At 32.6% G+C, this 72,089-nt stretch overlaps 1 protein-coding gene and 1 long non-coding RNA gene across 2 annotated transcripts; both read right to left on the bottom strand.

The window, feature by feature from the left end:
- Window positions 1-28,335: 28,335 nt before the first annotated feature.
- On the bottom strand, window positions 28,336-38,870 carry LOC120135484 (cAMP-regulated phosphoprotein 21-like). The gene is made up of 4 exons (XM_039151757.1): window positions 38,500-38,870; window positions 29,342-29,957; window positions 28,798-29,083; window positions 28,336-28,555 (listed from the first exon to the last, which is right to left on the bottom strand). Exons 1-4 carry the CDS (start codon window positions 38,615-38,617, stop codon window positions 28,505-28,507), a joined length of 1,071 nt encoding a protein of 356 aa, XP_039007688.1. The 5' UTR covers window positions 38,618-38,870; the 3' UTR covers window positions 28,336-28,504.
- A 3,790-nt stretch (window positions 38,871-42,660) lies between these two features.
- LOC120135640 lies at window positions 42,661-57,860 on the bottom strand. The gene is made up of 4 exons (XR_005517277.1): window positions 57,850-57,860; window positions 55,503-55,507; window positions 55,251-55,259; window positions 42,661-42,820 (listed from the first exon to the last, which is right to left on the bottom strand). It is a non-coding gene; the product is annotated as an uncharacterized LOC120135640 (long non-coding RNA).
- Between the last annotated feature and the right edge of the window lie 14,229 nt (window positions 57,861-72,089).

The following is a 72,089-nucleotide window of genomic DNA, read 5'->3' as shown; positions in this document are numbered from 1 at the left end:
AAAGTGTTTCTCATTATTTTTCAAATAACATGTTAATGGGTATCATGCCCAATCTCAAGATAATGCTCATTCTTGTGGATTACGTCCATCTTCTTCAGATGTTGTGTGATTTTTGTATTTGAGGTTTTGAATTATACCTTCTTCTTGTAAGGTTTTTCATCATGAATCTTCTTTTTTCATACGAAGATCTGTAAAATTTCATTTGAATGCAATCAAATGTATCAATGTAATGCATTGTCTATGTGCAAAGATGTTCTTATGATGCATGAATATGATGCATCTTCTTTGACTTTAAAATGGTGAACTCGGTCTTTCTTCACTTGATCATTTATTACCAGGGTTACCTTCGGATATCAGTGTAGCAACTTATGCTATATTTCTGAAGAACCATTTGATCAACTGGTATCTTTGTGTCTTCTTTGCTTAATTTAAGTCTCAAAAGAAATATTTCATTTATGGAACTCTTGTCGTAGTCAGAATTATGACCTTGATGCCCCATTTTGTCTTTGATAACATGGGTTTTATTAGTCTGGACTTGTGTAGAAATCCAATAAGGCTTTCATCTTTGAAAAGAGAATCTATCATCTTTGAAGAGAGAATCTACCATATTTGAAGAGAGAATCTATCATATTGAAGAATTAGATGTAGATATGCTAACTCAGCAGAGAGTAATTAGGAGAGTAGAATATGTTTTGATTTAACTCTGAAACATACCACAAGAAGGATTTATCCTAATTCTTTTCATGTCTCCAAATCTAATCGGATCTCGAACAAAGCCATTCAGACCAAATCATGTTGAGATGTTTAACAACAACATATCGTTCAACCTTAATTAGCTCCACTAGTTTCTTGTTGTTGAAGTTTTAGTTCCCTTTCTCATGGAAAGAAATCTTCATCATTTGTTACTTCTAACTTTAGAGTTGAAGAAGACGAACTTCATCTTGGGTTCATAAATGGAAACGCCATATGATCGCAACATTGGTTCAGCACAATAATCACTAGTTTGTAAAACATTTGACAACACATTTATCCTTTCCTTTGGTTTCTACATAGATGTTTGTAAAACATTTGACAATACATTTATCATTTTCTGTAGCTTCTACTCAGATTTATCAATCAGTGAATGCTCTTTGCATAGTGTTTAGAGCTTTTGTATGATGTTACAAAGACATCAAGAGCAAATGTTAGTGGGAATAAAAGGGGGATACTGGTGTGTTTCATGACCAAAACAATTGGTCAAATTCACAAAATCTGCTAGTGCCGGATTGAATAAGAGATACTAACTAATCTTTATATCATCTCGGGCAAGTGCGAGTGTGATACCGATCATGAGTGTAGGAGTAAAACATCCACTATAGGAGCCATGTACAAAAGTATGTTCATATAATTCTTGTTGCTGTAGATGAAACGCACATGATAAAGTGTAACATCCCAAACTACAGGTTAGCGACCAAATCGTAAATTTTTAGAATTTGGTGATTAAAGTAAAATAGTTGAATAGTTCAATGATTTATTTGGGGATATTTCTTGAAAGTTTATAGTAATTATCCAAAGAATTAAAGGGCAAAATGGTCATTTGTCATGAAAGATATTTTTATCCCATTAATAAGAGATAAAAACGTGTGAAGATGAAAACATTTCATCTTCTTCCTCCTTTCTTCTTCTCCAACCGTGGAAGATTAGACAAAGGTGAGTTTCTATTTTTGTTGATTATGTGTTGAATTAAAGGTTGGGTTTTGATCACTAGATGATAATTAAGCTTAAGAAAAGCTTAATTTGTTCTAAAATAATAAGATGAAAGGTATATGAGAGATTAAAGATTTTGAGTTCTTGAATGAAATCTTGGAATAGAATTGATAAGTTGAATTTTAAGTTGAATTTAACTTGTCATCTATGAGGATAAGAAGTTAGAAGTGTTAGAATTCAGTTTGGATAACATGAAAAATTTGGTATGATTATTGATTTCTATATGGAGAATAGAATTTTGAGGTTTAAGATGAAATAAATGGATATAAATTAGTTTAAGTATGTATATTTGAGTTAAGAATAGAAAAGTGAATGAAACATGAAGAATTTAAGTTATTATAGTGAATTTTTAGGCATGAACATTGATTTTCTGGGTTTAAACGAAATTTCCAGATTGTGCAGGGGGTACAGATTCCCCCCTGGGGGGTATCGATTCCCCCCTAAAGAAAAAAAATGGAATTTCTGGAATTTTGGTTCATTAAACTAGCTCAAGTTATTAACATCAAGTTCGAAGTTTAGGCTTCTGATAAGTGTTTTGAAATGTTATAATTATGTAGATATTGAGCCTAAACAAGTTCCGGAATAATCAAAGGATTAGGATCGAATCAAAGCAAGGCTAAGGTGAGTGCAATTTAATTGTACTTAAGTTATCAATCAAACATTGGCTTGCGATGAGCCAGTGATAGAGTTATTATGGTAAGGAGTAATTATAAAAATGTATGTGATCTTTGTGTGTATATGAGTGCATTTTAGTTTATAGGATTATAAGGAATTGGACTTGTGATAAGTCTATTTTCATAGTTATAATGTATAGAGTATTGATTATAAGAATGTGAATGACATGAAATGTATGTATACTTGATTATATGATTGATATGTGCTATGCGATTTATGGGATATGCCATATGTGAAATAAAATATGAACTATAGGAAAGGATTATATGATATATATAAGAATATGTGAACAAATAAAAATGCATGTTTACATGAACACATGAGATATAATATAAGTTATGATACGATTTATATGATTACATGCACATGTGATATGTTATATGATTGGACCTATGTGACTACGTGAGAAAGATATATCTCTATGAGAAGGCATAAGAATAATGTATAAGCTATGTGACATATGAATATGAATCATATGGAAATGTTCTACGTGTAAGTGAACTATGCGATGATATGATATGTGATAAATATGAAAAATAATGCCCATGTTATGTGTCATGAGATCTAGATGTATAGTTGGCATGCCAAGAGTAGAGGATCTACGCGGTCCTTCGGGACAAATTCTATGTGGTCCTTCGGGATGTATATGTATTCTTTGGAGAATGTATGAGGTCTTTTGAGACAGTTACTTGATCCTTGGTATATGTATATGATTCTAAGGAATTTATATGTGATCCTTATGGACAATCTTATATGGCACTACGGTGCAATTCTATGTGGCACTTCGGTGCATTTCTACTCGGTCCTTCGGGACAATTTCTACCTGGCACTTCGGTGCAATTTATACGAGCTGTGGTGACAGCATTTTTGCACAACCTCAGTGTACTCAAATACCTTCAGTTCTCACTAGTGTACCATGGGCTAATAAAGAGACACTAACAAATGCAATATATAAGATGCATATGCTTGTGGTGATATGAAAGGTATTGCATGGATTATAGGATGTTATGTGTGTTTCTTTGTGAAATATATGTGTTCTATGATATGTATAGAAATGTTCAACACATGCTTATATGATCACAAGGAATTAGTAACAATAATCTGAGTATTGAAAGGCATGTTAATGATATATGTTTTTATATGATATGATAGTATTTACATATGTATACCTTTTGTTTATATGAAATGATATATGGTTATAGTTTATGTTTAATATGCCTCACTAAGTCAACGACTTAGCGTGTGATTGTTTTACGCGTAGGTTCTGAGAAGAGGAAAATTGATAAAAGTTATGCAAGACAGGTCAGTTTCTCTTTTCCAAAGATCAGATCAGAAAATAAATGTATAGTATGTATTTTGTAACAATGATAGTGGTTGGCATGTAAATAAAGGTTTAAATCCAATATGTTTTAATCGGTTTTGTAAAATCATATGATTGAATTTTATAATGTTTTAAATGTATATATATATATATATATGTAAATGGTAAATGTATAGAGATGAACGTTTTAAATTTTATGAATTTATACGTATTTTATGAAAGTTACTGTAGCAGTACCGTAGCAGGATATCAGTTCCCTGTAGCAGGGGAATCGATTCCTCTCTTTGAATATGGAAAATTTTAATATTCGGGTACTGTAGCAGGTACTGTTTATTATTGTTCATATGTACTATTCATACACATTTTACTGTTCATAAATACATTTTTAATTGGAAATTTTATACAAAACATAATTTAATAGAATATTGTGGTATTTTCCTAAAATGAGTTCAAATGTTTTAATATTTTTTAAGAAAAAGGTTTTGAAAAGTCAATGTGACATCTCAGACTCGTATTCGGGTTGGATACGGGTTGGGGTGTTACATTTAATGGTATCAGAGCTACGGTTTAGCCGATTCTAGGATAAAACCAAAGTCAAAAGTGTTTTAAAAAGTATACATGCCAACACAAAGTGAAAATTTTCTGATCTGATAGTGTAAGGAGTATATTTTTTTGCTAATAGAATTAAAATGCTATGTTATATTATATGTATGATAATGAGAGCTTCTAAAGTGAAGCACAAGGCAATAGACTGAAGGTAATAGCATTCACCTGTCCTGGCCAGGCAGAAAAAAGAGCAAAAAACCTTAGGGCGTGCCTGTACAAGATTAGAGAAGGTTTTATGATGTGTTTTCAATTTTATGTTATAATTCATAGAATGAATGTATCGAATAGAGTTAAGAGCACCCGAGTTCAAGGGTGAATTGTTGAAAGGTTCTGTTGTTATAGACCTTTGGATAAATGATATAAAGATGATGTTAGAAGGTGTTCATTTCTCCAACGTGGAGAAGTTAAATTGAATAATTTCGTTATTATGTGGATAAGATAGAATATGGTGAACGAATATCACCATAAGAATGTTGAAAAAAAATCAAGTGACATGGTTATTATTTGTAGAGGAATTCAAGAATAAGTACATGGATGACAAGTTCATAAGACAAATGAAGCTTGAATATATGAGCTTGAAGAAAGGAATTATACATGATGGGTATGAAAGTAAGGTTGATAAGTTAAGTAGAATTATTATGAGTTGATTTGATTAAGAGGGATACATGTGATTGATGTTTAAGGCTTGTGCCTTAAATTAAAGAGTTTTACTGGTTTAAATTGTTCTCATTTCAAGAAATGGTTGATCGGGTTAAAGCTCTAGAGAAGCTAAGAATAAAAGGATTAGGAAAAAATCTCAGATGATTAAGAGAATTAGTGCTTCATAGAATTAAGCACCATCAAAGAAAGGTAGAGATTCTGGTTTTCAATTTTAAACCAGACATGAATTAGTTGTATTCTCCGTCAGAGAATCAAATCAGATGAGAGTTTGACAGACTCTAGCAGTAGGGTTTGATCTTAAAAGATTAAACAATGATTTAATTGATAATAAGTCAGGGTTAATGATAACCTTTGTGAATTAGGTTAAAAGCTCTATTAGAAGTTATGTAAATCGAAGCAGAAAAAGTATTTTAAATGGATTAGATGAGTCTTTAAATCTGGTGATTGTTGAATCAAGTGGAGAAAAACATAAGTATAAGAAAAAAAAATAAGGTTTTGTGCAAGTAAAGTTGACTATCAAAGTCATGAAAATGTGATAAGGAGTGATAGTTAAGGATAAATATATGTGATATAAAGAGTATGGGAGTATGAAGATATGATATGGATTAGTTATGTATAAGACAAAGGTAAAGGAAATGGTTGAATTCGAACAAAATGAATTGTATTATGGACGAATGAGAATGAAGGTTTGATAAGTGATGGAAATAGCAATGAATTATTTGATTGGAAAGAATATATATATATATATATATATATATATATATATATATATATATATATATTATGGATAGTTGATGAAGTTTTATTTCGATTGAAAGAAATAAGTTGAATAATAAAGTAGTGTGTGATAGAGAATGTATTAAAGATAAATGATTTGTATGTTTGACGGAAATAAGATTGATAGAAAAGTTAAAAAGGCTAAAGAAGGAAAAGTATAAATGATATGAAAGGAAGAAAAGCATAAGAGAAAAGGTAATGAAAGAATTAAAGTAATGAAGTAAAGTTTATGATAGCACGAAAGATTTATTGAAGAAGTGATATATAAAAAGGAATAGTAGACATGTAAATAGTATTGTGTATAAGCAAGAGTAGGGATATGACGAGGGATTTGCATTATAAATGGAAAAAGTTAGAAATGGCTAACAAAATTATGTGATGGAAATGTATTGGAAGTATAAGAGATTGTTAAGTTATGATAACCAAATATGAAGTGGATTCGAATACAATGAATACTTTAATTATGTAATGTGATGTAGTGAAGGAGATAAGGATTGAATGTTCAAGAGAATATAAAGAGTAATACAAAAGTTTGAGAATGAGTATGTCGGTGAACAATTTATAAGATAAAGGAAGTTATAACGTTTGATTTTGAAATGGAGGAATAATATTATGTGTGAATAAGAATCCGATTTTGAAAAGTTGAATAAGATATCGTTGAGGGAAATTTTGATGGAAAATAATTTATATGATCAAGTTGATAAGGGTTGTACCCTAGATTAAAAGGTTGAGGATTGTGTTCAGAAAATTAATGTACAACGAATAATATTAGAGGATCCACTATCCTAAAGTGGAAAAGTTAGATGGAATAATGTAGTCGCTATACGGTAGAACTAAAATATGGTAAACAAATATTATAATGGGAATAATGGAAGATTCATGATGTGAATATTGTTTGGGAAAGTCAAGAAATAAGTACGTCGGTGATTATTTTATAAGATGAAAGACGTTGAAATGTTGAGAGTGAACAAAGAAATTTCATGGTGCACGGGAATAAAGGTGGATTTGAAAAGTTAAGTAAACTATGGTTGAGATAATTCTGATTAAAAACAATATATATACTAAATAAATATATGATTAATTAATTAGGGCTTGTGCCCTAGAATGAACAGTGTATTAACTAGCTGTAAGAGTAAAGGTGATAGAGTTTAATGGAACGAAAGATAAAGTGAATTAATCAAGTATGATATGGATCTGAATATGGTTATATTTGGATCATAAATATGATGAAGGCAAAGAGAAGATTATTTACAAGTTTTAAAGGGAGCTTTGAAGAAAAAAAATACAGGTATAAGAAATGGTGAAGAATAAGATTCTATATAAGTAAAGCTGATTATCAAAGTTATAAAAATGTGGTAAATATCAGTGATTAGAGATGAACATAAGTGATAGGAAAAGAGTATGTAAACATGAATAAAAATATATGATCTGAGTATAAGGAGATTTTGACTTTGAAGGAATAAAGAAATAATGGAATAAAGAAAGGAGAGGATGAAGTATAAAGGATCAAATGTGATAAAGGTTATATGAAAGTTTAGATGATAAGTTCGGTATAGAAACACGAGAAGCGTGTAAGGTAATGTGAAGGATTGTTTGATTCCGTAAGGTATATGTTTAATTATGTTTGAGGAAGATTTAAAGTTAATACTTTTTGTTATAAAAAGGTGATTATTACTTGAACAAATACATGAGATTATATGAAAAGATTTTGTGTATTGTAATACAGATAAGAATTTAGGAATGAGTAAAGATTTGGTTTAAGGTGTAAAGTAATTAAAGAATGATGAAGAAAATCAATCGATTCATAATATTGAGTAGTAAGGATTGGATGTTACTGTTTACGTGATGAGTGATATTTTATGGAATTTTCAAAAGATCAAAGGAAAATACAGAATCAAAGGAGAGAAAAGATAGAAATGGATGAGGTTATTGGTTACTTTTTATATGATGAGTGATAGTAGATGAAAAAAAAATTTGTTGAAGAACAAACATGAAGGAAAGATTAAATAAAGAAAACAACATGAGAGAATTAAAAGATATGTTCTTATCAAAGTGTGCAATAAAAATTCGAGGACGAATTTTCTTAAATGGAGGGGAGATTTGTAACATCCCAAACTACGTGTTAGCGACCAAATCGTAAATTTTCAGAATTTGCTGATTAAAGTAAAATAGTTGAATAGTTCAATGATTTATTTGGGGATATTTCCTGAAAGTTTATAGTAATTATCCAAAGAATTAAAGGGTAAAATGGTCATTTGTCATGAAAGATATTTTTATCCCTTTAATAAGAGATAAAAACGTGTGAAGATGAAAACATTTCATTTTTTTCCTCCTTTCTTCTTCTCCAACCGTGGAAGATTAGGCAAAGGTGAGTTCTATTTTTGTTGATTTTGTTGAATTAAATTGGGTTTTGATCACTAGATGATAATAAGCTTAAGAAAAGCTTAATTTGTTCTAAAACAATAAGATGAAAGGTATATGAGAGATTAAAGATTTTGAGTTCTTGAATGAAATCTTGGAATAGAATTGATAAGTTGAATTTTAAGTTGAATTTGACTTGTCATCTATGAGAATAAGAAGTTAGAAGTATTAGAATTCAGTTTGGATAACATGAAAATTTTGGTATGATTATGATTCTATGGAGATAGAATTTGAGGTTTAAGATGAAATAAATGGATATAAATTAGTTTAAGTATGTATATTTGAGTTAAGAATAGAAAAGTGAATGAAACATGAAGAATTTAAGTTATTATAGTGAATTTTTGGGCATGAACAATGATTTTCTGGGTTTAAACAAAATTTCCAGATTGTGCAGGGGGTACAGATTCCCCCCTTGGGGGGGGTATCGATTCCCCCCTAAAGAAAAAAAAATGGAATTTATGGAATTTTGGTTCATTAAACTAGCTCAAGTATTAACATCAAGTTTGAAGTTTAGGCTTCTGATAAGTGTTTTGAAATGTTATAATTATGTAGATATTGAGCCTAAACAAGTTCCGGAATAATCAAAGGATTAGGATCGAATCAAAGCGAGGCTAAGGTGAGTGCAATTTAATTGTACTTAAATTATCAATCAAACATTGGCTTGCGATGAGCCAGTGATAGAGTTATTATGGTAAGGAGTAATTTATAAAATGTATGTGATATTTGTGTGTATATGAGTGCATTTTAGTTTATAGGATTATAAGGAATTGGACTTGTGATAAGTCTATTTTCAATAGGTATAATGTATAGAGTATTGATTATAAGAATGTGAATGACATGAAATGTATGTATACTTGATTATATGAATTGATATGTGCTATGCGATTTATGGGATATGCCATATGTGAAAATAAAATATGAACTATAGGAAAGGATTATATGATGTATATATAAGAACATATGTGAACAAAATATAACATGCATGTTTACATGAACACATGAGATATAATATAAGTTATCTGATACGATTTATATGATTACATGCACATGTGATATATGTTATATGATATGGACCTATGTGACTACGTGAGAAATAATATATGTCTATGAGAAGGCATAAGAATAATGTATAAGCTATGTGACATATGAATATGAATCATATGGAAATGTTCTACGTGTAAGTGAACTATGCGATGATATGATATGTGATAAATATGAAAAATAATGCCCATGTTATGTGTCATGAGATCTAGATGTATAGTTGGCATGCCAAGAGTAGAAGGTCTACGCGGTCCTTCGGGACAAATTCTATGTGGTCCTTCGGGATGTATATGTATTATTTGGAGAATGTATGAGGTCTTTTGAGACAGTTACTTGATCCTTGGTATATGTATATGATTCTTAAGGAATTTATATGTGATCCTTATGGACAATCTTATATAGCACTACGGTGCAATTCTATGTGGCACTTCGATGCATTTCTACGCGTTCCTTCGGGACAATTTCTACGTGGCACTTCGGTGCAATTTATACGAGCTGTGGTGACAGCATTTGTGCACAACCTCAGTGTACTCACATACCTTCAGTTCTCACCAGTGTACCATGGGCTAATAAAGAGACACTAACAAATACAATATCTAAGATGCATATGCTTGTGGTGATATGAAAGGTATTGTATGGATTATAGGATGTTATGTGTGTTTCTTTGTGAAATATATTTGTTCTATGATATGTATAGAAATGTTCAACACATGCTTATATAATCACAAGGAATTAGTAACAATAATATGAGTATTGAAAGGCATGTTAATGATATATGTTTTTATATGATATGATAGTATTTGATTATGTATACCTTTTGTTTATATGAAATGATATATGGTTATAGTTTATGTTTAATATGCCTCACTAAGTCAACGACTTAGCGTGTGATTGTTTCACGCGTAGGTTCTGAGAAGAGGAAGATTGGTAAAAGTTATGCAAGACAGGTCAATTTCTCCTTTCCAAAGATCAGATCAGAAAATAAATGTATAGTATGTATTTTGTAACAATGATAGTGGTTGGCATGTAAATAAAGGTTTAAATCTCTGATATGTTTTAATCGGTTTTGTAAAATCATATGATTGAATTTTATAATGTTTTAAATGTATATATATGTGTAAATGGTAAATGTATAGAGATGAACATTTTAAATTTTATGAATTTATACGTATTTTACGAAAGTTACTGTAGCAGTACCGTAGCAGGATATCGGTTCCCTGTAGCAGGGGAATCGGTTCCCCTCTTTGAATCTGGAAAATTTTAACATTCGGGTACTGTCGCAGGTACTATTTATTATTGTTCATATGGTACTGTTCATACGTATTTTACTCTTCATAAATACATTTTTAATTGGAAATTTTATATTAAACACAATTTAATAGAATATTATGGTATTTTCCTAAAATGAGTTCAAATGTTTTAATATTTTATAAGAAAAAGGTTTTGAAAAGTCAATGTGACATCTCAGACTCGTATTCGGGTCGGATACGGGTTGGGGTGTTACATAAAGCCAAATAGAGGAAAACTCAGTTTACCCCGACTGACAATGATAACCCTAGTAACAGTGGGAATAAGGGTAATATACGTAAGTTGTGCCTCTTTCTTCAATGTCATCAAGTAAGCAAAAGCCGATGTGAAAAACATATTCGTAACTCCAACAACATGATTGAAATTAACCGTTGGGACCCTCAAAGAAATATCCAATCATCACTGACACATAAAAGACCAAATTCAAAGCTGAGATCTTGAGGAACTAAACCCTGGATCGAATGGTATACATGAGGACCATCTTTATCCATATAATCGTGATGTAGCTTAACAAAGAACATGTTGTCATGTGAAACATGGTTTAAGAAGATTGGGTATTTGAAACCATACTTGTTGAGTAGATATTTGTTCAACACCATGACCCTAATGAAACTGCATGATAAACGAAGCAATTATGTATAGCCAACTCTCTACTATCATTGTTTCACCATTTTTATTCTTCATACCTTTCTGTCTCATTGGAAATATTTACTCAAGTCAATGATCTTTAACATATGATGATGTGGGCCTTCAGCATGCCCCAATATTTTTTGATATGAACGTTCAAAATGTTATTCCAATTTCTGATTGAAATAGGCTTTCAGCATGCCCCAGCATTTGCTAATACAGACGTTCAAAATGCGCCAATATTCCAATTTTTGATTGAAATGGGCATTCAGCATGCCCTAGAATTTGTTGACGTGAACATTCCGATATTCCTGATTATGATTGAAATGGGCTTTCAGTATACCCCAGCATTTGCTTCTTGTTGATTTGAGTTTTCAAAATGCCCAAATATTCATACTGACGTGGTCTCTCAGAATGCCCCACATGAATCATTTCTGTCTGAAATGGGCTTTCGAGATGCCCCAATATTTTGTTTCTGATTCACTCTCAATGTCTGTTTGACTGGAATATCATGATCCCCACGAGTTCCAATTTTGACAATGCACTGTTATGGGTACTTGTTGCTTTATCCGTGCCTAAAATCTATTTATCTTGAATACTCTCATTCTGATGTCACTAAATAGCAGTTGTTAAGTAACTTGAGGAATTCTCTTCATGTTGTCACAAACTTAAGAAGTAATCAATCATTTTGACAGAAATGTCTGAATTGTGCCTCTTCTGAATAAGGTGCCCATTTTTTGGATCTGGAGGGATCTAGTCGGACATAGTGGTATAAATCACTTGTAATTCATTCCAGGCTGACACAGTGAACCTTGTTTTTAGTGAATGTTATTTCTGGAATATACTTTTCTCTGATTATGAAGCGATCTTTCAGGATGATTTCACAGATATTGATAGTTCTTTTGATACTGAGGAAATCCTGAATTCTGATTCTGATGAGGAGAATAAACTGTTATACTTAACGAAAATGGGGTACTCAGAGGCTGAGGCTTCAATAGCCATGGAGAGATGTGGTCCGGATTCATCAATTATAGAGTTGATAGATTTTATATGTGCTGCTCAAATGGCTAAGGCTGCAGACGCACTTCTTATGGTAGAAGATAGGAAACTATTATGCAATGACCCCAATTACAAGAAAATGCAAAACTCGGGCTATGATTTTTGTTTTTTTTGTAAAAGGAAGGAGCAGAGGAAGCTTGAAAAGAAGCTTTTAATGAAGACGATTATGCAGATCATCTTTCAAATCTAATGATTGGTTTTGGGGTTTCTACCGAACCAGATCAGATAACTCAAAGAACACTTCCAGAAGATGCTATTGGGCCTCATTATTTCTACTACGAGAACGAGGTACTTGTTCTAGTTGGTGTTTGACCCGAAATGTCACGGTACTTATACGATGTAGAGCCAGAATTTGTAGATTCGAAGTATTTTTGTGCTGCTACACTAAAAATGGGCTATATTCATAATCTTCCGATTGAGAACAGATTTTCTCTAATTTAACTTCTTCCATGCACCATACATGATGCTTTTCTATTGACAACAACAAATGGTGGCCTTCTAGGGATCCAAGAACAAAGTTGAACTGTTTACAAATATGTATAGGAAGTGCCAAATTGACATAAAGGATCTGTAAGGCTTTTGAAGCTTATGACGATGAGCCATCTTCGAGTGTCCAGAAGTATGTTCTTGATGAATGTCGAAAAGGGAATCTGGTATGGGTTGGAAAGAATAAAGTTGTTCCACTTAAACCTGATGAGGTGGAAATGCTTCTAGGTTTCCCTTAAAAACCATACACGAGGAAGAGGATCTGCTAGAGACATGTTCCCCGGTGGTATCAATGTTCTGTCTCTTTTCTCTGGAATAAGTGATGCATAGGTTGTCTTTTACTATCTTGGCATATCCTTGAAATGTGCAAGAACTGAATGGTGATCGGTTGGAACAATTAATGAATAGATTTGGCGAATTCGACCTTGTTGTTGGTAGTATCCAGTATAACAACCTTACTGGAAGAAATAAACATCATCGGGATGAACTCAAGGATTTTTGTTGGTGCTCTTTCTTGCAATGACTGTTACAGTGACTGTCTCTTCTACTGCTCCAAAATACTCACTACTATATCCCATTCACTCTTCCTGAACCATGGAAAGGTTTGGTTGATAGTAAAACTGGTTATCTCTACTTTTGGAATCCGGTAACCATTGTTACTCCATATAAAAAGTCTACAAATGTAGAATCTGTACCAATGTCTTATTCTGTGTCTATAAGTTCTCAGTTTCAGGTTCAACAATCATCTGAATGACATAATGGATATAATCCTGACAAGGAAAATGATCGACATGGAAGAAGTAGCAATGATGTATCAAGACTTGATCTAGTATCATGGTATAACCAGAGTGCAGGTGGTGACTTGTTCATTCCCATAATACACCTTAATGGGACTTATAGATCTGTGATTGGAGGATCTGCTAGGGACAAGGATTGATGGTGAAAAATACTTTTCTTGATGAATTGCTTAATAATGTCACAGGAGAGCGTCACAAGTTCAATTCTCTGGACTTTCAGACCCCTTGCCTTCAAGAATGTGAAATGCTTCATTTTTTTGGCATCACTTTCTTTTTCTACAATAGAAGTGGAATAGGCAACAATTTACTTTAAAGACCTTCCTCATTTGAGACTGTCCTGTTTGAAAATGTTTTTTTCTCCTTTCTTTATTGAAGAATGACATAATTTTGTAAAGTATTGCCCTTTACAGGTTCACAATAGAATTAAATCATAAGACATGAAATTAATGAATATCAAATAAATCAACTACTCTTTTAAATCATTCAAAAATCATAGTCCTATGGAAAGTGTCAAAATTATTGACTGATTTAAGGTGGAGATTGATTATGGCAAAGTAAGGTCTCTCAGGTTAATCCAGTATATATGTCTCTTTGGGTTTCCATTAACTTGAAGAAGTGATTGTTATGCTTATCTGGTAGAGATACTTCTAGTTGTTATGCTCATCTCGTAGAGATACTTCTTAATTCCAGACTTTCAGGAATATCTTTGTGATGTATGGTGCTTCATTAAGAGCTTAAGATCGTCTCTTATGTCGTTGTTGCACCATTTAATATTCGAGCCACCTTTTCAGGTTTTCAACTCGAATCCTCCTTTGGTTTCAAAATGTTATTCAAAATTTACATCTTGAACCCCTTTTTATCATTTTTCATATCATGCATTAAAGATTTTAAAAACCAATTTTTGCAAATAAAAATCAATCTTGAGAGGCGGAATGAATTCTGAAGATATTCTCTTTTAATTAGATGCCTTCAATCTTGCTTTGCTTGACTTGGATCTGCTTTGTTGGGGATTTTTCCATAAGATTCATTCATCTCCAGTATTTCTTGTACTTCTTGTTGAATATGAATATTTGAACTAATTGTACTTGATCAACCTTGTAACTTGAGGCTCTATGAGTCGCCTAGTTTGATTCAATTTTTTCTTTTTTTCCTTTATTTTTTTTCTTTTTTTTTCCTTTTTCCTTTTTTCCTTTTTTCCTTTTTCCTTTTTTCCTTTTTCCTCTTCTTTAAGTATAATATTTCTTGACAGAATCTGAGTTTATTTGGTTTCTCAGAACTTTCCCATCCATTTCTACCAAAATCAATGCTAAAGGCATCCATTTCCCATGGAAATCTTTATGTATAGGCAAGATCTCTTTTTTTTTTAAAAAAAAAAAACTAGATCACCCGCTTGGAACTCTAACGGATGTACTTTCTTGTTGTGATCTTTCGTCATCCATTTCTGATGCATCTACCCATGGTAAATAGCTTTCAACTCTCTATCTTGATCAAAAGTTATAATTTCTCAATAAAGTCAAATCGAGCTTGGATCCCTTCAAACTCCTCCAATTTTACCTCCTTCAATATACAAAGTAGTGGGATCTCAACTTAAATCGGTAAAACTGAATAATAAGGTATTGCCCTAGTGATGTTCGAACAGTATTTCGATATGCATATAAGGCAAAAGGTAGCTTCTCGTGCCAATCCTTGTAAGTTTCAGTGGTCTTTGTAATGATCCTCTTAACGTTCTTATTTGCTCATTCAACTGCCCCGTTCATCTTTGGGTGATATGTCAATGAGCTTGCATGCTTAATCTGTGCACAAAATTCAGTCGTCTCATACATAGAAGTCTTTATAAAAAGAGGTATCTCCAGAGGGATGAATATTCAAGATTAACTTTCATTTACATGAAATAAATTAATGCATGATAAATTTATTTAAATCAATCCCTTTTTCTTCTTTGAGTATGCCCTAATCACTCAAAATTATATTCAATAAATCGATCCATGATGCTTCATCTCGTCTCTTCTTGTAGGAAAATTCACGGATAATTTGAAAGTTTGGTTCTTTTGAAGTTTTTTGGTTTATGATGGTTTTGTATTTGGAAGGACAAAAGTGTGACTTATGAAGTAATGTATATGGTGGAAGGTAGTATCATAAACCAGTAAACATCTGGAGTTGGTCTCTCAAAAGTAGGTAGAGACATTTCTTCAGAGTCTCAGATAATTGTAGTATTAGGATTTGGTTTTGGTAAGGGTTAAGTAATTGGCGTTAGATGGGATATGGAAGATATAATTTTACCACTTGCCAAAGATCTATAATTCTTGAAAAATTAAAAGAATATTTAATCTACTTGATACTCAAGAATTTCAAAATTAAAACTTAATTCCTTGTTCATAACCATAAAATCAACAAAAATTTATTTATTGTACAAAAGGCGGAGAAAAGGAACAAAAAACAAGTTCAAACAAGATGCTGAAAATGAAAGGTATTATAGTGGTAGATATCAACTTCCACTTGTTTATTTATCATGCCTCATTATAATGTTGGGTGTGTAATAGAACTAAGGTTTTTGTCCTCATTTGCCCCTCATTTCTTGATCATCTTTTGTGTCAACTTCTTTGGATAAACCCTCAAATGCACAAATCTTTGCTTCTTCCTGATCAGTCTCTATCATCATTTTTTTCTTCCCCGATTGGAAATTGGGCTCAATTTTATATTCAGAACAGCTTCCTTTGGTGATGACAGTTTTGTTCTGATTCTGAATGCATCTTGCAGGTGTGATTGGAGTAGTATTCACCAGACTCTTTATATTGCCCCTGCTTCACTTGTCCTCAGAAAATCTGATATAAATGTTTGGGGTTTCTTCAGAGTTACATTTTCCCATTCATTCTTAAACATGTGGGCCAGTCTCGAATTACCTCTCTTTTCATTTCTTTCTCATTTTTTAGCATCAGAGAAGTATCATGAGTTGAATCTGTCATACATACTTCATATTCCTCAATTTTACCCTTTTTATTTTCAGTAACTTCTGCTGTATGATCTTCATGTACCTTGACCTTGTTAACTTTATTTTGGGGTTTGAATCCCAATTATTTGATCAAAATGGACTTACTGTTAACATCCACTCTTATGATTTTATGAACTAAAAGGTCTTGAACTTGTCGTTTGAAGTTACCGTAATTTTCGATGGAGTTTCCTCGGATTCCAGCATGATATTCACAAAAGACTTTCTCATTATACCATATCGGGTAAGGAGGTAACAAAGGCTTAGCCTGACATGGGCCAATAAGATGGGCTTTGAGTAACTCAGGATATAACTTGCTGCATGAAACTGAAGGAAACTTGGGTAGAATTTCCCCTGACATCAATGTCACATTTCAATTATTTACTTTGCTTTCTTGTGACTGACGATCTAGATGTTTGCTTTGTTTAGCTTTCTTCAATGGCACTGAAATTTCTTCCATGCTTTGCTTCAACTTGACCTTTGTCGCATTTTCTGGGTCATACCCGATTTTTGGAGATTTATCGAATTTCCACATTCCCTGACAAAGTTCTGGTCATTTGCTTCCATTGTATCAGCTACATCATTCATAATCCTATTCAAATCTTTCACAACAGGATCCTATAGGGGTTTCTCTCCATGGATTACAATATTCACCAGGTCCATCAATTTGGTCAGTTGTTCCTTTGAATCATCCTGGAACTTTTTTACTTGATCAGTCATCTTTTGTTGTGTCTCGATAAATTGCTCTTGCAGTTTCTCGATTCTACCAACCCTTGCTAAAATCTCATTCATGGCTATTATCCTTCTTTAGGAAGACCAAGTTAACTCCACTTTGATTTCAAAAATTCTGTCATGGAATTCTCCACGAATTATTCCAGTTGTCATGATTAAATGCATGTAAAATAGTTTGAAATAAAATGTAATTATGCAAATATGCAAATGCAAAAATGAAAATATAAATATAAAAATAAAAACGAAAATGAAAAAAATGCAAAATGCAAATGTAAATATGTGAATGTAACAATAAGAATGCAAATTGTGCAATACAAAAGAAAACATAAAAATATAAATGAAAATGTAAAGATGCAAAATGCAAAATACAAAATGCAAATGCATGTATGAAAAGGTGTTACTCAAGAGTGATCATCTTAGAACATATTTCATTGAACACAAAAGTTTCTGTGCATCAAACAAAACTTTACATATAGGGGACAACTTTCAATCCTAACTTCAACAAAACTTTACATATATGGCATAACTTTTCCTCTTAACTTCTCTAAAACTAAGATAATTTCCATTCACGCTCAAAAGTTGAGTTATTAGTATGCTTCAATTCCTTGTAAAGTCAGCTTGGTCTATCAGCTTATGGGTCATATTGCTTGTATGGACTACAGCTTCTTCCATGACATTCTCTTTTTCCATCATCTTCTGTGTCAATTCTCGGAGTTGCTCATTTTCCCTTGTAAGAAAACATTTGTGTCCAAGAAGTTCTTGGATAAGATCTTCATATATGTTGTAGTTCTTTTTCAGTTTGGTGACCCCTGTTATCCACTCTTCTGGGGTGTTTCCTATGCCATCATTTTGAAATGCTTGATTGATCTTTTGGAAATCCTTATGCATGGTTTCCATTTCCGTGCTCAATTTCTTGTTTTGATCCTTCAAATAACATGCTTGAGCTTTATAAAAACCTCCTCTACTCTGAATGCCCTGACTGATGCTCTTACCATAAATTGCTTTTGATATCAATCTGGCAGGATCTGTGTGTAATACTTTTGGTATTAATATAACAGGATCTTTGTATGCATAACTTTCTTTTATCCTTGGGGTTTCCTTAGGATGTCTTTCCTTAGATGTGTCATATTTGTTTTGATCAATAACATGCATGGGAAAAAATAAGAAATAAAATAAAATGATTAATACCAACTAATGAAAAGAAAAGATTCTATCTATCATGGTATATATCATAACCTCATGCTTTCTAGTTCCATGTTTTGTTTGGAAAAGTTAACCTAACTTTATGATTTCTAATTCGCATGCATTTATTCATAAAAAAATGAAATCAAATAAATTAAAAGCTAGAGCTTATTTCTCATTTCTCCTTTGTGTACACCTATTTTGGACAAAATTTCGGCATGGTTTCAGATCAAGAGAGTTTCTATGGTTGATTATATGCAGGGTTTTCAGTTCTAAGAGTAAGGGTACTCGAACTGTCCTTGTTGGTGCCCCTTGGGCTACCAAACCCTTAATCCTAGTCCATCACATACTAAAGTGGATCGAGTTCAATTCGAGGGGACATATTTCTCTATGCCTGACACGGAGAATAAATTCTCACGAAGACATAGAGCATATAAACCCCAAAAGCTACTTGCTAGGTTTGACACGGAGAATAAATTCTCACGAAGACGTCGCTTTCACTCCCACTTAAAAGGGACAAGCTTGATTATAAAGCTTATGTTATGCAATGCAAGTGTTGTGTGTGAGGAGAAATATTCAAACCTCTGACAAACAAATAAATAATAAAATTTAATACTTGAAAATAAAATAAAAACATTAATAAAAAATAATATATATAAATATTAGGAAAATAATAAGTATATATAAAATTTTGAAAAGAAATTAAATATATGAATTTTTAATTTCTAATTGATAGAGACAATTAATAATTGATTTTAAAGTTTGACCGGTCCCCAGCGAAGTCGCCAAGCATTAATAACCAGTTTTTGTCTAGGCACGAAAATTTTACTTGGCGGAAAAATAATGTGGATAAAAATGATTTTGATTAAAAAAATGTTTTGGGAGTCGCCATCGACCTTTTTGGGTTAGGTAGGTCGAATACCTAAAAATCATCTTTTAAAAGAGTTTTTAAGAAAATATTAGTTAAAAGATAAATAGGTCTGCGTTTAACCAAAAATTCATTCTTTTTATGAAATAAAAAGGAATTCATGGTCGGTTACGTTTGGGGAATGATTAACACCCCCACAATGCCCAAAATTGGTACTTATTAATTATAAATTATCTCTATTATTAGAAATTTAAAAATTCAAAGATATATTTAATTTATAATCTTGTTATTTAAAATTTATTACTATAATTTTAAGAAAATCTATTAATTTTATATATATATATATATATATATATATAAGATATTTATTTATTTAGAAATATCAGAAAAAGACTTCTATGTGCTTTAAGACAACTCTTTTCTTAATATTAAAAAATAAATAAATATTAATAAAACATTTATCTAAAAATAATTAAAAAATAGATTAATATATATATATTTTATAAAAGTATGATATTTATTAAATATATTAGAAAATTGACAACCAGTTATTTTAAGATTGCCCTTTCTTAATATTGAAAGATAATAAATATTATTTAATCAATATATATATATATATATATATATATATATATGATTAAAATGAAAATAAAGAATAAAGAATAAAGAATAATAATTACAGTACTAAATTAAAAATATTGAAATTAAGAGGTAATAATAAAATATAAAATAAAATAGTGATCAAAATAAAGAAAATTAAATTATAGGACATTAAATATCAAAACACCATGGCTCTAATTTGAAATATTAAGAAATATAGGTAATATAAAAGTGTAATTTACTCTAGATATTAACTGGTAATTAAAATAAAAATTACTAAAATATAAGGGACCAACTAATATATTTACCCTAAATATTATATAAATTGATAGAGACTAAAATAAAATAAACTAAAAATATAAAGACAATTAAAAGACATACAAAATCAATTTAGTGACCAAATTGCAAAAGAATATAAATTCGGAGGGATCACAGGCGTGATTTGCATATTTACGAAATTACACAGAAGTCCCTCCCCAAAACGTCGTAGTTTTGAGGAGTGTATAAATAGACCTTAAATAGCCTAAAATTCCCAAAATTCCTCATTTCTTCATTTTGCTTCATTTTTCTCTAAACTTAGCCACCGTCGGTCACTATTTCGACCACCGTCGGTCACTATTCTGATCGTCAGTCACTATTCACAGTGGCCAAAAAATATAAAAATACCCCCAAATCATAGATCGAAACACCCTAAAGTCGAATCCGGACTCATTTCTTTATTTTGCTTCATTTCTCTCTAAACTTAGCCACCGGTCGGCCACCGCCGGTCACTATTCTGGCCGTCGATCACTATTCACAGAAGCCAAAAAAATATAAAAATACCCCCAAATCATAGATCGAAACACCCTAAAGCCGAATCCAGACTGTCGTAACCGGTTTTTGTCCGGGCACAAAAATTTTCCTTGGCGAAAAAATAATGTGGATAAAAATGATTTTGATTAAAAAAAATGTTTTGGGAGTTGCCATCGGCCTTTTTGGGTTAGGTAGGTCGAATACCTAAAAATCATCTTTTAAAAGAGTTTTGAAGAAAACATCAGTTAAAAGATAACTGGTATGCGTTTAACCAAAAATTCATTCTTTTATGAAATAAAAGGGATTCGTGGTCGTTACGTTTGGGGAATGATTAGCACCCCCACAACGCCCAAAATTGGTACTTATTAATTATAAATTATCTCTATTATTAGAAATTTAAAAATTCAAAGATATATTTACTTTATAATCTTGTTATTTCAAATTTATTACTATAATTTTAAGAAAATCTATTAATTTATATATATAAATAAGATATTATTTTTTAGAAATCAGAAAAGGACTTCTAGGTGCTTTAAGACAGCTCTTTTCTTAATATTAAAAAATAAATATTAATAAAACATTTATCTAAAAATAATTAAAAAAATAGATTAATAAATATATTTTATAAAAGTAGGATATTTGTTAAATATATCAGAAAATGGACATCCAGTTATTTTAAGACTGTCCTTTCTTAATATTGAAAGATAAATATATATTATTATTTAATCAATATATATATATATATTAAATGAAAATAAAATGAAATAAAGAATAATATTACAGTACTAAATTAAAAATATTGAAACTAAAGAGGTAATAATAAAATATAAAATAAAATAGTGATCAAAATAAAGAAAATTAAAATTATAGGATTACAATATAAAATATCAAAACTCATGGCTCTAATTCGAAATATTAAGAAATATAGGAAATATAAAAGTGTAATTTACTCTAATTATTAACTGGTAATTAAAATAAATATTACTAAAATATAAGGGACTAACTATATTTACCCTAAATATTATATAAACTGATAGAGACTAAAATAAAATAAACTAAAAATATGAAGACAAAATTAAAAGACCTACAAAATCAATTTAGTGACCAAATTGCAAAATAATATAAATTCGGAGGGATCACAGGCGTGATTTGCATATTTACGAAATTACACAGAAGTCCCTCCCCAAAACGACGTAGTTTTGAGGAGGGTATAAATAGACCTTAAATAGCCTAAATTTCCCAAAATTCCTCATTTCTTCATTTTGCTAGAGAGAAGCTCTCACTTATCTCTAAACTTAGCCATCGGCCGGCCACCGTCGGTCACCGGTCGGCCACTATTTTGACCACTGTCTGTCATTATTCCGGCCGTCGATCACTATTCATGGTAGCCGAAAAATATAAAAATACCCTCAAATCGTAGATCAGAACACCCTAAAGCCGAACCCGGCCTCCATTTTTCCTAAAAACTCCTAAAATTCTCTAGATCTAAATTTATACCTTTGATATTTTTGTTTTCCGATGACCGTGGTAAGCTCTCTCCTTCTTTTTCCTTTTGGTTTTTTTTACTGCTGGTGGTAGATTGGTTCTCTTGCTTCCTTCCTCTTTTTTCTTTTATTTGCATGTTAAATGGCCTTTTATAGTCCTTCAAAACACTGTTTGTTCGGTGAGTCACAGGATCTACGATGGTGACTCACCTTAGCTTCAATATGTGTGCGACCGTCTTCATCTCTTCTGGAATCTTCATTGCAACTGTGGTGATGTGGCAACAACTGATTGGGGAACATGACGGCGGAGCAGTTGGAGTAGAGGCGGCGGAGAAGATGCTAAAAATCCTAGATGTGTGTTGGGTCGGGTCTAGATATGGGCCTCCAGGTTTTGGATCTGGGCCCCGGGTTCTAGATCTGGGCCTCATTTGTAATTTGGGCTCTGGATTATTGTATTTGGCTTTTAATAATAATATTATTTATAATAATAATAATAACAATAATAATATTTATAAAAATAATTATAATAATAATAAAATGAAAAAATTAGTGTCTACAGTTAAATGATGTAAAATTTTAATATATTTTTACATAAATTATGTAAAATTTAATATTAATTAAAATTAAAATAATACATGATATATTTAAATACTCAAGTAAAATATTATCAACAAATAGAATTTTTATATAAATTATTTTTATTTAAACATTTAGAATTTCACTTGTTAAAAAATATAGAACAAGGAAATTTGGTAAAATATACATTCTAGTAATATTTTATTCCTTCAACCAAACACTGTAATCTTACATTCCTGCCAAACCAACCAAACACAACAATGTAACATTCTCAGTAATCCTATTCCCTGGTAATCTTTTATTCCCACTGGTAATCTTATATTCCGTGAACCAAACACACCCTTAGGGTTAATTAAATAGATGGTAACTTATCCTTGTAATTTGTCAACTTTTGGTCATTGATTTAAAAAAACATAAGAAATTATGACTTTTGTTTTTATTTAATTAAGATATGGTCACTTTCATTTTTATTTAATTAAGATATTTTTTATATAATCACACATTTGGTTTATGTTATTACATATTCTCTCGATTTAGTCATACTTTTAATAAATTAAAATAAATTTAATCCTCCAATTGAATGATGCCACATGTCATGCCAGTAAGGTTGTTCAAAAATGTTCGACCCGATTGAGTTGACTCGTTGACCCGCTGACCCAATTTAAAAAATATCAATTTTTTATAATAAAAATACACGATTTTTTAGGTTAGGTACCCATCAGGTTTCTGGGTTAAGTATGAGTCACAAAATGTTGGTTAACTGGATACCCTTCAACTCGATACCCGATTTATTATATATTTTTATTTTTCATTTTCATTTTATATTAAATATTTATTAATAATCCTCAAATTATTTCTAACATTCTAAAATCCTAATTTCTTAAATTTTGACACCATAATTAGGAGTGTTCAAATTCGGGTACCCGAGTCTTCGAGTATTAGATTTGTTGACTTGTGTCCCGAATCGGATGGTGTGGTTACTCAGTAACCAGGTGCCCTGATTTTGCGGGTACCCAGTTTTTAATTTTTTTAATTATTATTTTTTTAAAATAAAACATATATTATTAAAAAAATATTATATTAATTATTAAACATACAATTATTGGGTGGTTGGGTTTTTTAAATTTTATTAATTTAATTTACTATATAAAATTATTAATAATTAAATATTAATATTATAATATATGAAAAATAATTATAACCGGATATTCGGGTAATCGGGTACCTGAAAAAAATGAAATTTTATGACCCGAGTCTTACCCAAAAAATGTTGGGTCGGGTACCCGGCCCAGCGGGTATTTTTTTAAAGAAAAATACATGTTTTTTAATTTGGGTCGAGTCAACCGTGTTGGGTATTTTTGAACACCCTTAACCATAATGTTCTAAATTCTTAATTTCTTAAATTATTTCACATGTTGTAAATTATTTTTTTAAAATATTTATTTTAACTTCAAAATATTATATTTCTTTATTTTAAATTTTAATAATTTTTATTTCAGTTATGTAATTTGAATTTTTGAACTTTATGGGTGGATTATATATATTTATATACTTTTAAATTTTAGAATTTTTTATATATTTTTTAAAAATAATATAATTTAAAGAAAAAAATTAAAAAATTATGAATCAGATACCCGTGACTCGAATTATATATATATATATATATTAACTTAAAAATATTTTTATATTAACTTATTAAATATATTTTACTATTAACTTAGTATTTTTTATTTTCATTTTAAAATATATAATTTATTTTAATTTATTAAAAGTATGACTAAATTGAGAGAATACGTAAATAACATGGACCAAATGTGTGAATATATTAAAATATTTAACTGTTGTTAATGGATGTTAGCTCGGGGTGACCAAATATTGTTTAAATAAAAATGTAAGTGACAATATCTTATGTATTTTAAAATACGTGACCAAACGTAGATAAAACTCAAAGATAAGTGGTCAACCGTGTAGTTAACCCTAATACTTATTTTAAAATTAATTATGGGAATTGTACTTAGAATGAAATTATTTAGAAAAATAATATTTTTAATCATGTATACTAAAAATTTATTTAATTAACTGAGTCTTGATAAATACATTTAAGTGATTTTAATCTATATGATTGAAAGAAAAAAAGACCAAAGACATATGATAAGGGGGCGTTTGGTTCAAGGTATCTTGGATTATCGGGGGGAATGAAATGTGATTCCCCCGTTAGGATTGCATACATTCTCAACTCCCGGTAATAAGTTATTCCCAACAGTGGTATTTTGGGGGCTTATTACCGGGAATATGATTCCATATTCCTTTAGGTATTGTTACATTCCTGGCGCTTTGGACTAAAATGCCCTTAACTTTATTTTTTCAAAAATATTCTTCTGTCGGTGAATAAAAAAAATTCTACGAATGTTAAATTGTAATAACCTTCAACTATTTTAGATTTACAAAAAAAAATCATAATTAAAATTTTATATGAATTTTAGGGGTTAAAATAAAATTTTACCATTTCATTAAACCTATTTATCTTTTTAATTTTGTAAAAAAAAATTATATAAATTTTATGAATTGAATTTTTTTTAAAGAAAATATATAAATTAATTATAGTAAAATTATAGTAGAAATCAACTTGTTAAAAAACAAATATTTAATAAGGACAATTTAATAAAATATACATTCCAATAATCTTTTATTCCTTTAACCATATATTGTAATCTTACATTCCTGCTAAACGAACCAAACACAACAATGCAACATTCCCTGTAATCGTATTCCCGTCGGTAATCTTACATTTCGTGAACCAAACACACCTTAAAAGTGTCTTCCAACGAAATTGTCCCTAAAATCAAAAAATTACTTACAAACCTATTTTGATTTATAAACTCGTCAAGTGACTTTCAATAGTAAAATAAAATGTTGTTCTCACTAAAAGATATAGGTTTAAACAGTCGCATACACAAAGCGTGTTACTAATTTATTAATAAATTTTGAACAAATATTTCTTTGTAATCTCGTACTATTCAAATAAAAGAAAGATAGATTTAAAATTTTAAAAATGATAATTTAGTATTTTTAATTGTTCTAAGAATCATAAATCATTTAAATATTATAACTTCAATTTCTGGTTTAATAACTATTATTTGCTATAGTACTTTTTTGACAGAAAACAAAAGAGTCAAAACGCACTTTTGATGCGACGTATAGATCCATGATCTGAACTTGACCCTCTTCACGATTGGAAGAAGACCCCGCCCGCTCACTGTTGTTGATTCATCACCTGTCAATATTTTTTCTCTTCCAAATGGCGATTGGAATTGAAACTTGCTCCATGATATCCTGCATCCCACTGTAATCTCTTACTTCATAGCATTACTCCACCGAGCGCTCTTAGTAGTGAGGACAGATACTTTTGGCATGGGGTTCAAAGGCGTTTCACTGTCAAGAGTGGTTACCTTCAAGTGACTAAGGATGCTTTAAACACACCTGACCTAAGATGAAAATCCATCTGGCAGCTTGCTCTTCCTAAACGGGTGCCTTGTTTCCTTTCGGTGGCTATATGGGATAGAATATTATCCAATGTAAACAAATGCAGGCGAGGCATCAGTCATGACCCTTCATGCTCAATGTGTGGTGCCATGGAAGAATCATCATTGTATATTCTTAGCGATTGTCCAACTATGAATTCTATTTGGCGTGATTTTCTTCAAGATTTAAGCTGTCCGGATTTCTTCAGCATGTCTATAAATGATTTGATGCACGCTAATCTTAAAATCCAGTCGGTTCTTCCAAAGCTCGGTATTCCTTGGAACTCCTTTGGCATACTCGGGAACCAAGGAATGATAAAATCTTCAATGGTTTACAAAGCTCCGCACGTTGGATTGAAATTCATAATTATGGTGAACATATTTATAATGCATATTATTATATTGTTATCATAAAATATGACATAAAATAAGTTATCAATTATGTTATAAAGTCATAAGATATTAAAAATGTCATAAAAATAAAATTGTAGATACTATTAAAATTATATTTATAATTCAATGAGGGGCAGAGTTATAAATACAAAAAATAATTGATTCTTATATCAACTATATAAAGGGGTTATGGTCCCAAAAAATAGATAATCTCGTATTCATTTCTTATCCCGTCAAAAAGTTTATACTTAAGGGAATTTTATCTTCTTGGAATATCACAACCAAATAAAGATTCAATGATTTTAACCTATTAATCAATTCAGATACACTTCCGCATCTAGCATTTTATTCTTGATGGTTTGACATTATTAGATTCTGATTAGTTTTTCATATTTATTAAGGTTTGGTTCTAACGCATCAAGTTCTCTTCTCCACCGAAGTTTTATCTCTTACAAGGTTGTCGACGATGCCTTCATAGTCTTCTGCTGCATCGTCCAATAAGAGTCGCGAGATAATCCAATGGCATCCTCCCCCTAGAGATTGAATTTGTTTTAACATCGATGGAGCAGTGAATAACGCAGGGAATGCCTCTGCAGACGAAGTTCTCGTGATCATGAAGGTAATTTTCTCATGGGGCTTAGAAAGAGGCTTGGTTCATCATCTGTTCTCCAAGCAGAGCTTTGGGGAGAGCTCGAAGGGTTAAAGCTGGCATAGGGTAACAGCTTTGAGAAAGTTCATCTCCAAATCAATAACCCGGATGCTTCTCTTTTGATTCAAGACGTTAACACAAATAGTCCTTATTCTTTGGTGTGGGACATTGCTGCTCTCCTTAATAAAGCTTGGCTCGTCGACATAAAGCTTATACATAACAAGACGAGCATGACTGCGGACTACATTGCAAAACTGGAAGGCGATGCCACTGGTAGATTAAATATCTTTGATTCTACCCCAGGTTCCCTTAGTGCTTTACTTTGTCGGGATATCCAAGCTCTCCCCGTGTCTGTCCTGGACATGCCTAACGCTTTTTTTAGGCTGAATTCAATTTAAAAAGAAAAGTCTAAAAGTTGAAGAAAGTAAAATGCTTTTCTTCGCTTGATTGTTGGAAGAGATTTCAAAGCTAATATTTCTTTCATTTTAGAAAATAGAAATATTTTTTATTTTTAAATAATGAATATTAAAAATATTTTTAATTAAAATTTTAAAATGATTTATTTGAAAAATGATTCATTTGAAAAATGATTCTGCATGCATGCAGGAATTAGACAACAATTAAAACCCCCCCCCACTTTTTTTTCTAATAAAATTGAACAAACTGAAACAATGGTTTTAACTAATATATGTAAAAAATGAAAAACTTTATTCCTTTCTCAAGTCCCACATCTATGACCAAAGTTCAAATCCAATATCAATATATATATATATATATAAGGGGAGAATTTATTCAAACCTCATAAAATATTTTAGTTTTACATGGTTTTAGGATGGTAAACGTAAATTACTAATCAATGTATGATTAATCTGATTTAATGTTTTAGATTAATCCATGTATCATTACTCTAAATTAAATTTGAGGATAGATGCGAAACCCCTAATAATTTTGTCATTCTTTCCAAATTTCAAACCCGGTCAGCTCAGCTAAGCCCTTTGAACATGTGTATCTAGTATGTAGGCTATTCATTGTCAAGCAAGGTTTCAGATAAGAAAAAAGAATGTTCTCAAACATCATTGTTACACTTAACCAACGGTCTAAGATTGTCTTCAAACAATGGTCCTAGCAAAGCAAAGCAAATCAGCAAAATTAATAGACCCTCCTCGCATTAAGAAAAATATAAAGACATCTCATCATTTAACCATTCTGCGAGTAATCGGAGCTCAGAGGTTGGTGACAAAATGCTGCCTGCATTGCAAAGATGAGATGGAGTGAATGAATGAATGTTAAAAATAACTTAAACAAAATATCAGCCAAGGCCAAGCACAGGGTAGAAACACCAACAAACATACAAATGGAATTTCTTATAACATGCCAACTAATTGGGAAAGTGAAGCAAATCACAACATAGGAACACACTGAGAAAGGCAGTACAACGCCTGTAATAACAAGTCTGGCATAATATAAAAAAATAAGAAACTGCATCATACCTGAGTTACAGCATGTCTAAAGTGATCATACCGATGAAAATACATCATTGTAGCACTTGGCCACTGCATGTAAGCACCATCTCCAGAAGTTGGATTCAATCCCACGTCACAAAAAGGGCTTACAGCTGGCGTTGCAGGGACGCAATAACTGGGGAGAGGTTGAGTACTTGCAATCTGACCGAACTGAGGAAAAGCAGAATCATACTGCATGAATGGATGTGGTATCTTCTGCATATTGTAAGGAGCCAAGCCAAAGCTCTGGTTACGAGGAATGCTTCCAACATATCTGCAATGGTTCAGAGTAATTTAGTTTAAAATTAAGAAAACAATTCATATAAAGGACTAAATTATTCTCATTTTCCACGCCACCATTTTTCATTCTTCGTTCCTAAAGCATCATGTAATTATTGTTATGAATGATCATAATAAGTATTTACACCTTATCAACATTGTTCCTTATGAGAAAATGGGGATAAGCGTTATTACAAATTTTTGGTCAATTAAAGAAATTGAAGAAACATTAGATGAGGCAACAATCTCTCACCTTTGATAATTCCGATCATAATCTGGATCATATTGATCCTTCTCTCTATCCCTGAAAATGGCTACCCGTGATGTACCATCCCGAGCAGAAATATTTTTCTCTGGATCAACCACGTAGCCTCTGTAGTTTTCACACGCATCTCGGATAGGAGACTCATTTTTTGCATCAATAGAAATCACAGAAGAATCATCAGAATCGGGACTGCTAGGGCTACTGAAAATGCGTGCTCGTGCCCTGTCATATTCTTCCTTCCTCTCCTCCACACTCCGCACAGGAGATCTTTTGATACCAATTTGATTTGCTTCATTGACAGATCCATTATTTGGCCTCGGCTTAATAGCAATTTTAATCTGCTCACTTTTATCGTTTTCTGAGTGATTCGCCGGAATTTCAGACAATCGGACAGCAGGGCATCTGAATTCAACTGCTCTCTTCGCCACAATTCTGCTTCCCACGCCACCTAAACTGCTATCATGAACCATAGTTATCAGCCCATAGTGTTGAGCAACACGATGTGCAGCAAGCCGAAGGTAGGATGTGGGAAAATGTTGGAATTCGAATTGTTGCTGGTCAGAATGTTGTAAAAACTTCTGGATATCAAGTTCCATCCGCAAAACTAAATCCCAGGAAACCACAAAAGAGAGATAATCAATCTACTGTGAGAAAAAGGCCAACTCAATAAAGATTTAAAAAGATATTAAACACCACTGGAAAGAAGAAGTATATTGAATAAAACTCAAACAAACCATACAAACATGCAAAAGGAAATATTCTTTTTTCCATTTTTTACATTCCGTGTGTGTTTATATATATAGTTATGGCAGATTTGGAAGAAATGAAGGCACAATGTTAAAATATAAATGAACCCCTTGGTCCAATTAAAATCAACTCATTTATTCAGTGGTAAGTGTAAGTAGTGTTTAAGTTAAACTTTGAATCCTAACTTATCTCTAAAACTATCTCCTAATTTGTAGAAAATGACTCTTATCTTATTTAGGTCTAATTCATGTGTATAAAAATCCTATGTATCCTCTTGTGTAAGATGCAATTTTTCTTTGAATAAAAGACCTTAATTCTTTCACCGGAAAACTCTATTTCACATGGTATCAGTCGCTTGCGTCGATCCAAGTTTTGCTCCCGCCGCCGTTTAAACGAATTCCGACCAACAGTGTGCTTTCCTTGCACTGCTCTCTCAACCATACAAATCCCATCATCCCCCACCCGCTCCATTGTAAAATACCCATCGCAAAACCGTCCTCCTTGCTGCACCACCGCAGCGTTCTCTTCTCGTAGTGCCACTCTTCATGCAGTGCCGCTTCTGTCACAGCGTTGCTCTCCTCGTCGTACTGCTCTCGTCGCGTCGCCGGCCCAACACTCCCAATCGGCTTGCCACTTCATCGTGGTGTCCCCTTTACAACGTTGTTCTCATCACAACGACATCCCTTCCCATTCCGCTATTTGGTAATTGTTCGGCCAACCCGATCTCCTCGTCACACAACCCTCAATTCCTTTTTCCCAACAGTTATGGCATATCCTTCTTCATCCCACCTGCCATCCGATGCTGAAAACTCCATTATCCAACCATCTCCTTCTAACTCGATTTCCTTGTCCATTACTTGTCATCGTCTAAATGGTGAGAATTACATTGCCTGGTCTCAATCCATGCGTCTGTTCATCACCAGTCGCAGGAAACATCAATATCTCTCTGATAATATGTCGATCCCTGATCCCCAATACGACACTTGGCTCACCGAGAACACCACAATTATGTCCTGGCTCCTCAACTCTATGCTGCTTGACATTAGCGCAAACTTCATGCTCTACACCACTGCCTCGGAAATCTAGTACGCTGCCAGGGAGACATACCCCAATCAGGAAAAGTCTTCTGCTCTATTTGCCATTGAATGTCGGATCAACGACTTGAAGGATGGCAATCTAACTGTTATGGAATACTTCACTCAGCTGTCTCGCTTATGGCAGTAAATTGATTTGTTTGAGTCTCTCGCTTGGCAAACCGATGCAGATGCAAAACTCTACAAAGAGCTGCTTGAAAAACGACGTATTTTTCAATTCCTGTTGGGGTTGTCCGTCTCTCTTGATGATATCCGTGGCCGGATTTTGGGCATCATGCCTCTTCTGTCTCTTCGCAAGGTGTTCTTTGAAGTTCGTTGCGAAGAAAGCCGCCGCTCTCTGATGTTTCCGCCATTCGTTGAAAGTTCTACCTTGAATACCATTTCATCCAATGACACCCGTGTCAAGAAAGACCGTCCCTGGTGCGATCACTACCGGAAACCTGGTCATATTCGTGATAAATTTTAGAAGCTCCATGGTCGTCCGGCCAACTGGACTCCATCAAAATCCTCCTTGCGTCCATCCTTTGGTAACTCTGCTGTAACGACATTGGAATGTGGTTCCTTTTCTCGTCAACAGCTGGACGATCTACGGTAGATATTTGGTCATTTACACATTCCTCCTGCTGCTAAGACCATGTCTGCCTGCACTGTTAGTGAAGGTAGTTCTCCTTTTGCCTTCTTATCCCCTTCACCCGGATGTGTCTCTTGGATTGTTGATTCCGGAGCAAGTGATCATATGACGGGCAACTTTAGTTTATTTTCAACGTTTCACAACGATGGTGTCTAATGCAGTGTTTGTACTGCTGATGGCTCCCTATAACCGGTTAAGGGCAGTGGCTCGGTTCGCATTAATAGCCGCATTCTTCTATCTAATGTTCTATTTGTTCTAAGTTTGACTTGCAATATTCTTTCGATTAGCAAATTATCTACCGATTTGGGTTGTACTTCTCATTTTACTCGTGATTATTGTGAATTTCAGGATTTGACCTCGGGGATGGTGATTGGCAATGCTAGGCGTCGTGGTGGACTCTACATCCTTGAAGCCCCTCCTTCTGCTCTTGTTCCCAACAACTCACCTGCACCATTTATCTCTTCCTTTGTTCCAGTTTCTCCTACAGATGCAGCTGCCGACATTGTGTTATGACATTTTAGGTTAGGTCAACCAAGTTTTCCTTATCTTGTAAAATTGTTTCCCAAATTATTTATTAATAAAAATCCCGCATCATTTCCTTGTGACATTTGGTCTCTTGCAAAACACATTCGTAGCTCTTATCCTTCTTCTCCCACTCGTTCACCTAAACCTTTTTCCTTGATTCATAGTGACATTTGGGGACCTTCATGGGTTACAAGTTTACATGGAATTTGTTGTTTTATTACTTTATTGATGACCACTCCCGTACCACTTGGACCTTTCTTATGAATGACAAGTCTGAGTCTTGTACTATCTTCAAACGCTTCCACAAAATGGTTGAAACACAGTTCCAAAGTTCCATTGCCATCCTTAAATCTGATAATGATGGGGAATACTTCTCATTCATTGGGATCTTTCTTCCAAGAAAACGGAATAGTCCACCTCACTTCATGTGTCGACACTCCACAACAAAATGGTGTCACCGAAAGAAAAATTGTCATATTCTTGAGGTAACCCGAGCACTCCTTTTTTCTTCTAATGTTCCGAAATACCTTTGGGGTGAGGTTCTCTTAATAGCTACTTTTCTAATCAAACGTTTGCCTAATAAGATTCTTGCCTTTAAGTTTCCACGGGATATTTTTTCCACTAAATTCCCTCGTTTCAAACCTTTTACCTCTTCTGTTCCTCTTCGTGTCTTTGGTTGTATTGCCTTTTTCCATGACCATAATCCTCATAAATCTAAACTTGATCCTCGAGTAATTCGATGCATCTTTGTTGGTTATTCATCCCTTCAGAAAGGTTATCATTGCTACTCTCATTCTACAAAACGGTTCTTCACTTCTATGGATATCACTTTTCGAGGGCATAAACCGTTCTTCTCAAAAACCGAAATCCAGGGGAAGAGTGAGTTTGAATTTCAATTTTTACCGATTATTATTGAATTACCCATCAGTCAATCTTCTACTGAAAAAACTATCACTCCACAACCTCTTAACACCACCACATCTGATAATGAAAACCAATCCATTAATCCCACCGACTCGCATAAAACACCCAGGTCATCTACCGATATTCTCACCTACGAAAGATGACCCAAACAAGCCCTACCTTCCACACCGCAACCAATGCATTGTCAAGAGCCAAAACCAGGTTTAAATCCACCGACAGACAGAGGAGATAGTGACCAAAGTAAGTTGGATATGGTAATTGATACTAGTGAGATATCAATTGCTCAAAGAAAGGAAGTTAGATGATGTACAACACATCCTATTAGTAAATTTGTTGCTTATGGTAAACTAATGTCTGGTTTTAAGACTTTCACAGCTCAGGTTGATCATATTCACATTCCAGAGACCATAGAGGATGCATTAAAAAGTCCTGAGAGGAAGAAGGAAGTTGAAGAAGGAATTTCAGCTCTAGAAAACAACAAAACCTAGGTCATCGTTGATCTACCTAAAAACAAGAAACCAATCGGCTATAAATGGGTCTTTACTATGAAATTCAAGGCAGATGGAAAAATTAAGAGATATAAGGCTAGACTTGTGGCAAAAGGATTCACTCAGACTCATGGAGATGACTATCAGGGGACCTTTGCTCCAGTTGCAAAACTCAACACTGTTCGAGTTCTATTGATGAACAAGGATTGGATACTTCACCAACTAGACGTAAAAAATGCATATCTCAATGGCAATCTTGAAGAAGAGGTCTATGTACAAGTTCCACCAAGAATTCATTCTGGAAATAACCGGGTATGTAACTAAATCCTTATATGGTCTAAAACAATCACATAGAGCTTGGTTTGATAGATTCACAAAGGTAATGTTACAAGACAACTACAAACAGTGTCAATCCGATACTACTCCTGATATGAAGTCAATTTTGATTGTCTACGTTGATGATATCATCATCACAGGTGATGACTTAGTAGAAATCAAAAAGTTAAGGACATTACTTGCAAAGGAGTTTGAAACCAAAGATTTGGGAACTTTAAGATATTTCCTAGGCGTGGATGTAGCAAGATCACGAGAAGGAATTGTCATAAATCAAAGAAAGTATATTCTAGACTTTTTGAAACTAGAATGACTAATTGTAAGCTCTCGGAAACTCCTATGGAAGTTAACTTAAAATTGAGTAAAGATGGAAACCCGGTAAACAAGGAACATTATCAGAGGCTAGTTGGTAAACTCATTTATCTATCTCTAACTAGACCTGACATTGCTTTTCCTGTTAGCATTGTTAGTCAATACATGAATGATCTAAGAGAATAATATCTGGAGGCAGTTAATTGAACCTTAAGATATCTAAAGATGACACCAGGCCATGGGTTGATTTTTAGAAAACATGAAGACAGAACAGTTAAAATCTTCTCAGACTCTTAACTAAACTAGATATGTTTGACAACAACTCTTTTGAACTTCAGAGTGATAACAAATCTGCAATAAGCATTGCAAAGAATCCGGTGCACCACGACAGAACAAAACATGTGGAGATCGACAAACAATTCATTGAAGAAAAAGTAAATGGCGAAATTGTGAAGCTAAACTACGTCTCTTCACAAAACCAGTTAGCCGATGTATTGACCAACGCACTTCCAAGGATTACCTTTGAAAAAATTACATCCAAGTTGGGTCTTCACAGTATTACTCCCCAGCTTGAGGGGGAGTGTAAGTAGTGTTTAAGTTAAACTTTGAATCCTATCTTATCTTTAAAACTATCTCCTAATTTTTAGAAAAGATGACTCCTATCTTATCTAGGTCTCTAATTCATGTGTATAAAAATCCTATGTATCCTCTTGTGTAAGATACAATTTTTCTTTCAATAAAAGAACTTAATTCCTTCACCGGAAAACTCTATTTGACAGTAAGGAAGTAAATATCAACAAAATACACTGAACTGCAGAATTCCATCTAGCATTTAATAGGTACACTAGCAGCAATCAAAAGTGAATCTAAAACACTCCTTATTCTTAAGCTTTTTTCCTATATTACAGATTTGTATGTAGGTTAAATCTTAGGATTAATATATTGTAATTAATGCAGTATATTACTTTATACTTGTGAATATATATCCATACGTTTGATAAATAAAATACACAAAAAAGAATTCTTCTTCTGATATTATACACTATACTTTTAGGAAATATTACTCGTAGCTTTTTCTTGTAGAATCCTATGATATATTGTAATTATTAACTATTACTCATGTTGGGCCTTATTAATATCTATGCTCCAACATGAGGTGTTACAGGTTTGTAAGCTAAATCTTAGAATTAATATATTGTAATTACTGTAGTATAATATGTTACCTTTTATAGGAGATTTATACTATATATATCGATAAGGTTCATAGAGTTTTTAACACAATTGCTTTACGACAAATTATACGCACAGCAGCTTGATTGTCACTTAGTTCTGCCTGGCTCGCAATAGTATAAATCTTGCAATTTAATTATCGATTTTGGTTTCTAGGGTTTAGGAAATATAACTAAAATGTAAAAATTTAATTATATAATGTTTTTTTGTTTGTTTATGATATTTTTGTGCATGAGTTTTATAAAAGACACTAATCATCTTATGTCTCTATAAGTATAGACATAATAAATAATGTGTTCATAGAAACATGTCAATTAAAGAAAAATCCATGTAGTTTATAATTTGGTTGGCCATAATTGAGATTTTTCCTATTTTGCTTTCTTGACATCCCAAACCATTGGTTGTAACAAGGAAAAACATACCAATAGGGAAAACATTTAAAAGAAGTGGGGTAGATTAATTATGAATACTTTGTGTACCTAGTGGATGCAAGATAGGATGTTGCTTTTTCCCATATCATAGAATGTAACAGGAATAATGCTATGAGGAATAGTCCTTAGAAGTAGGATGTAGAATAGTTGGAGGATTCTTTCTTGTGTATTTTATTTCAAAATAGGCATGGGTGTTGATCAGTATAACCCTTTCTATATGAGGCAAAACTTTAAGATCAATACTCATTGCGAAACGAGCAGAGGGGCATAATTTTTTGGCTATACTCTGTCAGTGGAAATTATGTTTGTCATGGTATTATTTGTCCCAAGGCAATTTTGTTAACAACTCACAATAAGCATGGGTATGGAAATATGATCCTCCATAAATGAGAAAAAAAAATGGCACACATTGTGTTGGGAATATATGTCCAACATTTGCACCCAAGTCCATTAAGCATAGTTCGCTTCTCCTTACCTATACAGCACATTAGTAAACCTAAATAATTAAATAATTTCTAGCAATTACCATAGATATATCAATCAAAAGATAATGACAACTGAATTGTGTCACTAGAATCATATAAATAGGTACCTACCTAAAGCTTTACAAGACAAACCCTACTTCAATCTACATTCAGCATATTTTATCTTTATCTAGAAGTAAATTATGCAAAAGGTATAGTAAAATCATTCATAGACATGCAAGATTATATGATATAACAATTGAAGTCAATAAAAAATGAGAATCTTTTTATATAAAGGCTTAATACCAAAATGAGTGCCTAAACTATTTTTAACTCATCTAGGTATCTAACGTTACAAACATTACCATTTTAGATGCCCGGGCCGTCATCGACATTAATTTCCCCCATTAATTGACACATGTCACAATCTAGTGATTTTGAAATTAATATTTTTTTAAACATATTAAAAATATTATTATATTTATTAAAAAACCCTAATTTCTCTTGAATTATAAAATAGTCCCAAAATCCCTAAAATCCCCAAATCTTAACCTTAAACCGCCGCCGATGCTCTTTCCGACCACAACCACTGCCGCCACCGTAGTCCTTGTCATCCTCCTAGTCATACGCCACCATAGTTTCCCCCGATTGACTGTTAGAATCGTGTAGGATTGCAATTTTCTTCCCAGGGTTTGCGGGGTATAAAACATTGATTCCTCGTTGATCGATCACAATTTCATAGGGGTTTTGGTCACCGGGGAGAGGGGAGGCCGGGTAGAGCTTTGTTGACGGCAAAGGACATCAGTTGGTGTGGGTTTAGGGGTTTAAATGAAGGTTTTTAAAGTTTTGGGTTTATTTCAGAATTTGTGTTTTCTTTTTAAAAAAATATATCATTTTAATTTTTTAATTTTAAAATTACCATATTATGACACGTGTCACTTAACGAGGAAATTAACACTGTTGACGGTCCAGACGATTAAAGTAGTAACGTTTATAACATTAGACACAGAGATGAGTCAAAAAATAGTTTATGCACCTACACGGGAAAAGAGGTATAGTTTGAGCACTTATTTTGGTATTAAGCCTTATATAAATTATGCTTCTTGAGCTTGGTGTACCTTATGTAATTTCCATGAATGACGACCAAATTGTTAAAATTCAAATGTCATATCTTAAAATACAAAGTTCATCGAGTTACCATTGATCATTTGGCGTTGGGAAATGTCAACAAACGCAGCATAAAACTAAAAGACACTTCAATTTACAACCCATGCTACACTTCTAGAACAATGCATATGCATGTATAAAATCTTAAGTCCCACATATAAGTCAAACAGATAGTTATATCAGACATACGTACCCAAAAACTATGTAACCTTTTTTCATAAACAAGCTCAGGAGTAGGGATTTAAATTGCAGGTCAGGAGAAATAACTATGGTCTGTTCCAAACTGGAAGGAAAAATAAATCTCCACAACAATGCAAACATTTAGTTGATACAAGACAGATAGCCTAGAGTATAGTCGATGTATATCTGGTAGATACATATGAAAGGTCAGTCAGATCACAGGTACTGTCCATGGATCAAGTAGACAATGTAAAGAAATAAAAGTTTGCGATACAACTTTGCATTAATATGGGAGGAGACCATAAAAAGAAAAATCATCCACCCAACATCAACTAAGAAGGTCACTACTATGTATTGCCCCAAAAAGTAGGCCGTCACAATCAGAATCAAAAGAAAAGGTAACAAATCTAGCTTGTTTCTTAACCCCCACCCCCAATTTCTCAACAGCCAATTAAAAACCATTGAAAAGAAAATTCAGATCTCATAAATAATCTTTTCTATTCACAAAAGCCCTAACCCTAATTGAACAAATTATAAACACTAAACTCACATAAAGGGGGAAAGCATGTTCAGAAAAGCAGTTATACAGAGATCCAATAGAAAAGCAAAAGAAAAATTACTGGTAAGACGATGACGAGGATTTTGAAGAGCCTCGACCAGGAACGGATCAACGGAAGACTCTTTGTCGTCAAGAGCTGCGTCGGAGGTAGATATGGTGGTAGTGGAAGTCAAATCCATGGTGAAAAATAATTTTTCCGTTTATCTACTCGTGGGTCACAAACCTTTTCTTTCTCTCCTCTCTCTTTTTTTTTTTTGGATATGCCGTTCTTCTTGAAGACGAAATAATCGATCAATCAAGAAGAAGAGATTTGCCTAGAGAGTGGAGAGATAGAGAGGGGATGCGTCGTACTTCTCTCTCTCCCCAAAGTATAAAGGATGAGACTCAGATATATTTTCAGCGTTTATACCCTATCCGGTTTCCAATCCCAAGTCCAGCGCTTGCAAATTGACCATTACACTGCACAATTTTATCATCTTATTTTCTTATAAAAATGCTTAAAACCAAAATAAGTGTACCAACTATCTCAATTTAAACTATTTTTTATTCTTTTAGGTGGTTGATATTACAAATATTAATATCTTAAGTATTTTAACTATTAACGGCGTTAATTGTTCTCGTTAAGTGACATATATTACAATCTAGTGATTTAAAAAAAATTAATTAAAATTAAAAAATTAAAATTATATACTTTTTAAAGAAAAACATAAACATTTTAAAATTACCCAAAACTTTAAATATTTTCATTTTAACCCCTAAACCCATGCCGACCTTCATCCTTTATCGTCTATGAAACTCCATCCAATCTCACCTCCCCTGACGACCAAAAACCCCCATAAAATTGTAACCAATCAACGGTCGATCGAGAGCGAATCGAAGTTTTATATTATGTAAACCCTAGGATAAAATCATGATTCCAAGCGATCTCGACGACCAATCGACTGCAACTACGACGTCTATTGGCTAGGAGGATGGCAGAGACTATGTTGGCAGCAGTGGTCGTGGCTAAAAGGACGGCGGCGGGTTAAGGATATGATTTAGGGATTTTGGTGTTTTTCTATAATTTAAAAAAATCAAGGTTTTTTTATAAATATAAAAATTTTTTTAAAAAAAATTAAAATCACCAAATTGTGAAATATGTTACTTAACAGGAAATTAACACCATTGACGAATGATAACATTTATAACATTAGGCACTTGGATGGGTCAAAAAATAGTTTAGGCACCTATTTGGGAATTGAGGTATAATTTAGACACTTATTTTGATATTAAGCCTTATAAAAAAGACTTTAATACGAGTGTAAATATATATTATATTTTAATTTATTATGTTACATTTAATAATTTATATATATGTAAATTATATCCAACGATGGTTAAATAATCAAGGTTTAAGGGTTAGAGTTGCCCTTTAGTAGATCAAATTAATCAATTTTGTCTCTATCGCATTTTCGCATCAATTTGTTCTTTAAAGTTGTTTAATTGCTTCATTTTATACCGTTAATTGTTTTGACTAACAAAATTGTTAAGTTATGTTGAAGTGGACGCCAACTGTTTCCAAGTCAAAAGACTGAAGTTGTGATTTTTCTTCTTTTTCTTTTTCAGAGGATTGAAGTTGTGATTTCTCCTTTTCTTTCTTCTACCACCACAAAACTATGTAGTTTTGGAAGCAAATATGTAACACAATTTTAATAATTTTTTCACTTTATTTCTTTCCCCTTCCATCCGTGCTCTTCACTCTCGGGCATGGTTGCTTCATCGGGTTCTAGGTCGCTCCACTATTCGATCACTGGTGACCACTGCGTCATTCGTCATCTTTGGTAGCCGATTAAGACCAGACTTCACCAGTTAACTAGCTTCGACCTCCTGATCATGGATCTTAAGTTCGTTTTCTCCAAATCATTGTCGTTTATTGTAGCTTTTGGAAAAACTTCTTGGCCCCTTCGGAGTAAAACACCTCCATTCGTCGTCGTTGATCGTCTGATGGTGTCAATGCCGAAAAGAATGTGACAATCGACTTCGTTATAGAGAAAAACATTTTTTTCTTTTTCTTTTTTTTTAAATATTTATGATTTTCCACTGAAATTTAGTGGGTTTTCTTGTTTTTGCAATAGTTTTAATGGGTTCAGTCTCATTTTCTTATCATTTATTACAATAATGTTAATCTTTTCGTTTCCTTTGAAATCAAAGTTTTATTCTTGATCTCTTATTGAGTTAATATTTTTAATCAAAGAGAGATATAACTAATCATGAAGAAGTATTACATCAAATTCACATTTAACCTATCATAATTTAAGAACCGTAAAAGATCATGAGGGTTTCTTTAAAGTTGATAGCGTGTATGTTCATTTCGTCAATATCCTTGGCCAAGGAATCAGCTATGGTATTGCTCTAGCGTGGAATCCATGTGATTAAGGTTGTCTATAGCTCGAACAAGGGGAAGATCATTAGTAGTTGCGTTCGGATTGTCCAAAAGGTTAATAGCTTGACGAGAATCATATTGTGTTATGAGAAACGAATTTGAGTTGAGTTTTTAACGCATATCTATTTATTTGATTATAATAAAAGTAGTTGTTGTTTTCATGTTAGTCTTTTCGTTTCCTTTGGAATCAAAGTTTCTCAATTTTCTTCAGACCGTCGACCGTCCAATGCTAGTTCACCATCGCTTGCAGTGGAAGCCACCAATATTGGATATTTTAAATATTTTAGTAAATATTATTAAATATTTTTTATAAATGCCACATCATCAGGGAGTTACGTCATCAATATTGATTGATGTTGAAACAGTTGACATCCACATCAACATAACTTAACGACTTTATTAATCAAAACGGTCAACGGTATAAACGGTGTAATTAAATAACTTTGAGAGAAAAATTGATGTAAAATACTATAGTGGCAAAATTAATAGATTTGGTTTACTACAAGGGCAACTCTGACCCTTAAGCCAATAATCAAACTCCATATATTTTGATATGATACTCTAAGTTTGTATTTAAGAAAATAAATTTAAGTTAGATCTGAAAAGTTTTATGTATGGGAAAATAAATGTTAGGTCAAAGTCAAATTTAAGATAAAAGAATGAAAATATCATAATATCTCTATACAATTATAAAATATTATTTAAACATTTATGAAAAATATAATATTATATATTATTTTGTCCTATAAATATTGTCCTTTATTGATTTTTGGGTCAATTTTTTTAACTTTGACTCTTTATTATTTAAAATTTATTATTGATAAAAATATGAAAAATATATTTTAAAACCTTCAATCAAATAGTTTTTAAATATATATTTCAAAAAATTTAATTTCTTAAAACATTTAAAATAATTATGGTCAAAGTAAAAATTATGACTTTTGAAAAAACAATAAGGTATTGTTTTAATGGGACAGATGGAGTATTGTTTAGGTCAAATCTATTTATTATCTTGTTCTTCTCCTTTCATCTTCTATTGTCTCTCCTTATATTCACCTCTTCTTCTTTTCTTTTATCTTTGTTTCCATATATTTTGACGCGATGATAAGTTTATAGTTTATTTTGGCTTTTTATTAGAAAAATACTTTTTATTAATTTATTATAACCCTCGTTCAAATTATTTGAAAAAATGACCACCCAAATGATAATGTAGTGGTACATGCACCACAAGGCTCGCATTAAAGAAGATAAATTATCTATTCAATTGATCCGCACAACTAAGCCTTGAAAATAAGACTAGAGCAACAATATTTGCGATGACTTTTTGAATGGGATTCAGGTGTGTTATCTGGTCAACATGTCTTCTAGAGATATGACCAATTGTCTCTTATCTTTCCAACGGTACTTGAAATGTATCAATCCGATATCGAGAACTCAAGATACATTCATTTTAGTGAAGATAATGCATGAAGAAATTTCTATACATGGTTAATACAATATTTTGTAATTATTATGAATTATTAATATTTTATTGATTATTTGTAATATAATTTAATATAAGATGATGCATTATTTTAAGGATTAAATTTATTATTTTATTAAGAATTAATATAGAGTTAAAATGTTATTTTTAGTTTATTATTATTTTATATGAAATTATGATAGAATCAAAATATTATATTTAATTTATTATTATTTTATTCAGTAGTTACTTAGATTCATATAACTCCTCACCCTATATAAAGGTGACTTCATTCACCATTGTAAATCAGATTTCTTTGATTAATAAAGTGTGATTCGTTCTATTAATCCCTTAAGAGTTAAGGGGTCCTCGATTTGATTCATATTCCGAACAAAAACTTTATTTCTTAAAAGGATTTAATCTTTTCTCTCTCAACGAAATATTTGAGGAAGAATATATGTTTTCGTGATTTGTATCCAAGGATAGAATTTTAGAATTCTATTTTTAATCAAAATTGAAAAATTAGATTATGAAATTATGAAACATTTTTTGAATTGGATCAATACTTCCAATTGAATAAGTACGAGGAAAAGATCCATGGATAAAGATAAAAAAGTGTATTTCTAATTGTAACTAAATCTTCAAAAAAAATATTTTTGATATGAAATATTGAAGCAATACAACGAGAGTTCGTTTTTGGAAGTGTTGATTGCCTTGTGCCGACTGCCTTGTGCCTTCGAAGCATTCTTCATCATTAAGTTCTTAAAGTTCTTCGTAAGGGAGATCTTCACACTCGATTTGCCTTCTCGTTGCGATTAGGAGACTGGTTAGAGTCGATTATCAAGTTTTCCTAGTCAATTGTGATTATGAGGGTTCGTAAGATAACTATCTATTAATCATCATCATCATCGTCAAATCATCATTATCTCCCATCACCATCAAAATCCTAATTTTGGTTAAGTATTCCTATCTTTGTTCATTCATCATAGTTTTTATCTTCTTTATCTTTTGTTTATTTTTATTTTCTTAATCTTCATTGTCTTAATCTTAATCTTATAGAAACTTTCTTCTCCATTCAAAATCCTTGATTGTGACAACAATCTAATCCATCTTATATCTCGTCATTTGATTGAGTCTAGACCTCTAGGCTTGATTCTTCAACTACGAGCAACCTTCATCACTCCTTTTCCATCCCCTATTAATTGGTATCAAATTTGGATCGATTCTTGGAGAAAATTAAGCAATCTTTCTTGTTCTTTGATGCAAAACTGCTAAGGTACCCCAATGGAGCTAGTTCGTAGCGATTAACCGTTTTCAGGTTCGTTTTCCATTATTTCAATTTTTTTCAATCCCTTATTGCTAGTTTATTTTTTATCAAAAAAAGGGGGAAACAAATAAATGAAAAAGGTAAAAAAAATGAGAAAAAGAAAAAAAAATTCCAGAAAACACAAATGAGAGAACTTGAAGCTTATTTTTTATAGGTACATTCTTAATCATAATAGTGATCTCCGATCCAAAATTCAGGTCAATAGGACATCAACATACCCTTAAAAGCATCACTCAAATTTGTTTGGCAGATTTAGTGTTCTTCATTGAAAAATTTCTAGAAAATTATATTAAAGAAATTTTGATACTAAATATTACAAGCATTATCAATGCTCAACAAGACATTTTTCAGTCTCTTACACCATTGGAAACAAACGATGCACTTGAAAGTTAAGTGATGACACTTTGTGAGAAGGGCGAGGAAACAAAAAAAAGATAAAGATAAAAAAAGCAAAAACAAAGAGGTCAATATTTACAAAAGCTAAAAGAATAATGACATACGAATGGTGAGTGAACATAACTGTGAGAAGAAAATAGTGGTTCAAAATACATATGTGAGCACAAAAGAATTGAGAGAGAACCATATTCACAAAAAACTTGCATCATTGTTCGTTTTAGTAAATCAATTGTTTCGATTTCTAACATTAACAAGGGTTTGCCTAGTATGTTTATTTTCTCTTACATGATTTTTGAAAAGTATTAGGTGATCCACCTGACGGATTACCACCTAAAAGAGGAAAACAACACCAAACCAATCTAATTTAAGTTTATTTTATACCTCATCAGACAAAAAATCTCGAAGAAACCAAAAGTTAGATTTTCTACAAAAGGCTACACCTAGAAAAACCTTAATCATTGTTCCATCTCAGTGTTGAATCACGATTTGAACCACTTCACATGTAAATATTTTGTTATCTATTTTGATGTTATTCTTATTTACTCATTTTCTTTTGACAGTGTTCAAACACTTGAAGTATGACAACACAACATACTTTTAGCGAAGGTTATCATCCATAATAACCATAAATTATTGTGTTTATAGACTATTTGAAGTATAATAGAATATATGTACCACTAAATTTTTAAAAATCATCGTTTGGGTTATTCTCTTACTAGATTATAGATTATGTTTATGTCGAGGGAGTACCTTCGTCGAAGGACTTGAAACACTCTTATTTAGAGTATAGTATATTGATTAATTTTAGTGTAAATATATATTAATAAAGCTTTACTATTCTTTTGATGTATAAACTCTATTATTATTATTATTATTATTATTATTATTATTATTATAACTCTTTATGGAGCTTCAATTTTGTATAATTATTTTAATATATATGCTTGTGATTTTATTTATACATAAATGATTTGAGATGCAATTTTGATAAATATGATCTTTAAATTTAAATATTTATTCGCTTCGATGATTTAATGTGGTATTTTCGATCCTCCAATGCATTTGTATTGAATTTAGGGTGTTATAGTTTATGCTACTCAAATATAATACAAAATTCAACTCTGTCGATAGTGTTTTTTACTGCATTTTTATTGTATCAATAAAAATCTAATTGTCTTTTTTCTTCTAAATACTCTTATCAATTATCATCCTCTTGAATTAATTTCTTATGATGTTTAGAACAATGAATAAGTTTCATATGATGGGTATACATATTATATATTTTTTATTATTTAATCAAATTTGTCTAATTGTACCCACTAAAAAATAAAACTAGTGTTACTATTATATTTTCTCAATTTAAAAGCCTTAAAGATACTTCAACTAAATTATAATATCCTTGTTCTCTAATAACGAGAGAATTTATCGAACTTCTTCCTAGCTTGGAACTTAGATGGCATATATCAGTACACCTACCATCCTTATACCTTTGAGCACAATAAGACGTCACAATTAAATGTCTTTATCATTATATTGTTGACACTGAATTTTTTAATTACAATTTACTTCTCTCTCTATATTATTGGCCTAACAACTTTCAAAATGGTGTTTGCCCGACTAATTATATGCATAAACCTTTGCTTAATAATATGTTATGCTTATTAAAAGAAACAGAACTATCACATATTACGACTGCTTGGATGTTTTTGTTTCCTTTGGTTACGCCTCTATACGAGTCACAAACTTTAACTTTGTTATGTCCCATGTGTTTTTCTAAGTACTCTATCACTTAATCAACCTATAATTTAGTTTTATTGGATAAACTTCATTGGTTCCTTTAATAGCTATAAAACTCGATTGGTAGCAAAGGGTTACATTTAGGAGCCTGGTCAAGACTACTTTGAGACAAAGAATTTTGTTATGAAACCAATTGTGATGTATATTTTTTTAACTCTTTATTTATATCATGGAGAGCATGTTAGACAACTTCACATTAACAACATCTTCCTTAATGGCATGTTGTGTGAATTGATTTTTTTTGGAGAAACATATATAAATCCTAATAATCCTTTCATATATGTTGCCTTTGTAAAGTTATTTGTAACACACTAAATCCTTTTGGGCCTAAAGTGTCACATTGGGATGTCGAGACAACCCTTGATTTTCAAAATTGTTTATTCACATTTCAAAACAAAATACATGGGTATCAAAATAAACACACTCGACAATTATAAAACATTTTATAAATCAGAACTCAGTGACACATAACTAAAACCAAAATAATAAAATTATGAGTTATAAGTCTAAATACAATAATAGGGGTCCTATGAATATGCATGCCCACTAAATCTATAGTAAAATTCTCTAAAGGAGATACTGGAAGTCCTACTGCGATGGTGCTCCACGATCGACTCTAGTTACTAACCCACGAATGAAAAACATTTGAACGCTGAGCTTACAAAGCACATCAATATAATCGATAATCTAGAGCAACATTATGAGTTTCATAAACATAAGCATGCTAAAGACATGATACTAAGCAGTAGGTACATGAATGATCTTAATCAACTGCTACCTAGTTAAGGTTCAACTATTCTTAATTGAGGTAGGAGTCTCATGCTTCCCTTAATCCTCTACTAAGGGCCTCACCATGAGGACACCTCTAAAGGGTCTCTAACCCTAATGACTATAACTACTACGCATTGTCTAAATGTGACACTAACACTCCTATGCATTATATGAATGCAACACTGACTCTGATAAGCATTATTTGAATGCAACATTGTTAGTATCTGGTCTCACATAGCCATTAGACATTAATTAACAAAGGGAACCCAATGTCACATAACATCGGTAAAATTCCCACTAAGCTACTAAATGATCTCCTAGTCTCACATAGTCATTAGGTAGATCATGAAGGGGGAACCCAATCATCATATAGCAATCGATACAATTCCTGCTCAACTAAAGCATTGGCTCAGTCTCACATAGTCGTCAAGCTAAGTTCTATGGATGTCTGATGTACTAAACTGATGCAATTATACATACATAACTGAGGACCCTAAGGCAACATAAGGTTGCAATGCCTCACTGGGGAAACTAAGGTAGCTTGACTACACTCTATGTAACCCCCCAAGTCTGACAAAGGGGAATAGGTCAAATCTAGATAGCTCAATTGAGATAATTTCCTTTGAGTAAACCATGTTCAGTTTAAAACGTAAAAATCATCATTTATCTTAGAAAAATTTTCTTTCAATTTCAAACATCAATAATTTATTAAAAATATTCATCGAAAGGAAATCCAACATAAAGGATAAATATTTAAAAAACGCATAAAATGTCCAAAAATGGTTATAATGTTTAAAGTCTTGAACTACATAAATATTAATAAAACCAAAAATACGAATAAAAATCTAAAATAGAACATTTAAATAAAATCTCATACCGATTATAATAATTTTATCTGAAAGATGAAACAACACTCCGAGTACCGGGTCGCCTAAATACGAATATCCGAAAAGTGAAACTGTTGAACTATGTTTTAATATAACAGTTTATGACAAAATATTTTTGGACTTGAATTGATTTTATTCAAAGTTTTCAAAGTTTTCAAAAATAATTCAAAGTCCATTTAATTTGGAATTAAGCAAAAAAAAATTATAATAGTACTGTACTGTATGAATAGTATTGATATTGTATTAATAGTACCGATACTGTGTGAACAGTGGTATCGATACCATGAACAGTACCGATGCTAAAAAATTCCAGAATGCAAAAATGGTATCGATACTGCTACAATAGTACCGATACCATGAATAGTAGTATCGATACCATGAACAGTAGTATCGATACTATCAAGCCCAACTGTAAAAAAATCAAATATTACAAAGGTAGTACCGATACTCATTGAAGGAGTACCGATACTACTTGTTCTGGACAGTTTTATTTTGTAGAAAATGAATCCCCAATGGCTCCAAAACATCCCTAATGGCTAGATCCAACTTCAAACTCATTCCAACCTATAAATAAAAGTTCAAGACACTTAAAGAAGGTAGAGAACACATATCCAAGCAATCAAACACAAGAGAAGAGTTTTTCAATCTCATTTTATCTCTCTTGTATATATTTTTGTTCTTGTGAGCTTATATCTTGTAAACACCTACCTTAGAGAGGTATTTTTGTTTACTTATTTTATCCTTTTGTAAAAGGGTTGGTTCTATCTTAGCCAAGCAAAAAGATAGGGAAAGGTTCTAGTTTAGCCCGTGAAAAACTAGAGAGTTGTAAAGGTTACTCTTTATCCTCAAAAAAATGAACAAATTAGTGAATTTGTTAGAAAATCCTTGGTGATGAGCTAAGGTAGTGGATGTAGACTTGGTTGAGAAGTCGAACCACAATAAATCGTTGTGTAATTTTCTATCTTTCAATCTCCTTACTTCCTAAACACAAAAACTTATCCAACCCCTCTTAGTAAACCCTTTTGATTGTAGCTTCGAGCTTCTGTAAATCACAATAATTGGTATCAGAGCTTAACTCGTTAGAAGGCTTAACATCCTTGAGACGATCCTAGAAAATGCTCTACCAATTCCTGACACAACCGAGATGATGGCTTCCACATCCGGCTCTTTCCACATGAAAGACTCCCAACCGATCGACAAGTCTCCATACTTAAAGGGAGCAAACTACTGTCATTGGAAGAAATTAATGAAGCTATTCATACAATCTAATGATCTTGATGCATGGGAGATGATCGAGAACGACTACTATTCTCCAAAGAAGAAGGAGAAGAAGTAGAGTTACCAAGAACGAAAGAAAGCTCAACTTAATGCCAAGGCCATGCACATGGTATTTTGTGCATTTGGTCCCGATATCTATGAAGGAGTTTCTTCATGTTCGAATGCCAAGGAGCTTTGAAATAAGCTCGAAAAGCTTCATGGTAACAAGAAAGAAGAACCAACAAAGGTGGTGTCCTTAATGGCTCATAAAGAGCCGAATTTAACCATTGAGTGTCGGCATACACTTCATAATTTAAGCGTGAATTGGTTTCTGTTTGCTAAAACAGAAATCAAAATTCACAAATAATTCTCTCCCGCACCTCTACTTTCAAACCGATCTCGACACCGTTCGGCCATCGATCATTGATCTGAAACCACCATCGTGTTCATCGTCGATCGGTGAACAAAATACCGTAAACCGATCGTAGCAAAACGCTATCAAACGCCGTGAATTTTGATTTAAAGTTTCGACATTTTTTTAACACCACCGCCGTGTAAATCATCAATTCATTACCGATCGTTGCTCCGTTTTCAACACCTCCCGCACCATTGTGTTCCTCATGTCGTTCCGAGTCCACCGGTGTCCGTTGCGTCTCATTCGTCGCCAGCGCGTGAGGGAGGTGAGGAAGTCAAAGTTTTTGAAGTTTTGAAATTGAGCTCTCCACCGTTCAAAATTTTGAAACGAGCTTGGTAAGTGCCTTAAAATCGTTTAAAATATTTTTAGAATATTTTTGGGAATTTTTCAAACACCTAGGACTGTTCACGACCTCCCACGCGCCACCCCTGCAAGTGGGGAAGGTTCGAAAATGGGAGGTGGCAGTTTGACCTGGGTTGACCCGACCCGACCCGGTCTGACCCGACCCGACCCGTTGACCCAACCCGTTGACCGTTAACTTTGACCAAAAAGTAAATTTTTCGAAAAGTCATTTTAGTTTTTTGATATCCTGAGTCCGAATCTGAAGTCCGTTTTGCCAAATTCAAACCCGAAAGCCTCGAAATTATCAGTCAAACCCGTTGACTTTGACTTTGAACAAAAAGTCAATTTTTTCAAAAAGTTATATTTTATGTTTTTCGACGTCCTGAGCCTGATTCGAAGTCTGTTTTGCCAGATTCAAATTGAAAGCCTCCGAATTGACCCGTAAACTCAAAAAATGCATATTTATGTAAGTGTTTTTAATTCAGTTAATTGAACTGAATAGTCAAGGACTAATTATTGTATGATATGTTAAAAGGTACTCAGAGATCTCCTGACTGTTTAACTGCTCGACTTGGTTCCTCCCGATCCACCCGTCCTCGAGAGGTCGTGAATATTCGTATAGTTTTGTAACCCTGTTAGTTATTCTGTTTAGAATATTATTCTGAATATAACTCTGTTCTGATATAGCTTAGGTTTCCGTTCAGTTGAAGAGCCTAGTGAAGCTGGTGCTTGATACTTTTTCCGGATTAACCCTTTTATCAAGGCGTGTTCCTTATGTGCAGTATAAATGTTTTAAATATCTGTTTGAAATCTTACGTGCACGTGATTATTTATTCTGATTTGAAATACAATGTTTGATCTGATTTGACTACTACATGATTTACCTGATTCTGGATTTACTGAAATGTAAAGCATGATTGCCCGACTTATGATTTCTGGATACTGGTTTACGGAACTGATGATCTGTCTGAACTCTAAATTACTGTTACTACTGGTTAACGTCTGATTTTTTTTTCTTCGGGATACTCTGGGTTCTGGTATGAAGTCTCTGGCAGGTTCAGTCGCTGTTGGTAATTCCTCGGATAGGTTCAACACTGAATGGTAATTCCTTATGGACCTAAGGAGAGCCTTGGGTAGGCTCTACGACCCTGAGATTTTCTTGGGTAAGCCTTTGTGGCCCCGGGAATTGTCTTGGGTAGGCTCGCAGGCCCCAATGTACTCCCTTAGGTTATCAGTTCTAGGGATCTGCACATACCGTTCGGTTGGAAGACGATGTAGAATTTTTAAATTAAAAACTCCTATGATGTTTTAATGACTGTGATCTGTATTGGTTTTAAAAATCGTAAATGTATGTTTTTATTTCTGCACTGTTGGGACACACTGAGCCTCTAGCTCACTTTTCAAACTATTTTACCCCCTTTCAGATACTCTCGGATAGACACTAGGTATCAGACACTTAGAGGATTGGTACATTTAGTTCAAATCATTTTGTTGTAATATTCTGTCTTCCGAACTGCTTTTAATTTGGTGACATGTGCCTTATTTTTGAAGTATTTATCGTTTTATGATGTTTACTGCCTTTGCTACTCATATTTGATTTACAATGCTCCATATTTATTTCATGTTTTATTTTACCGGGTCGTTTTTAGTTTTATATTCAAGAGGTGGGTTTTGTCGTTATTTATTATACTTTCATAACTGTCATTTATAATATGATTTTAAATTATCAAATAATTTTTGGAAAAATGCCTTTGAGAATCTTTAATGTAATCCGCTAGACTTAGTCGAAACACATAGGCTGAGTCTAGGGGGTTACAATGATTTCAAAATTTAAACTTGAAAATGATTTTCTTTTGAAAGCAAAAATGGATTTTGAAAACCAAAATGAAATTTTGAAAAAGGATTTACAGATTTCAAAAATGAAAATTGAAAGTTTTGAAAAAGAAAATTTTGATTTGAAAGTTAGGCTTGAATGCTTAACAAAAGAAAAGATATCATTTTAAATAATTCATCTAGTTCAATAATGACAATATGCCCACATTTCATTATCATGGTCACAAGGAACATACTTGTCCTTTGAAGAAAGGAAAACATTTTAAAATCATACAAGTATGGATTCCAAAGGGAAGAAGGGGCAATGAAACTAACGTCAAAGGATCCAAAGCAATTTGGATACCAAAATCCAAATAAATGTCTCTTGTAGGCGTGTGGGAGCAATGTTGATGAAATTGATCATGTTCAAATGCTCTAGCCACGCTTGAAAAGGAATGGGTAGCCTCTAAGCTTAATGATTTTATTTTAGTTATTTGGTTGCTCATTTGGGTTTAAGCATGCATGAGTTTTGATTTTAAATGATTATGCATTGTTTTTAATCTCATGTATGTTGAAAAATGTTTATGATGAAAATTTTAAAATTTTAATGATTTTTCATAATTTTTGTTCATCATAATGAATTTTTGGTGAAAATTGGTTTTAAATGCAAATGATATCTCTCTAACAATTTATATCAACTTTTCAAATACTTTGATTTTATAAATTTTAAATTTTTGACCTAAAATTAAATGTTTATGCATATGATTTAAAATGTAAATGATATCTCTCTAACAATTGATATTAAAATTTCCAAATGCATAACATTTTTGGAAAGCTTTATGCACATGTACTTAATTTCAACAATTGGTATTGCATAAAGTATTTTAAATTGAATACATAGAATTTCACGTGCTACTAACATGTTTGTTAATTTTTGATGAAATTCAATTTTGATTAAGTGTCAAGATTTTAAAGCTATTTTAATGCACTTTTTGAGGGGGAGCTTTGATTTTTCAAATGAATTTTAAATGTTAAATTTACCACTTACTCTCCAAATTATTTTTGAACTTTTGAAGATGAATTATTTTTTATATAACAAAAAGGGGGAGAAATATTGGTTTGAAAAATTCAATTTCTTAATGAAAAAGGGGAGCTGAACATTTCCATATATTTTCCAACAATTGATATCTTTTTCATTAAATATTTTATTAAGGGGGAGTTTTGCCAAAAACAATTTTTCAAATGTTTTGTTATATCAAAAAGGGGGAAATTACTGAACCATGTTTTGATATAACAATTTATAACAAAATGTTTTTGGACTTGAATTGAATTTATTCAAAGTTTTCAAAAATAATTCAAAGTCCATTTAATTTGGAATTGAGCACAATTTTTTTATGAATATTATTGTATTGTATGAATAGTATTGTATTGTATGAACAATAGTATCAATACCATGAACAATAGTATCGATACCATGAATAGTATCGATGCTAAAAAATTCCAGAATGCAAAAGTACTACTGATACTACTACAATAGTATTGATACCATAAACATTAGTATCGATACCGTGAATAGTAGTATCAATACTATCAAGGCCCACAGTCTAAAATTCAAATATTACAAAAGTAGTACCGATACTCATCGAAGAAGTACATATACTACTTGTTCTAGATAGTTTTATTTTGTAGAAAATGAATCCTCAACGGGTCCAAAACATCATCAATGGCTATATACGACTTCAAACTCATTCCAACCTATAAATACAAGTTCAAGACACTTGAAGAAGGTAGATAACACCTATCTAAGCAATCAAACACAAGATAAGAGTTTTTCAATCTCATTTTATCTCTCTTGTAAATATTTTTGTTCTTGTGAGCTTAAATCTTATAAACACCTACCTTAGCAAGGTATTTTTGTTTACTTCTTTTATACTTTTGTAAAAGGGTTGGTTCTATCTTAGCCAAGCAAAAAGATAGGGAAAGATTTTAGTTTAGCCGTGAAAAACTAGGGAGTTGTAAAGGTTACTCTTTGTCCTCAAAAGAAAGAACAAATTAGTGAATTTGTTAGAAAATCCTTGGAGAGGAGCTAAGGTAGTGGATGTAGACTTGGTTGAGAATTCGAACCACTATAAATCGCAATGAAATTTTCTATCTTTCAAACTCCTTACTCCCTAAACACAAAAACCGACCCAACCCCTCTTGGCGAACCCTTTCAGTTTTTGATTCGAGCTTCCGTAAATCCCAAGAGAAACTATGGGGGAGTAACTATAAAGCTTAGTGTGTCTCTAAAGTGCAATTAAACACATACAAAGCATAATTCAAATCATATGATATAAATCATAAACCGAGTCAAGTAGATAAACAAATATTGGAAAGTTATGCAAATGCAAATGCTCATGCACCTACCAGTACTCCTGTCATACCATTCAAAGAGTGGGTTCCTCATAATCACACTATCTACAAACAAAACACACTATGTGAGTGGGGCTCACCATAAAGGTAGAGTCCACTTAATCTGAAAAAGTGGCATTCACCCCCGTCGAGTGAATGTATTGAACTTTCCTTATCAAAATTCATCCCGATATGATGTATAAATGGCACATATATTTGACATCCGATCCGATCTGAATAACACATATTCAAATAACACACACTCGAATATTATATATCTGAATTTCGATTTGATCCAAATGAGAATAAAATTTCATGATACCAGAGTCTGAACACAGCATAATTCGAATATGATAAATATCACATGTCACATAACATAATTTTCTAAATTTTAATTAATACAACAATATCACAAAACCATCATTCTCCAAACCAACTTTCAAACAACATGCTTAACCAAATTATATTTAAAGAAACACTGCATATAATAGTCAATTATAGTTACCCCAGTTGGTTTAAAGTGAGTCAGTAACGACGGAGAAGATAAAAATTCCATTTGAGTCGATATCTCCAACAAAATTACAATGTTCTTATTAAATTCTCAATGCAACGATTTTCAGAATAAAGTCACGATTAAACGATATTAGAACAATTTCTTATTCGAATGAGGGAACCGACAGTGAAAGTCTTGATTCGAATGATGACAGTCTGGTTATGCACGAAAGGGGCGATAGAAGGCATCCCACGGTGTTGTCCAGCCGCACCGGGGTGTTATCCAGCAGCACCAGGGTGTTCCCTAGCCGTACTAGGCTGTTGTCCGGTGGCTGTTAAGGAGAAGTAATGGTTTTTGGGGATCCAATAATCCGTATGGTCACGCCCAAATGGTACCTCGATGACACAATCGACCTAGAACGATCGTGGAACTATTACAAGAGAGTCTCGATTTCCATTATCGAGTCTTAAATGATGATCACACAATGATGGAACTGAATAAAAGTGAAACACAGTCGAACAGCAGTAAGTGAATGAATTTCGTCGACCTTACCTTGAAGCGAAACGACAACAACGAGAGAAAGAAGAAACTCGTGCGAGAGATGAGATAAAAATGGCATAAGAAAATAAAAAAAAGAAAATGAGAAAGCAGAGTGAGCGGTTGAATGAAAAAAAATATGAGTGATAATTCTGATATAAAGGAAATTGGGGCAATCACAACATAAAGCCTTGAACTTGTTAGGGTTTTCAAAATAGACTCCTAATATTTCTTTTTTTCGATTTGATCACTAAATTAATTTAAAGATTTAGGGAAAATTTCCCAAATCTTTGGTAATTTTGGGAAATTTTTGGGGTATTACACTCTAGTATAGTAGACACACTAAAGTGAGGTCACCATCTCACTAGTTGTTATCTCGCTCGTTCTCTTACTTAGAATGTTATGCAAGGGTTTATCATCATGTTGTTTTTGATAATTTATTTAAGCTACTATATTCTAGTCATTATTTTAAGGGAATTTTAGTCATTTCTGTGTAATACCACAAATTTTAACTAGTGGCTAAAAAGTAAGTTTTGAAAGTTTAAGGGTTAAAGTATAAATTTTGTAAAAATTTAGGGACCAAATACATAATTTAAAAAAGTTATATATTTTAGCCAATAAATAATTTTTCCTAAAACAAGGATTTTCATGGGTTCTTAGGTTAATTTATGGTTCCTAAAAATTACGATATAAAAACTCTTAACAGGAAAAATCAGAATTTATGGTTCAAAGGCTAACTTTACTCAACTTAAAACTTATACTTTTCCTATAGTTCCTTATATGGGTCATTCGAGTCTTAATCAATTTACTAACATTATACCAAAATCAAAGTAGGTTCAGGATAACCAACCATAACACCTATCTAACTTATATTTATTTATGCACTGACCAATTACCAACATGTACCCTAAATCACGTATATGGTAGTAAAATATCATCTAGATTTTTTAGCTACATTAGTCGATCATTTAACAACACTCTATCCCTCTTGAATTTCAATTCGACGTCCCATAATATCTCAGATACATGGTAAAAAGAATTACATCATAAACAGAGCTTAAACGTGAAAATCGGATCGAATAAAAAATGCTAAAAAATAGCTTAACGGGTCCAAATTTGGGGAAACAAACCATAAATATAGACTTGGATCGAGAAACCTCAAGATATGTGGTCTAAAAAAAGTCAACGGTGGTCAACGACAATTTTTCTCGACTCGACAACTCAGCTAGGCTCGATGACTCGGCTCGATGACTCGGCTCAACGAATCAACTCGATTGAGGAAAACTAGTTCACACTGGTTCAGAATACTCCCCATGTGGTAAACGAAGCCCACACGCTTGGGGAGACACGTAGGCCCGTGCAACGACCCATGGTGGTTGGACGACCACCATTTTTTTCTATAATTAAATATTAATTGATTTTGAGTCGCTTACAGTTGTTATTTCACGACAGATAGCAGCGGAGGGATAATTTTATGAAAACCTAAAACTTTCTTCACTTTACATCCCTCCACAACGGTACCGATAATAAATTCAAGGACACCAGTTTACTTCTCTCAACGTCAGGAACATCATGGTGCCAGCGGTGTAGTAAAAAGAGGTCTTATTGGTGAAGAAATGATTGTGGAACCTTTTTTTTACAAAAGTTACTTAAAAGGGAAACTTAGAAGATTGAGAAAGCTAGGGAGAAAAGGGTTTTTAAAATTGGAAAAATCTAGGTTTAGGAAGATATTTAGCTCAACATAAATAGAAATGAAAAAAATTATGCCATGGGTCCTTAAGCTTTTATTGTTCTTTGAATTTAATTAAAATTTACTTCGGTCTCCAAATTTATCTAAAATTTTAATTTAATCATCGAAATAAATTTAAGAAAAAAATTAGCCTATAAATTAGGGCATGACAACTTTACCCCCTTAAAAGAAATTTCATCCTTGAAATTTACCTAAATTAGAAAGATGTAGAAACTGAGTTCATAACTCCTTTAGGTTACTTAAACAAGGCTTGATTTATTTACTGAAACTAATGTGATCCTAACCAGCCCCATCATTTCACATATACTTCTCATAACTTGGATGTTTGCCATTGAGGGTTATAAAGGAGTTCATTCATTCTTTACTTTATTTTATATCCTTTATGCATTTTATTTGTTAATGACATTACATTCATATCTTGTTATACACTTAGAATACCATGTCATCCATACCATTCACATATATGCCATGATTACATATAATTTCTTAGGATACTATTATTATATGTTTCCATTCATCATTAATGAATTTCATATTATATGTTAGTCATGCATATATCCTATAGTTCACATGATTATGTTAAGCATATGTTGAGTTTATTATATGTTTAGTATTCATCCATTACTTTAGGTTATACGTATCATTTCTATATCATATGATTTCATTTCATACTTAGGAATGCATTATATGCTCTCTTATCTTTTATAATTAACTAATCTTGTGTGCCTTGTTTATAGGTACATTCGACCATGAGGAGGGGAGTTGAATTAATCTATAAGATGAAGCTTAGAGCTAGTCAAATCAATCTAAGAAAACTCTATGGAAGCTCACGGTCAAAGCTAGGAAGAGTTGTTCCCAGTATTTGAGATCATAAGCTGCCAAACACTTCATCATGACTCTATGCACCTATCTCCAGCTCACCTTTAGCTTAGTTATCTTACAACCTACCTTTTTATGAAGGGTTACCTCCAAGCATTATGACCTTTTATCAAGGTGATTGTTCGTGAAGAGTCTCCACTTCAAGAAGTACAACTTTGGTGAAGAGTTTTTTTTTTCTTAAAAGATGCCTAAATCATGAAGAGACGTGAAGGAAGCATACAAGGGGTTGTACAAATTCGGCCTAGGCATTCAAATGGCTTGAAAATCGAACCAACACATTATTATTCTTCCAAGGACATGTTCATTCATCCTTAGGGCCGAACCAACTCCTTTCCATTCGTCCAAGAGCATGTATTTTCACTTAAAGGCATGTATTTTCATTAAATCATATATTTTCAAAGGCTTCCATGCTTATTCATCCAAAACCCTTTGAAAACTATACATAGCCAAGGCATTTGGCTTTGTAAACACACAATTTATTTATTAATCAAATTACTCTTTATGAGGTTTTCTCTCTTTCGAGTTCTTGTTAGAACTATATCAACTTATAAAGTATTTTATACTTATGGCATCACCTTTATATCTTTGTAACCTTGATACTTGTGGTTCATATCTCTATTATAGATAATGGGTCTAAGTCCAATTATACAACCCCTTAAAGAAGCATATAAAGTATGGGTCTATATTCTTTAACATAGGTTCTTCTTTGAGACTTCTTTAAGATACTATCTTCAGTTCCATCACCATTGCCAAGCATCATCTTCATCACTATCAGAGGCCATATTGAAGACATTCAACATATCATCATTTTCATCTTAGTCTTTCGTAGCCAACTTTTATTTCATCTTATCCTTATCATATTCCATATATTTCTTTTATTACTTGTTATTACATCATTCTAACTTAAACTTTTCTTATTTGTATCCCAAGCTTTCAAAGTGGGAATAACACTTATTGTTCGTCCTAGATCGGGAAACAATAAAGGTATCCCATTCTTCTTCATCCTTGGAGGAGTGTGGACGGTCCTTTATCAAAACCTTATCCATCAGAATGCATTTACTTATAATTACATCATTCTAACTTAAATTTTTCTTATTTACAACCCAAGTTTTCAAAGTGGGAACAAAACTTATTGTTTATCCTAGATTGGGAAACAATCAAGGCATTACATCCTTCTTCATTGTTGGAGGAGTGTGGACGATCCTTTATCAAGTAGAATCAGATCTTTTGTGGATCAACAAAGAAATACCCATTGAAAGCATTGCAACAAGAAAAAAGAAAACAAACAAAAAAAGAAGTTCAAAGACAAAAAGAAAGAAGGCTTGAGTTAGTTCTTTCAAGAACATAACAAGAGATATTTGAGTGGTAAAAGGCTTTAGCGAAGTGAGATCAGAAGAGGACAAAGAAAGAGCCATTAAAAGTCCTAGAGCGCAAACATAAGTGAAGAGTGACATATATTATTTTCTTTGGAGTGTTTTTTGAGGCTTTGTGAGAGCATTATTGGTAAGGTCCTTTCACACATTTTCTTTCTTTATTTTCACTAACAATATCTTCTATCTTTCAAAGAAATAGAGTATGAACAATAATGAAGTAATGCATTTCACACTCGCTTCTATAAAAATTGTAAAGTGTGTTTTGTGACTATTAATAGTGGGAGTTGTAAAAATCTTACAAGCACATACATGGTAGAGAAATCGAGCCTCAGGACAACTAAACATCCAAGTCCCTATGAATTGCAATGGTTACATAATGTGGTAGAAGTAAAGGTCACCACACAAGTTATTGTTCCATTCTCCAAAGGAAGATACAAAGATGAATTACTTTGTGATGTGGTGCCCATGAGTGCAAGTCATCTTCTACTTGGGTATCCATGGCAATATGACAAGCGAGAAACACGTAATAATTTCACCAACTTTTTTTTCCAACACGACGGAAGGAATATCAAATTGGTTCCTTGAGTCTAAATGAAGTTAATGAGTTCCAAGTTGTTCTCAAATCAAGCTATAGGCATGGAAAAAATCTAAAAAAGAAGAAGCAATGAAAGAGAAAGCTAAAGAAGATGCAAGGGAGAAAAAACATTTGGAGTAAATTTTGAATGAAGAAAAACACTTTGAAGTTTAACAAACCATTTGAGTTGAAAATAAAAATGAGGAAATGGATATGAAGAATGTTGAGTTGAAATGAGAAAGTTGAAAATAAAAAAAGTGAAGAAGTTGAAAATGAGTATGGGGAAGAAAAGAAGAGTGAAAAACAAATTTTATCTAACCCTACTCTTTCTTCTATTCTTTCTTTTGTTTTACAGGACAAACGAGGAGGCATATCCTTTCAAATTGATAAATCAAGCAACATACCTTTTGAAGAACCAAGGGGCGTGACACTTGTAATCACACAATACATATCACTTGAAGTTAAAAAGGTTATGATTCTTGAAGTTCAAAAGGATACATCACTTAAAGTGCTAAAAGTTGTGTTAATTGACCTTCCAAATACATTGCCAATCCTAAAGGAAATAAATCAACCAATGTTAATCAAACCTCCACCCTGGTTTGCTGTTTTCATTCATTTTGTTTATAGTTTCTCATTTTCTAAATTTGGTTTATTTTACAGCAATTCGATTCACGTATATGGTGTTATCCTATCAACCTATAATGACAAGTTTCCTTTTTATTTCAAGATTGATTCGTGCATCGAAGTCAAACATTTCAAGAGTATGAAGCGGGCATTGTCTACCTACTCAAAGGCCATCATTTGGAAAGGCACAAAGCTTAAAGGAGTTGATGTTACCTGGCAACTTGAAGAAATTCAAAATCTTTACATCAACAATCATGTCGAATCAAGCGAAGAGATACATGCCTCATCTAACCAACGCGATGTTCCTAAAGGATTAATTAAAGGGCAAGTCTTATTTCCAAAAGACATGAACTAAATAGATGCCTCAATGGAATTCTTCCTTTTCCATCAAATGTGTTGTTTTGAGCAAGGAAGATGTTCAAAAGGTTGAAGAAAGAAGTATGGACTTATCCATTCCTACACTAAAGAAGAAAAAAATGGCGAGGAGATTCAATTTTAGGACAAATCACCAAAAAGAATGAGGGATGATATGATTCTAATAAGCCCCATCATTTCACATATACTTTTCAAAACTTATACGTTTTCCATGGAGGGTTATAAGGGAGCTTATTCATTCTTTATTTTATATCCTTTATGCATTTTATTTGTTCATGACATTGCATTCATATCTTGTTATGCATTTAGAATATCATGTCATCCATACCATTCACGTATATGACATGATTGCATAACATTTCTTATGATACTATTATTATATGTTTCTGTTCATCATTTATGAATGCCATATTATATGTTAGTTATGCATATATCCTATAGTCCATATGATTATGTTAAACATATGTTGAGTTTATTATATGTTTAGTATGCATCCATTACTTTATGTTATACATATAATTTCTATATCATATGATTGCATTTCATACTTAGGAATGCATTATAAGCTCATTTATCTTTTATAATTAATTAATCTTGTGTTCTTTGTGTATAGGTACATTCGACCATGGGGAGGGGAGCTAAATTAAGCTATAAGATGAAGCTCAAAGCTAGTAGAATCAATCTAGGAAAACTCTATGGAAGATTGCGGTCAAAGATAAGAAAAGTTGTCAGCTGCACTTGAGCTCATAATAGTTGGATTGAGCTGAAGATTTGAGCTAGCTAGAATACTCAAATCAGCTGAGGAGCTGAACATACGCAATCTTCCATAAAAGGACATGAATTCTACACAAAATCAATTTTTCACAGTTCGTGCCTTTTTGCGAATAGGTGTCTTTTCGGGACGTGTCCTTTCACAAGGAGCTGCCAAACACTTCATCATAACTCTATGCACCTATGTCCAACTCATATTTAGCTCATTCATCCTACAACCTACCTTTTCATGAAAGGTTACCTCCAAGCATTATGATTTTTCATCAAGGTGATTGTTCATGAAGAGTCTCCACTTCAAGAGGTGCAACTATGGTGAAGAGTTTTTTCTCAAAAGATGCATAAATCATGAAGAGACATGAGGGAAGCATTATAAAGGTCGCACCAATTCGACCTAGGAATTAAAATGGCTTGAAAACCTAACCAACACATTCTTTTTTATCCAAGGACATGTTCATTCATCCTTAGGGCTGAACCAACTCCTTTCAATTCATCCAAGAGCATGTATTTTCACTTTGTTGAAAACATTTTGATGTTTCGATATAAAAATTAAATTAAATGAATTTTAAGATTTCACAAATGATTTTCTAAGTATATTCGATTTAATTACTCGAATATCAAATTATTACTCCAAGTCTTTCAAGATCAATTTCAAACCTTATTAAATGTGTAAAATTGTGTTTTATACTTAAACTATTTTTGAAACAATTTTCACAAAGTATTTTGAACCAAAATCAAGCCTAAAATCAATTTTTCAAAGTGATGCACCGATGCACCAATCCATGCATCGATGCACCAATTAATTTTTCAAACATCGAAGGCATTTTATGCATCGATGCACATACCATGCATCGTTGCACTCAGTGCATTTGATGCATCGATGCACAAGACCATGCATCGATGCACTCAGGCTTTTTCAAAACATCGAATGCATTTTATGCATCGATGCACTCTTAGTGCACCGATGCATTGAGAGTCCAACGATCAAAATATTTGAATTTTACACTGATGCGCCGATGCACCTAGGGTATGCATCGATGCACTGACGCTCCCAACTGCATTAATTAATTGTTTTCACACTTAAACGACTCTATTGACTCCACTAATCATCCCCAACGTTCAGAATCATTTGAAGGTGCATTTAAACAAGCTTAGAAGCCATTGATCAATAACAAGAAACAACAATCAACAAGAATCAAGAGAGAATCAAAGAGAAAGCATCAAACCTCAAGTTTGAGCATTTCAAGCCTATTTTTCATTCAATATTCATTTTTCTTTCAAGAACACTACTTGTACTCAATTGTATTCATTTTTTAGTGTTCTTTTCTTTGTTCTAGAATTGTACAAACAATCTACCTTGTGAGGATTTCCTTGTAAGTTTGCAAATTTGTAATCTTCTCTTTGGGAGAGAGTGTTCTCAAGAATTTAGGGTATAATTCTTGAGGGATTTGTAAGGTTACTCTTTGTCCTCAAAAGAAAGACAAATTAGTGAATTTTTGGAAAATCCTTAGTGTGGATAGCTAAGGTAGTGGACGTAGACTTTGGTTGAGAAAGTCGAACCACTCTAAATCGCTGCGCAATTACTTTCAATTTTCTGCATAGCTTCCACCAAAATTTTTATTTGCCAATTCACCCCCTCTTGGCCATATTTTGTTGATCAATTAACTCAATAATTGGTATCAGAGCCTAACTCATTTGAGGGTTTAATCACCTCTTGAGTCGATTCGGGAAGAGTTACATCGATAATCAAAGTCATTAATGGCCTCCACTTCAAACGTCGACTCTGGTCTCGATTCGATGCCCGTCAACAAGTCTTCCTTCTTCAATGGGGCTAACTATGCCTATTGGAAGAATAGGATGATGTATTTCATTCAAGCTAGTGACATGGGAGCATGGAATGTTGTAGAAGATGGATATATCAAGCCTCTCACTCATCCAAGATTGTGGAGTGAAGGAGAGACAAGAATGTTGCAACTCAACTCCAAAGTCATCCATATCATATTTTGTGCTCTTAGACTAGATGAATATGGAAGAGTTTCATCTTTTACAACCGCCAAAGAAATATGGGATAAACTACAAGTCACTCATGAAGGCACCGACGAGGTAAAAGAATCTAAAATTAGTCTTCTAACACATAGCTATGAAAATTTCAGGATGAAACCAAATGAAGATATCAAAGCTATGACGGATAGATTCTCAACAATTGTCAATGGTCTCAAATCATATGGAGAGATCATTCCAAACGAAAAGTTTGTAAGGAAGTTAGTTTACTCACTTTAAAAATCATGGCAATCCAAGAAGACTGCAATCATCGAGGCTAAGAACCTAAAGTCCTTAACTCTTGAAGAGCTAATTGGTTCCCTCCTCACTCATGAAATGATGCTTGAAGATGAGGTGGACCTCGATAAGATTGCCGAGACACCAAAGGAGAAGGAGAAGAAGAAAAACATTGAAGTTGATCTCAAATCCACAAAAGATGAGAGTGATTCAGATGACGATGATGATGACGAGGAAATGACATTGTTTGCCAAACGATTCAGAAAAATGATTGCCCATAATTGAAAAGAAAGGGTCAATCAAAGAATAAGCACAAGGCTCATGTGGCTACATGGAGCGATGAAGAGGGTTCCGATGAAGATGAACAAAAAGTAGCAAACTTGTACTTGATGGTATTCGGGAAAGATTCTAAGGTAACCTCTAACTCATCTGAATTTGATGATTTATCTTATGATGAGCTATTATAGGAATATAATGGGTTGGATTTGGATTATGAGAAATTGTTTTTAAAATATAAAAATGATGTTTCAAAATTGAAAAATGAAAATAAACTCATATCCAAAACCAACAACGATCTTGAAACTAAAATCAAAGATTTGCAAATCAAACTAGAAGAGTTTGAAAAGAAAAATTTGGATTTGCAAAATTTACTTTCAAAGGTCAATGATGATCATCAAAAGAAAATTGACGATCTTAAAACTTCTTTTGATAAAGATGGAATAAAATATTTTGAAAATAGAGAAAATTCAAAATCCAACTTTGTTAGAAAAAGTTTTAAAAACTACAATCATAGAGGTCCCCGAAGAACCTCTAATGAAAAAATCGTTAGAAGTATATGGGTTCCTAAAGGGCTCATTACTACTAAAGATAAGGATATCCTATAAAAATGGATACCTAAGGGGACTAGGATTTTGGAAACTAATGAATATGGACCCAAAAGAATTTGGGTACCAAAAATCAAAAATTAATCTATGTTTGTAGGAAAAGGAGCATTGCTACAAGGCACATGAAACAAATTCAAATTCATGGTACCTTGATAGTGGATTCTCAAGACACATGACCAGAGACAAAAGCTGGTTCATAGAGATTAATGCCAAAAATGGAGAAGAAATGACTTTTGGTGATAATTCAAAAGGTCACATCGAATGTATAGGTACTATAGGTAATACCTCTTCCATACAAATTAAAAATGTTTTATATGTGAATGGATTAAAGCATAATCTCTTAAGTATTAGTCAATTATGTGATAAAGGATTCAATGTCATGTTTGAAACTAATGGTTGTAAAGTTATTGACATTGCATCTAATCGAATTATGCTTGTTGGTCATAGAATAGAAAACATATACATGGTGCATTTAGACTCTATTGATATGACTAATTTATGCCTAGTTGCTAAGGATGAGCATGATAGTTGGTTATGGCATAGGAGACTAGGACATGCTAGTATGAGTGTTTTGCAACGGCTAATTCAAGGAAATTTAGTTCGAGGGTTGCCTAAGCTTAAATTTGATAATGATAAAATCTGTGATGCTTGTGTTAAAGGAAAACAAAAGTGAATTTCTTTTAAATCATTAATGATGTATCAACTAGTAGAGTATTACAATTGATCCATATAGATCTTTTTGGGCCAACTAGGACTACTAGCTTGGGTGGAAAACAATATGCATTTGTCTTGGTAGATGACTATTCTAGATATACTTGGGTTCTAATTTTAAGTACTAAAGATGAAGCATTAGAACATTTCATCACATTTTCAAAAATAATCCAAAACAAAAAAAGGTTACTCTATAACTAGTGTTAGGAGTGATCATGGCACTGAATTTGAAAATCTTGGATTTACTAAATTTTGTAATTCTAATGCTATTAGTCATAATTTTTCAGCACCTAGAACCCCTCAACAAAGTGGAGTTGTTGAAAGGAAAAATCAAACTTTAGAAGAAATGGCTAGAACTATGCTTTGTGAAAACAATTTGCCAAAAATATTTTTTGGCAGAAGCCACAAATACTACTTGTTATGTTATTAATCGAGTAATGATTAGACATATTTTGAAGAAAACTCCATATGAACTTTTTAAAAATAAAAAGCCTAACATTAGCTATTTTCATCCTTTTGGATGTAAATGTTTTGTTTTAAACAACGGTAAAGACAATCTTGGCAAATTTGATGCTAAAAGTGATGAAGGAATTTTTCTGGGTTATTCCTTAAGTTCAAAAGCTTATCGAGTATTTAATAAAAGAACTTTAGTTGTAGAAGAGTCTATACATGTTTTTTTCGATGATAATCTCCTTCCGAGGAAGGATTCTTGTTTGAATGATGATGTAGTTATTATAAATACAAATGACGTTAGACATGACGTTGGAGAACCATCATCAAAGGAAGAAACAAAAGATGAGGAAACTCATGATCCTCTCGAGAATCCAACAATTGAAGAAAGGGAAGTATCTTACCCAAGAGAGTAAACTATGTCAAGGATGGTGAAATCATAGGTGATCCATCCAAAAGGGTAACAACTCGATCTTCTCTTAGAAATATTTGTTATTATGTTGTATTTATCTCATGCATAGAGCCTAAGAATATTAAAGAAGCATTAAATGATGAACATTGGATTATGGCTATGCAAGAAGAGTTAAATCAATTTGAGAGAAGTAAAGTATGGACATTAGTTGAAAGGCCTAGTAATAAATCTACTGTAGGTACTAGATGGGTATTTAGGAATAAGCTTGATGAGTGTAGTAATATAGTGAGAAACAAGGCTAGACTTGTTGCTCAAGGGTATACTCAAGAAGAGGGCATAGACTATGATGAAACATACGCTCTCGTAGCTAGGATGGAAGCAATTAGAATGTTATTAGCATTTGCATGTTTTCATGAATTTAAATTATATCAAATGGATGTTAAAAGTGCATTTTTAAATGGTTTTATAAAGGAAGAAGTGTATGTGGAACAACCTCTAGGTTTTGAAGATTTAAAATTTCCAAATCATGTTCTTAAATTGATAAAAGCACCATATGGTTTAAAACAAGCTCCTAGAGCTTGGTATGAAATATTGTCAAATTGTTTAATTGAAAAAGGTTTTTCAGAAGGGAAGGTTGACACTACATTGTTTTTAAAGCATAAAGGTAAAGATTTATTAGTAGTTCAAATTTATGTTGATGATATAATATTTGGTTCTACTAATGATGTTCTTTGCCAAGAATTTTTTAAGCTAATGCAAAGTGAATTCGAGATGAGCATGATGGGGGAGCTCTCATTTTTCTTGGGACTCCAAATTAAGCAAAGAAAAGATGGCATCTTCATCAATCAAGCTAAGTACGTCAAAGATATGCTCAAGAAGTTTGGACTGGAAAATGGGAAGCAACATAAAACTCATATCAGCTCATCGACAAAGCTTGGCATAGATGAAGGAGGTAAATGTGTAAATGTTAAATTATATAGGTCAATGATTGGTTCTCTGCTTTTTCTAACTGCAAGTAGATTGGACATTACATTTAGTGTTTGCTTATGTGCTAGATTTCAATCATGCCCTAAGGAATCACATTTACTAGCTGTTAAGAGGATCTTTAGATACCTTAAGGACACTCCTAGTTTAGGACTTTGGTATCTTAGAGACTCTAGCTTTAGCTTGCATGCCTTATATGATGCGGATTATGGAGGATGAAAATTAGATAGGAAAAGCACCTGCGGTACTTGCCAATTCCTTGGAAATATGTTGATTTCTTGGTTTTCAAAGAAACAAAATTGTGTCGCATTATCTACCACTGAAGCAGAATATATTTCAGCCAGTAGTTGTTGTGCACAAATTTTATGGATGAAACAACAACCTTTTGATTATGGAATTGAAGTAGGTACCATTCCTATCAAGTGTGGCAATACTAGTGCTATTTGTCTCACTAAAAATCCCATCCAATACTCTAGAACTAAGCATATTGAAATTAGACATCACTTCATTAGAGACCATGTCGCTAAGGAAGATGTAGTTCTAGAATTTGTTGATACTTTGCACCAATTAGAGCATATCTTTACAAAACCTTTAGACAAAGAAAGATTTTGGACACTTAGGAGAGAAATAGGTTTAACTGACCTATCTTCACTTAGTGTTTAAAATAATTTTAGCACTTTTAAGTATAAATGAAAAATGCTTATAATAATAATTTTTGGTTGTATTCTTTGCTATTAGTTAGGGGGAGTTTATGTTTCTTGATGAAAATTAATTTTATGTTCAAATGAAATTTAAGGATTAATTTGATTGATTGAACATGATTAATTTTCATTATATGAGTTTCCAATACCACTAGAGCTAATTAATTTAGCATTTTAAGTGTTTGAAACAGATTTTTGACATTTTTGTTCTTCATGCATCGATACACTTAACAGTGCATCGATGCATCCCTTTGAATGTGCATCGATTCATCATGTTGATGCACCGATGCAAGCCTTGAATGTGCATCGATGCACGGGGTCATGCATCGATGCATCCTTCGGGTTTTGGGTTTAAAAGGCTTATTTTCTTATTTGTGTTTTAAACCCTAAAACTATATCCTCATCAGCCGTATGCCCCTCTCACTCTGTAAATCATCTTTTTGCTCAAAATCAACGTAATTTTTGTCGAAATCTTCGAGTTTTTCAACTCCTAATCCTGTTTTAATCATCAAATCATGCAAAACAACATCACATTCCTCTCAAATCTGAAATTTTCAAGGTAATATTTCAAAAACTTCTATTTTATTGATTTTTGATCTTAGGACTAGTTTTAATTAGTTCTAGGATGAACATTATATCGGGCATTGAATGTTTGATGATTACAAACTAGTTTTTACAACTAATTTCATCAAAAACTAACAAATTTTCAAAGATTTTTCTGAATTTTTCAAAATAAAAAAAATTATTATATCGAAAATCTGAATTTAATTTTTAAATTTGATGTTTTTTATTTAATTATATTGTTTTCATGAAAACTATACATATTATGATTATTTTCAAATAGTTTTCAAAACCTTGCCCATTAGGATTTGATTTAGTGAACCTTGAATTATTGAGGACTCAATTGAGTTTTGGGATTGATTAAATTGCATACATGTGTTTCAAATTGCAGGTTATATTCCTTTTTTCGATTCCTAAACCATGTTTAATCCCAAACGCCCTAGGACTTCATCGAGTCATTCTCGTTCAAACCAACCTCCTAATCTCGTTCCTCCTCTACCTTCATCTCTATTAGTATCTTATTTTAACATGCCTAAGCGTCGTAGAGACGAATTGTACTCTAGGTATAGAAATTCTTTTCAAACTTATAGAATCCGGGAAGAGCATATTCCTTCTCTTCAAGCTATGATAGATATTACTTTGAATACCTTCCGATTCTTAAAGCTTGGAAGTTTGATAAAATGTTTCAGCTTAAACCTATCGTTTATCAACAGTTAGTCCACATTTTCTATTCCAATGTGGTATGTATTCAAAACAAAACTCAATGTGGGACTATAACCATTAGATCATATCGTTTAGGCCAATATATTAATATTGACCCCGCGATTATAGCTTCACGTTTTGGATTAGATGATGATGGGCTATATAATGAGAATGAAACAGTAGATTATCCCTATGTTCCAAATGCTAGTGTTAGTACTCTACGATCTCATCACGATCATTTTCTTCATCTGATGATCTCTTGGTGGTTTAGACTATCCGGAGGTAGGTACTCCACTCTTCGTATTAGGGATTTGTGGTGGATGCACTGTCTCAAGAATAAGATCAAAATCAATCTACCCCATATTATCTCCAGTCAACTAGTTGATGTCATAAACATTATTCCCTCAAAACATGTCGAAACATTAATTTATGGATGTCTTCTTAGTAACCTCTTTATCAAACTTGGTCTAGACGTCTCTCTCAACAATCCTATCCCACTCTAAAACCAAATCAATCTTACTTCCTTGAAGAAAGCGGATTGGAAACAAGATGAGGAAACCGGTCTTTGGGTATTTCGACCCGGGAGCTAGCTCTTTACGAGCTGCTCCTAGCTCTTCTCATGCTCCTCCTCCTCCTCTGGCACCGGCTGCTGACGATGATCCTGAGTTTCAACAACTTATGCAAGATATCAACGATCACGTTCCAGACGATGAGCCTGCACCAAAACCAGCTCCACAAGAGGATCAAATGCCTCCATATTTTCGTTCGTTTTTGGAGACATTTGATATACGGTATGCTTCCATCGAATCCCACTTGACTGCTACTCACGAAGCAGTAAATCAATTCTTAGACACTTTAGAAGCTTGACAGATGGAGTTTCAAAGGGATATGCTTGCACGCATGGATGCTCTCTCTCTTGAGATGCAAGCTCGATTTCCTCCTCCGCCTCTCGATCCCTCTATGGACAAGTAGACCTTGTTTTGTTTTGGATCATCTTTGAACTTTTATTGTTAAAACATTTTGAATACTTTGGGGATTATTGTTTTTATTTGGATTGTTTAAATTTGTTTGAAGATATAATTTGGATGCTTTGTGGTTTTTAAACTTGATATATATATATTGGTTTGATTTGAATTTTTCACTTTGATCTTAATATTTATTAATTTTTGCATCAATTTCATATTAGTTGCATTATGACCAATTATGTCATATCACATTTGATTATGAATATTGAGTATGATACTAATGGCTAACGTTTCTCTTGATTGTGATCTTAGCAGCTTAAGCTATATTACTAATCAATTGGCTAAATGTTTTTTACAACCTTGTTTATATTTTCGAGTCTTTTTGATTTAACAAAAAGGGGGAGAAATGTTAAGTGTTACAATGTTTCAAAAGGGGAGAAGTGTTATAGAAAGGGGGAGTAGTAATTTCAAAATTGATTTCAAAACTTATCTTCAAAGAAAATCTTAAAATTACACAAATGTTTTGTTATATCAAAAGGGGGGAGATTGTTGAAAACATTTTGATGTTTCGATATAACAAATTAAATTAAATGAATTTTAAGATTTCACAAATGATTTTCTAAGTATATTCGATTTAATTACTCGAATATCAAATTATTACTCCAAGTCTTTCAAGATCAATTTCAAACCTTACTAAATGTGTAAAATTGTGTTTTATACTCAAACTATTTTTGAAACAATTTTCACAAAGTATTTTGAACCAAAATCAAACTTAAAATCAATTTTTCAAAGTGATGCACCGATGTACCAATCCATGCATCGATGCACCAATTAATTTTTCAAACATCGAATGAATTTTATGCATCGATGCACATACCATGCATCCATGCACTCAGTGCATTTGATGCATCGATGCACAAGACCATGCATCGATGCACTCAGGCTTTTTCAAAACATTGAATGCATTTTATGCATCGATGCACTCTTAGTGCACCGATGCACTCTTAGTGCACCGATGCACTAAGAGTCCAATGGTTAAAATATTTGAATTTTACACTGATGCACCGATGCACCTAGGGTATGCATCGATGCACTGACACTCCCAACTGCTTTAATTAATTATTTTCACACTTAAACGGCTCTATTGACTCCACTTATCATCCCCAACGTTGAGAATCATTTGAAGGTGCATTTAAACAAGCTTAGAAGCCATTGATCAATAACAAGAAACAACAATCAACAAGAATCAAGAGAGAATCAAAGAGAAAGCATCAAACCTCAAGTTTGAGCATTTCAAGCCTATTTTTCATTCAATATTCATTTTGCTTTCAAGAACACTACTTGTACTCAATTGTATTCATTTTTTAGTGTTCTTTTCTTTGTTCTAGAATTGTGCAAACAATCTACCTTGTGAGGATTTCCTTGTAAGTTTGCAAATTTGTAATCTTCTCTTTGGGAGAGAGTGTTCTCAAGAATTTGGGGTATAATTCTTGAGGGATTTGTAAGGTTACTCTTTGTCCTCTAAAGAAAGACAAATTAGTGAATTTTTGGAAAATCCTTAGTGTGGATAGCTAAGGTAGTGGACATAGACTTTGGTTGAGAAAGTCAAACCATTCTGTTAGGATTTTTGGAAGCTCGAATAGACAACCGGAATGGTTTGCAAAGAGGGGTCGGAATGGTTTTAAGTTTAGGGAGTAAGGAGATTGAAAGATAGAAAATTGCACAACGATTTAGAGTGGTTCGACTTTATCAACCGAAGTCTACATCCACTACCTTAGCTCCTCACTAAGGATTTTCCAACATATTCACTAATTTGTTCTTTCTTTTGAGGACAAAGAGATAACCTTACAACTGCCTAGTTTTTCCGGGCTAAACTAGAACCTTTCCCTAGCTTTTACACGGGCTAAGCTAGAACATTTCCCCTTTACAAAAGGATAAGAAATGTAAACAAGAAAACGTCTCTAAGGTAGGTGTTTACAAGAATTAAGCTCACAAGAACAAAATATTTACAAGAGAAAGATGAAATAAGAATGAAAAACTCTTCTCTTGTGTTTGATTGCTTGGATGGTTGTTTTCATGCTTCTTCAAGTGTCCTTAGCTTGTATTTATAGCTTGGAATGTGTTTGATGTCGTATATAACCGTTGGGGATGTTTTGGAGTCGTTTGGGGATGATTTTTCTACTCAAAAAGGCTGCCCATAACATGATGCATCGATGCATGATCAAGGTGCATCGATACCCCTTCATTAAATTCAAATAAACTAGCCGTTACTAGCCGTTGCAGCCTTGATGCATGGCAGGATGCATGGCAGGATGCATCGATGCATGGCAAGGATGCATCGATGCACTAATT

The sequence above is a fragment of the Hibiscus syriacus genome, unplaced genomic scaffold (genome assembly GCF_006381635.1).
Source record: "Hibiscus syriacus cultivar Baekdansim isolate YM2019G1 unplaced genomic scaffold, ASM638163v2 tig00110610_pilon, whole genome shotgun sequence".
NCBI lineage: Eukaryota > Viridiplantae > Streptophyta > Magnoliopsida > Malvales > Malvaceae > Hibiscus > Hibiscus syriacus.
This window is presented reverse-complemented; position numbering and strand designations above follow the sequence as displayed.

What these genes read in the sequence shown, in the direction of transcription:
- LOC120135484 (XM_039151757.1), bottom strand. Translation starts at nt 38,617, where the DNA reads ATGGATTTGACTTCCACTACCACCATATCTACCTCCGACGCAGCTCTT. An exon ending in TATGATCGGAATTATCAAAG is followed by an intron (nt 29,084 to 29,341) that starts GTGAGAGATTGT and finishes GAACCATTGCAG; the next exon opens with ATATGTTGGAAGCATTCCTC. An exon ending in TTAGACATGCTGTAACTCAG is followed by an intron (nt 28,556 to 28,797) that starts GTATGATGCAGT and finishes TTTGCAATGCAG; the next exon opens with GCAGCATTTTGTCACCAACC.